Below are 72,089 nucleotides of genomic sequence, written 5' to 3' on the forward strand. Positions count from 1 at the left end.
TACTTGAATAGATGAGCACTGTGCATTTTAAATGTGTTTCACGCCTCTGTATAGGACTGAGGGTCCTAACATCACTGCCTCAGACTCTAGTCTTGCTGCTTGCCAATATCTGACTACATTATGCGTATATAAAAGAGAAAGGCTTGGCTCTACGTTGTTTCTTGCAGTTTGTGGTAAGGATGTAATTGACTGTTCCCTGGAGAGGGAAATCACCCTAGTTGTATATGACTGGCACTCACAGCAAGCCAGCGTCATCCAGGCACAGCAGGCACCTGGCAGCTATGGTTTTTAAATTAAGTGATGAAAACTAAATATAGTCATCTGGATTAGTGACAACCTACACACACTCTGAACCATTATACTCCCTCTGGTGAGTGGATGAAGTCTAGAGTTCTACCAGCAAGCAGAACTCCTAGTATTACTCAATGAAGCTGATTCTGTGACAGTGATGTCCTTCTATGTGTGTGTCTGCAGTTACTATAATAATGACATCTCAAAGACGGGGTAGTTTATACAATTATATTTGGTTATGGCGGATATGTATTTTACGTTAGACAAATTGTTGAGGGTGGTTAATGTCTTTTTTCTGAATCGTAATGAAAAAAAAAAGCCCAACATGAGCGTGACGCAAACGACACTGTGTTCCTGGCAGTGACGCCAAATCTCACGAGAAAAAAAAAAAGCGGCGCTGCCGGCCAAAAGAAGCCCAATCCATTTCAGAGGGAGGGGAGTGGGGTTTATACACATTCTTACTGTTTCCTTTTTATCTAGTACAGTAGTTCGTTTTTCTTAGATGAACTGGTGGGGATAGGATGATTCTAAAAATGCAGTCAATCACTTAATCCGTCACACTCAAAACAGTAAGGCGACTCTTTAAAAACAAGCCCAATTATTATAAGTGGACTTGTCAACTGTACACGAAAAACATTTCTTTGAGAAGGATAGGCGGAGCATGACTGGGAGTCGGGTTTCGTCAGGGGTGACGAGGGGATACGCGGCTCAAGGGATAGATAAGTGAAGAAACAACTTTCCAAGCTCCAATTACACCGTTAATCGAGGATAAATAAGAATGGCGAGTGAGAAAGTAAAGGTTGCTGGAGAAATCCTTACCCCTCTTCGTTGTAAACACACCTCAACAGCATGATTACTTACTGTATGTGTTGTTTTGTAAGCGGAAAGGGGAACGAATTCACTTTTTCTGAAGTTTTGCTGTGAAGCATGGAGCCAGAGTTCGGAGAGAGCGGAGGGGTGAAAAGTTCCAAACTTAAGAAACGGAAGAAAAAGCAAAACAAAAGAGAGAGTAAAAGCAGGACGGTGCACTCGAATCTGCTGTACAGCGGTGCCAAGGGAGACGAGAACCCCAACAGACACTATGCACTCAATCACATTAAAACCACCAAATACACCGTGCTGTCTTTTCTACCCAAGAACCTGTTCGAGCAGTTCCACAGATTCGCCAACGTCTATTTCGTTTTTATCGCTTTGCTCAACTTTGTGCCCATTGTCAATGCATTTCAGCCGGAGCTGGCGCTAGCTCCCGTGGTTTTTATTCTGTCTGTTACCGCTCTCAAGGATCTTTGGGAGGATTACAGAAGACACCGATCGGATAAAGAAATTAATCACATGGATTGTCTCGTTTACTGCAGGTATGTACTGTCTGTGGTTTTTGCTGCCTATGTGGTAGACGCGGCGTTGTTATTTTGCTAATATTTGTTACCTGTTGCAAACAGTTTTTTTTAGAGCGCTTAAGTTATTGTTCTTAAATATTGGGATAAAACAGTTCACTTTGAAGTCCTTGGAATCAGTAGTCTGAAAGAATGAATGACTTTCCAGTGCGTTTCAGAAATGAAATGTTCGTTTTCTAATTTACTCTAAAGAAGAGTCATGCGAGTCTTCAATGTTCGTTTTCTAATTTTCTCTAAAGAGTCACGTGATGCTTCTTTGCACTATGCAAGCATGGATAGTTAACATTGGTTTTGTTTTTTGAATATTGATCAACTGGCAATTACAGTGGTGGGCAATCGTTCCGAGCGCAGTTATTTCAATGAAGGGGTTCTTTCAAAGCAAAGTGTTCTAATCGGATGTGATGTATCTCTATGCATTCCCAAATGATGCAGTATAAACCAGTGCGTGCTCTACAGAGGGTAGAGAGCTTGGTAAAGGTATGCAATATCATGGCTGTCTAAAGTAACGTATTCTTCCTGTTCAGTTTCAGGCGTCACCTCCTGGGGACTTTTTAAAACCCAACTTGAAATCACACCTGTGGCCTCAGTATAGCTCTCCGAATCATGTCTGACCACGAAGTACATCTGGTACACCTGTGTCTAACCATTAATCTGCCCCCTGCAACACTGCCTCTAGCAGATGGGAGGAGTACCAAACATGTTCTGTTGGTATTTCTTACGGGGTATAGCAACCTTTCCATGTGAGTTCTGGGGACTGTCCACAATAGTATAACTGTTGAATGCTGAAACAAAACACCACCTTTGAGCAGAATCTTTGGGCTCGTCTGCGATTACCAGTTATTCACAGTAACCAATTCTTTACTTTAACCTTTCTACGCTCCAGAGGTAAACAAGTCGGTCATGCAGACCTTGCTCTGGACTGAATTGGTTCTCATATACTCAGTAACATTTATTAAAAGGTTTTCATTTCATTTCGTATTTGGTGTGTTTTTTAGCAGGGGTGAAATTCTCAGCAAACAAGTGAGGGTACTCGTATGCACTCCCTCTGCATGTATCACTCAGTCATGTACTCTAATATAACACTTCAGTTAAACCTTAAATAACAAGCATTAAGAAATATTACACAATGTGGTAACTGCTGTAGAGAGGGAGTTTTGTTTCAAGGTATCCTAAAAGAGGGATGATGTTATAAAGAATGGTATAAGAAAAACAACTTTGTTATGAAAAAAAGTGATACAAAAAGGTGCAAGTCAGACCGTGCACACTAGGGGCTGAAACACCCCTCAAATGTGTTCTGTAACAGGGTTTACTGCTACTAGTGATGTACTTGCCTCTTTAATCTTCATAGTGTTCTCAGCGATCATCCCCATACTTTCCAGACCCGGGGTACTCGCCTGCAACAGGACCTGGCCGTGCTACAACGATAGCCTTGGATTAGAACGTATCCCTGTTTCTTTCATTTGTGTTGTGTGCGTCTCTGTTGTGTCTGTAGATTAATTACCATGATCTAATCCAGAAAAAGATCTTTCAGGCAGAAACTGTATAAAAGTTGACTTTGTTTTACTTTATCCCTGGTATTGTGGTTTCTGTGCAAGAAACAAAGTGGGAAAAGACACATTTTCACAAAGTGATGTCATTACTGTGATTTACTTCTGCCTTTGTTTAGATGTGCACGCAAGTGAAGACTCACATTTAACGTAAATAAACTCTGCAAAATGTTTTAGAAAAGGGGCATTGTACAAAGAAAAAGAACCTCACTGTTTTGGTTTTCATTTTACAGTCCCCATAACAGAAAATACGAGGATCACAACAAAACAAAACGTTGCTCACGATGTTTAACGTGTACCTTGCAAGATGGGCCCGTGTTTGAAAGCGTGAAGCACACCTGCATCTGTATCCCGATTCTGACTCGAGCACCAGATCTGAAGCTCACTTTGATCCTGTTTTTTTTGTTATTGTTAATCCCTACTGTCCCACACATCACTTGCCATTTTAGAAACTCATGCAGATTCTGGCAGTGTGGTAAATTGGTGCAAGGCAAAACACGTTCTGATCATTATTTCTAATATTTATCAACTGTGGACCTTTGCCTTCAAATTCATATGCAGCAATTTGTTTTGAGTATTTCAGATAGTGTCTCCAGCACACTAAAGAAAAGAATTATTCCTTCATATTAGTGATGATTACTCCATACCGCTGTTTTCATGTTGCATTGCTAAAGTCTTCTCTGATTGATCAATGAATGAGCACTGACACAAAGCGAAATGGGAGGAGACTCGTGACAAAATGAAATCTGATCAGAATGAAAGATCAGCCAATCAGCATGCAGTGATTATACTGACGTTAATGGTGGCCAATAGCAGCTAACAGTAACAGAAGCAGTATGAGGAAACAGAATGCAAGCAGCTGAATGAAAGCGTAATTGAGGAACGGTGCTCTAGTGGACTGTGTGAGTGGGTGGAATGTATCTGAGTTGGATGAAAAGCAGATTAAATCCCAGTACCCAGTACCAGCATAAAAATAAGTCCCGGTACTGAGTACCGGCAGAATTTCACCGCTGGGTTTAAGTTCTGATACGCACACAGCTGATTAGTTCATGGGAGTTGTTCTTGTTGTAATTGAGGAAGCTGGATTCCACCCAAGTGCATTTGTAAATGTGAAGGAGGCATGCTGTAATGGCCCTGCTTCAAGTGCTAGTCCAGAGCTACATTTCCATCTCTGTCACGGTCCAGCTCAGGTTAGTTTGGTTTATTAGTAATGTAAATGCTTTGAAAAATGATCCATTACATGATTTGATAATGAAGTAAGGTGAGTCTTGTTTTCAGATTAAGTAGGGTACTGTATTTATCACTGTCACCACGGCTGTGTCTGACTGCAGTATTGTGCATGCTGGAATTACCTCTGACAGTGGGAGTATAGCTGATCTGATCTGCAGTATTGTGCATGCTGGAATTCCCTCTGACAGTGGGAGTATAGCTGATCTGATCTGCAGTATTGTGCATGCTGGAATTACCTCTGACAGTGGGAGTATAGCTGATCTGATCTGCAGTATTGTGCATGCTGGAATTCCCTCTGACAGTGGGAGTATAGCTGATCTGATCTGTAATTAACCTTGTTTGCATGATTAGTGTAATTTTTCAAAGTCATTAATACAGTATTCATTTTGCATTTCTGAATCTCATGTTCTGTTATTGTTGTGGACTTGTATTTATTTCTTTAGTTCCACGTTTTCTGTCCTGGGATCTGCATGCACTTGGCTGTTTAACTGAAAAAGCCATCTATATAGTGTCTAATTCTCTCTTTTCAATTTATTCTAAGTAACTAAGCCTTCCTTTGGGTAAGAGACGCTGTTTTTCCATCACTCAGCCAGAAAGTGGTTCTCCGTCCACATTAGCGTTAAAAATGAAACTGCAGACTAAAAACTGATCAACTTCTTTTTGTAAATGGACAGATAAAACTACCCATAAATGAATGTTAATTCAATGTGTGTGTATTTGCTTGTCAGGAATCGGGGAATGGCATAAGAATGAAATCTGTATTTGTCTGTTTTTTTGAGTGCGATGTATCATTTTGGGTAGCAGGGTGCACTCTTCTGGTAAAGTGAACTCGTATCTAAGTATTCTTTGCTAATGAAAATGCTTCTACATACAGGAGGTGTGAGTTTTAAGATTGTTAATTAGTGATAGACATGGTGCTTCCCATTGGATTTAAGGGGTGCAGGTGATGCACGTCTGCTTGCTGTCGAAGGCAGGCTGTTGTCTGTGTGGGAAGGGGAGCGCACACGTGAGGCTCATGCTGTGCTGTTCTTTCAGGGCCACACTTACCCTATAGAGGGGACGGTTAATCTTCTTTAACCCTATTATTTTAATAATGGTAAATTTAATAAGGAGAAGATTGAGTTTTATATTGAAATTAATGTGAAGTAAAGCATTCTTATTGAGTAGATAAATGATTATAATAATAATAATAATATTAATAATCTGGGTTAATGGGTAATTATTATGGGTATTTGCCCAGTAATGGTTTTGCTGGGGGAGGAACCTGTCTGAGATAAAGTCTCAAAGAGGTCAGTTTGAGGGGCTCTGGGTGGGCTGGAGGTTTTACCTGACCTCTGTGGTAGCGCAGATATAGAAGGATTGTGTTATTGGCCAGTGGTTTTCTTTGTTTTGATCCAGGATCAGTGTAAATTAGTTATTTTGTTGAAAGAACAAGCTTACTTTTGTTCAGAAGTATTTGTTTCTTTTAACTGAATTTTTGGTTGTGCGTCCTCCCTGTTTAACATCAGCCAGTCGGCACACCCTCACAAAGTCGCCTTGGATACAGGTGTCTGATTATTGTGTGCAAGCAACAAAACTTTTGATTAAAGCATCATGACGAATACCTTGGACTCCCACATTTGACTGTTTTTCATAATAAAATGACAGAACAAGTCATGCATGACATTTTAACACAGTTGTAATTTTTGGGGTTCTTTTCATGCCTTGTGTCCATCCTTATTTGCAGCGTTCCTGTGCATGGAGTGTGAACTTCAAGTGCCTGCAGCATTTTTGCAACATGAAAAGTGATCTTCCCTTTAAGAATTTTATGACATTGAGACTCTAGAGCATCACATCATGAACTTTATTTTTCAATCTCTGTGTTGCACATGCATGCCCCATTAGTGTGGAAATGCCCATATCTTGATGGGTAATGTTTAACGTCTGGGGAGGTGGTATGGCAGTGTGACAGGGAAAGGGGGCGAGGAGTCCTGCACATTAAAAGGGGGCAGGGCAAAGCCGTGCTGTAAAATGTATTGGTTTTGAATTAGTATTTTAGAATGTATTGTTTATTTATTTTAGCACGGGGCGCCCCTCCTGTGTATAGTGTGTGATATTTTATTATAATTTATGTGTTTTTAGTATGATGGCGTAGACTTGTTGTTTTGTTATTGTTTTACAGCGTGGATGGGAAGCCCCATCCACATTAAAAACCGTGTGCAGAAGGTGGCCATCTCCCGTTAATTAATTGTTTAACTTATTGCTAATCAGGAGATGGTCACCTGCATAAAAGCCTGCAGCTCTTTGCAGTCGGGGTATGTGTGCAGAGGAGTGAACGAGAGAGAGCGAGCGAGGAGAAAAAGGAAAGGAAAAGAAAAACAAAAACAAATAAACATAGGATCAGTGAAAGCGATCTGCCCAGCCTGACCTGTGTGTTCGAGATTTGTTTTGTTTTAAAGTATTTTTCTCGGTGAGCAAGTGTTTTTGTTTGAATATTTGTATTTATTTTTGTGATTTAAAAATAAACGGCACCTTTGCACCTGCAGTACTACATTTTGTTTTTGTTCCTGCATTCTGGCCTGACGTCACCATTACAGCCACCCCAGTCACAGGCAGTCATTCGCATGTACATTCATTCAGGTAGTGTGCTATCAAATCATATACGTGCTACAGAAGTGTTGTACCGACATTCAGAGGGTTCTTTTCACATGTGATGTATTCTGCATTGCACTTGTGGCAAGTGCATTTCTTACATTCCATCAGCACGAGAGCCGAGATACAAAGCTCTTTCTACTTCTTTTGCTACGTTGACACATTCCCCATAAAAATGGGAGGATTTCAAAATGGTTCTATTAACCTTTTACTTGTGGTGTTTGTGGTTGTGCATGTATTTACTGCAGTGTGTGTGTGTGTGCGTGTGTTCTTGCAAGTCTGTGCTCTCCATCGCATCAGAAAGAAAGTGTTTTTCTGTTGAACAAGTTAAAGCAGGGCTCCTTCCATTCAGCACAGTATGTTTGTAGTCAGAGTGTTGATCGGATTCTCTTTACAGAAAGCAGTTATTTCTTGCAGATTTCGCCAGGCGCACAGACAGCATCGTTGAGTGCACCTGGAAACTGTAACTGTTCAGCTCTGACTGCAGAAGCAGGGCTTGATGAAAGGCAGTGCTGTAGTGTTCATTGTGACGCTCTGGAAGTGCATCGTCGTGTTCTGGGACATGGCGTAGAAAGTGAAGAGACAAGCAAACCTGATCTAGTATCCTATGTGGGGAATAAAAATCTCTGAATCATATCTGTGGGGTATGTAGAATACAGTGCAAGCTGAGAGCATGCCATGTATATTAAATCATGGTCACCTAGGAGTAGAAATCCTGTTGGAATTCAGATGAATGTCATGACATTGTGTCAAAAAGAGCCTCGTATTTCTTCTGTCACTCACAGGAAATAGCAACTCTATGGATCATGTAGGGTCTGCAGGACACTTTTGCATTTCCTCTGGTGTCATCATTCTCACTAGAGATTCTATTAACCATTTCTATTGTTTTACTACTGCCCTGCTCGGACGGCTCTACTGCCCTGCTCGGACGGCTCTACTGCCGACTCTACTGCCCTGCTCGGACGGCTCTACTGCCCTGCTCGGACGGCTCTACTGCCCTGCTCGGACGGCTCTACTGCCCTGCTCGGACTGCTCTACTGCCCTGCTCGGACTGCCGGCTCTACTGCCCTGCTCGGACGGCTCTACTGCCCTGCTCGGACGGCTCTACTGCCCTGCTCGGACGGCTCTACTGCCGGCTCTACTGCCCTGCTCAGACGGCTCTACTGCCCTGCTCGGACGGCTCTACTGCCGGCTCTACTGCCGGCTCTACTCGGACGTCTCTACTGCCCTGCTCGGACGTCTCTACTGCCCTGCTCGGACGTCTCTACTGCCCTGCTCGGACGGCTCTACTGCCCTGTTCAGACAGCTGTCTTTCTCTCTTTCTTTTCGTCAAAGCTTTGCAGCTGAGTAACTTCAGCTCTTCATATGTATAAATGGCAAAAGCTTATGGCGCGTCAGACTTCATTATTTCTCTTGTAAGTCTGTCTATAATAAGATGGTGCTTTTGACGACCTGTACTGTAATGTGAACTGCAAGTTACCCTGCTGACAGCGCTACACAAAAGCACAGCCTGCAAAACAAACTGCTTCTGTTGTGCCTCTATTGAAACTGGAACATATACCTCTTGATATTGGCCCCTGATTTCTATTGGCTTCCTTGCAATGCGTTGAAACCGGGGAGCGGATATTTTAAAGTTGTAAAAAAGGTTAAACTGAAAGAAATATCCTAAACGGTGTAGAGTCCTTCAGAAAACCTGTCCTGTAATAACTTTGAGCACAGTTACTATATGCTAACTTGACTTATGTCATAAAGTCAAATAAAATAGAAGTACTTCAACTTTTAAACCATAGGATTGCATTTCAATGATTTGGGGCATCTTGGCCCATGATCCCTCAGTCAGCAGAATGGATGGGATGGTCACGTGACTGCTCTGTTTCCTCATGCGCTGAAAGGGTGGCTGTACAAGGCAGGCTTGATGATGGTCAGTATGGATTTACAGGCAATGTGCTGGAGCCCGTGTGCAGCTGCTTATTGCACCTCTGCTCTTTATTTTTTAGTACAGAAGTGTGCGAGGGACCCAGTCTGACAGTAATAACTACAAACAAACTCTAACTACTGCACTGCTCAGCTGTGTTTCAGTTCACATTCATACCATGTGTACCACTGGATTCTGGACTGGAGTTTTAAACGGAGAACACAATGCCTGCTGCCTTGGGGTAACATCTAACTGCATGCAAGGCTGCAATTTAGAATGTGAGATTCTGTTTAATTCAAGAAGCCGTCCGTCATGTTAATAGAATACTGCAGTATGTGCGTGTGCGTGTGCGTGTGTGTGCGTGCGCAGCATCGAAAAGAAGGGAAGAAATACTGACTCAAATCAATTGGCTTTGCGCTGCACACTCCCCTTCCTATCTGACTTGTGGATTTTTGGCAATGATTAAGTATAAAAATAATTTTAAAAAGTTTTTAACACTTGGACTAACGTCTAAAGGTTGAAAACAGTGGGGGGTGAATAAAGGATCTGTTTTTAATTGGTTTTGTTACGGTTTGATTTCCATTACAGGAGAGTAAGTGCTAAAACTCTGTGCTGATATTGGACTCTGCTCTCGCCAAGATAAGCACCAACTGAGACCTAGCTTTTACTGTAAACAATGCGATCCATCTGCGTTTCCTTCTCTGGGGTCTTCAAGTGGGCACCTTCCATCCTTGGTGTTTTGTCGACTAGCCCACCACACCTTAAGAGTCGTCCCAGCATCACCCCTTCCGTCCTCCACTCAGCTAAGCCCAGCTTACCCACTTCCTTTACATGACATTAACCTTTCTACTGACTGAGGTCTCCCATCCTCACTGTTCCACTTCAGCAGCTTCAGATAAGTTCTTCACTATGATTCGCAACTCTTGACCACTGAATCCGACGTCTCTGAGAAACTGGGTTGTGGAGTGTGCCACAAACCTCCGACAGCCCACCTCCACTGGGTAAACTCGGACTCTCCATCCTCACTGTTCCACTTCAGCAGCTAAATGAGCGTACTGAAGTTTCTTACTTTCGTATGCCTTATCCACAACGTCTTCCCATGGCACTGTTAACTCTACCAGGTGAACAAGGCGTGCTGATCCAGACCACAAGACAATATCAGGTTGAAGGTTAGTGGTAGCAATCTCAGGTGGGAAAATAAGCCATTGTCCAACATCTGCCAGCATTTGCCAGTCTCTAGCAGCTTCCAGTTGTCCTAGGTGAGTTTTGGTTTTAGTATCTTTTCTTGGAGGTTGCTCCCCTGGATTGGAGGAATGTTGCTGTTCGTGTGTTCCCTATTGGTGTTGGCAACATGTTGATCATACTGCACTTGTTCTGGACACAAGACGTCTAGTGTAATATTGATAATGTGAAGAAATGTAATGGGCAAGACTGGAAATCGAAAGTCTTTTTTTTATGTTGAATTATTTTCACTTTGGTTTCCATGGTTGTTCTTGGATTTCAAAATGTTTCTGAGAACTAGTAAAAAATGTAAATACTTTGTTTATTTTAACAAGAGTGTTCTATTGAGTGTCCGAGGGAGTTGGTGTTGTGGCACAGTAAATGTCTGCTGCATTAACAGTAACTGGAAAGCACTTTATTCGTTTGTTGTTTATCCCGAAGCGGATGCTTTCATCTGTTTACTATTAAATGGGATCATATTTGGAGGAGTGCAGATACAAACGGAACGCCCTTTCCTTTTCCCTGTTCCTTGAAAGAAGCGCGCTTCTGAAGCATCTCCTCTGTTATTAGTTTGATCTTTTCAATAGATTTTCTAAATCAAAACCTTACCTGGATACATGTCCTCTGTGCGACAGAGGCTTCTTTTCTTCACCACCAAGGGGACAAACAAATGAAATGTCCAAAGAGCCACCTGCGGCTATAGTTCCTATAAACTTGCCTTCCTCTTGCCACCACAAGTCATAGTTTCAATGGGACTGTTTTGTTCAAGTTGAAAAGCACCTAAATGCAGGCCCTTGGTAATAAAAAGGCAAACCTATGTTTTTAGATGAGCATAAAATGCTCCCTTTAAGTTGCTTGCTAAGCAGTTTGAAAATGAAAGGTTGCTTTCCTTTCTAACCTACTGTTCAAGTGCTGTGAGCATATGAAAAGTTTTAGACCAAACTTAATGAGAGTGCAGAGAGGCAGTGAATCTGGGTGGGGAGCATTGCTGTAGACGTTGCACAGGTAACTGTGAACTGCACCTTGGTGAATCGACAGCAGCTTTTATGTTGCAGACCAGCAGAGTGGTAACATTCCTGTGTAACTGGGGCTACTGCCCCACACTTCTCGGGCATATCACAGGGATCGGCTACATGTCCAAATGCTTTGTGCTCTTTTGAGTAAGCTGTTACTTGTGATGCACCTTTTCTGCAGTCGTTGATTAGAAAAGCTAACCTGAATTAAACTCCAATTTGTTGCCAACAAAATGAAAGCATGTGCTTGTTGACCAGTCCAATGCATTCATATCCATGATGAAGTGTGCATCCACTTTGTTTGTGCAGTGTGCCAGTCAGGTTGCGTCTGAGATGAAGATGTGTTGATTGGTTGCCTGTGTGTTGTATGGTAACCTATTGTTTATTGACTCCTGTATTGTTATATTTGTCTGCATTCTTGTTCATGTCTGGAGAGATGTACAAATTGCATCCTGTGTTGAAATGAAAATTTGAATTATCTGTATAAAGTTTAACAAAGCTTCCAAGGAATGAATGTATGCTGCCTGCCACAGCTGACAAACATAAGGCATAATCTCTGTTAACCTGTCAGGCAAAATCATTAAAAAAATACATGGAGCAAATGCATGAGCAGTACTGATCCACATACAGGATGTGCAATTCCCTTGCATTTTCAGTCTTCTAATGTGCCAGCTGAAATCTATCCTTGCTGTGCTTGTGTTCAGTGCTGGAGGGTTCTGTTTCCTTGGAGTTTGCTGCTGCTCTTGTGAACTTGCTCATTAACGTGTTGATAATGACAGTTCGTGCTCACGCAGGTCCTGCCCAGACAGGGTGCTGTCTAAGAGCTTGCTGTGGAATGTGGAGTTTCGGTCTTTCTTTGGGATTTATTTGACCAGTAACTGTCAGTTTAGTTGCACATCACCACTATGCGATCAGTGCTCCACATGAAGTATTCAGTGTATATGTTTAAACAGGTTAAGATGGTGACTTCAGATATCTGGGTTATGGACTTCTTAACAGGCAAATAGAAAGGTATTGTTCACTTTGACCTGTAACCTTAAAATGGCAGCTAAACTGAGCTCATGGGACTTCGTATTTCCTGATAATGATAATGACCAGGCTGCTGTAATGTTTGTTTCTTTTGTGGCAGTATCTTTCCAAAGCTGTCACCACCGCACTGTCAAAAGCTTCATGTAGACTGATCGAGGTGCTGCCTTCATATTTGCAGGGCATTTAAAAAACCTTTACAGACTAATTGTGCTGGAGACCTTGACATTGAACCCTGAACCAATATGTCTTCCATATTTAAGCTGGAAGAGGTTTACTGTACTTGTAAACGTACTGGAGGAGGCTGAGGCCAAGCTGGGAGCTGTCCTGTAAAAAAATGTTTTCACAGTCCCATAGAGCCCATACTTTATACAGTGGCAGTAATCTTCTCAGTCTCGCTCCACAGAGACCCTGTAGAGACTGCGTTTTAAATCCTAACTCTGCTGTCTCGTTCCTCAGAGACCCTGTAGAGACTGCGTTTTAAATCCTAACTGCTGTCTCGCTGTTGCACAGAGTAATATTTCTGTAGCGAGCAAACATTTTTATATTTGGATTGCATTACCAGTAATCAAATTTGCATTTTGATTTACTGTACAGTAAAAACAATAATTTCACTTGCTGTTGTGGTTCTTTCCTGATGAGAGATACAGATTGTGACTCTGTTCTTGGGATGGCACAGGTTAATGCATGTGAAGTCAATGAAGTTGGGTTCCTGATGAGAGATACAGATTGTGACTCTGTTCTTGGGATGGTACAGGTTAATGCATGTGACTGTTGGCTGAGGTTCGTAATTCTACCCAGTAGACACAATGGGACTCAGATTACAGATTAATTCTCCTGAAAGAATCTTCATATTGTGTGAGACTATTGCCCTGTCTCAGGAGAGAGTGCCAGCCTGCCTGCTTGTCTGCTTGAGTTGTGCTCTTTTATCTCGCTTGTCATCTGAAAGGTACAGCAGACAAACGTGTTTCTCAGTTGCGCCCATTGTACACATTGTGTTGTGAACTTCAGTGGCGTGTTCATACACAATTACAACATGTCATCCCCCTTTCAATGTGGAAAACTTTCATTGAGAGAGAGAGGGCTACTGCACATAGCAACAGCTCTGCAAACACTGAAGGGCATGTGAAGTACAAAGGGGCTGCATTGTTTTACACCGACTACAGAGTAAACTGCATGACTAAACTTTTATAATTTACCTGAGTGCTCGTTTGTGTCAAAAAGCAAATTAATATTCCATAGATTGCATTGAATATGAAAAAGCAGATCATGTCAATGAGAATAGTGTTGTCTTATGTGCTTGGTTTAATAGTTATGGTGATTCTATACAGCCTCTTGCAGTAGATTATACTGAAACTACTGTTTTCTGCACTAGCCCAGACCGCTATTCTATCCCTACAGGAAGGTTTGGACTCATTACAGTACACACGGGTTAGGTCACAGTCAAAGGCATCTCTCTGTGCTGGAGTTACACACAAACACACGGTTATGTTTCTCAAGGAAATCCCTCAAAGCTTTTTTTCAAGCTGAAGTTTGCATACAGACTCGCTTGATGCTTTTTTTCCTGGTTGTTGGTACAATTTTAATAAACAGATACTGTATTTTTGTAACTAATTAAAAACTCACAATCTCACTTATGTTGTGAAAAGTGCACTATACACAGGACAATACAGCATCGTTTCATATTGTCTCGATTGGTGGTTTTGCACACTTTACTGCACTGAAACCGTCACTCAGGTGCTAATCGAACACGTGAAATCGACCACACCAACTCCTTTTTGAAGCAGTACGTGACATGAATTCACAGAAATTAGGAATGTGCATTAACGGTGCATTTTAAATTTTACATTTGTTTTAGTAAGTGGTCGTTTATTTGCCAGAAAAGTAACATATTTGTATTATTTGTATATTTGTAACATATTTGTATTCTTTAAACAGTGTCCGTCCAGGACAGGGTGGAGACATTTTAACACTAGAAACCAGAGTCGGTGCCGTCTGCGCTTTGCACTAGTATCATTGTTGGAGCTGTAGCAAGCAGGTACAGTACAGGTGTGAAGATTTAACATTTTAAACTGCCTTGAGGAAACAGACGACTGTTCAGTAAAGTGTGGCTGGAGCGCAAGCAAAAAAAATCTGTTTGGAATGAAAATGTGGAGAATCCCGTGGCAGAATGTAAGTGCAGTGCTGTGCTCATGTGTGAATTACAAGTGCAAATCAAAATAAAAATCACTTCAGCAGTAAAAGCAATGATGCCAGAACATAGCACTTGAAAAGTCTTTTAATTTACTAATTTAATAGTCTCCACTTTTTTATGATTCCTTGATAATGTGGAGGACAACATGAAGAATTTCTTTATAAGCTGGAGGACTGCCTCATGAAAAACAGCCAGGCACTACACAGTCTCTCCAGTCAGACTGTGCATTGTGGAGGTGTACATTCAGAACTGAGTCCCACAGCCAAATATAAGGGAGGAAAAGGGTATCAGACTCTGTAACCAATCTGCTGTGCTCCCTGGCAGTGGAAGCAGAGAGCAGTACTGCTTCTCATAGACCCTCTCCTATGTGCTCACAGTGTATGCACAGTAATGGTTCTACAGAGAACAGTACTGCTTCTCATAGACCCTCTCCTATGTGCTCACAGTGTATGCACAGTAGTGGTTCTACTCCTTCCTGAAGGGGCGCGTGAATGCTTGCTGTTTTTTCCATGCATGTCACATTCCGTTCTGAAAGCAGTCATGGTACGATCCAGCACCCGCCCTGTCTGGCTTGTTGGACTGATCCGGTCTGCTGTAGCCACACTGCTGAATGATGTGCTGATGTGGCAGCCTGTGCCATATTAAGTTACAGCAAAGGGCTTATGTAATTTGTTAAGACTGTTTTTAGTTGGCTTCAAGGCAGATTTGAAGTTGATTGCCTTCTGGGATTTACTGTATGTTTTCATAAAACTATCTCTACAGTTTTTTTTTTTTTTTTTTTAATGCAAGCATTGGATTGTGCATTTACAGTATCTGACAGTCTAGTGAAGCTGTTTCGGTTTGTTACTGAAAAAATGCATCTTACCAGGAGTTCTGTATCTGCTCTGCATAACATTTTGATTTGATTCACACTTTAAAGTCAGTCTTCCTGTCAGTTTACTTTGAAAACCAGTAAACACCTTAGTAAATCTGTCCCAGTAGCCTTTATTTGAACAAATAACTAGGCATTGTGGATACCCATGTTAATTCTGTAACATCTCCACTGATGTTAAGTAATGAATGAGTTCACTTCTGATACAGTACTGCAGTTTGAACATCTTTATTTGAAAGAAAACAGAAATATATCTCTTTTATAAAGTAGTGTAATAGTGTTCTTTAAAATGCTATTCCTGAGTGTGCTGTGCATTACAGTATATAACACAGAGCCTGTACAAACAGCAAGTCACCCAGTTTAAAATGCTATTCCTGAGTGTGCTGTGCATTACAGTATATAACACAGAGCCTGTACAAACAGCAAGTCACCCAGTTTAAAATGCTATTCCTGAGTGTGCTGTGTGATACAGTATATAACACAGAGCCTGTACAAACAGCAAGTCACCCAGTTTAAAATGCTATTCCTGAGTGTGCTGTGCGCTACAGTATATAACACAGAGCCTGTACAAACAGCAAGTCACCCAGTTTAAAATGCTATTCCTGAGTGTGCTGTGTGATACAGTATATAACACAGAGCCTGTACAAACAGCAAGTCACCCAGTTTAAAATGCTATTCCTGAGTGTGCTGTGCGCTACAGTATATAACACAGAGCCTGTACAAACAGCAAGTCACCCAGTTTAAAATGCTATTCCTGAGTGTGCTGTGTGATACAGTATATAACACAGAGCCTGTACAAACAGCAAGTCACCCAGTTTAAAATGCTATTCCTGAGTGTGCTGTGCATTACAGTATATAACACAGAGCCTGTACAAACAGCAAGTCACCCAGTTTAAAATGCTATTCCTGAGTGTGCTGTGTGATACAGTATATAACACAGAGCCTGTACAAACAGCAAGTCACCCAGTTTAAAATGCTATTCCTGAGTGTGCTGTGTGCTACAGTATATAACACAGAGCCTGTACAAACAGCAAGTCACCCAGTTTAAAATGCTATTCCTGAGTGTGCTGTGCGCTACAGTATATAACACAGAGCCTGTACAAACAGCAAGTCACCCAGTTTAAAATGCTATTCCTGAGTGTGCTGTGCGCTACAGTATATAACACAGAGCCTGTACAAACAGCAAGTCACCCAGTTTAAAATGCTATTCCTGAGTGTGCTGTGCGCTACAGTATATAACACAGAGCCTGTACAAACAGCAAGTCACCCAGTTTAAAATGCTATTCCTGAGTGTGCTGTGTGATACAGTATATAACACAGAGCCTGTACAAACAGCAAGTCACCCAGTTTAAAATGCTATTCCTGAGTGTGCTGTGCGCTACAGTATATAACACAGAGCCTGTACAAACAGCAAGTCACCCAGTTTAAAATGCTATTCCTGAGTGTGCTGTGCGCTACAGTATATAACACAGAGCCTGTACAAACAGCAAGTCACCCAGTTTAAAATGCTATTCCTGAGTGTGCTGTGTGATACAGTATATAACACAGAGCCTGTACAAACAGCAAGTCACCCAGTTTAAAATGCTATTCCTGAGTGTGCTGTGTGCTACAGTATATAACACAGAGCCTGTACAAACAGTAAGTCACCCAGTTTAAAATGCTATTCCTGAGTGTGCTGTGTGATACAGTATATAACACAGAGCCTGTACAAACAGCAAGTCACCCAGTTTAAAATGCTATTCCTGAGTGTGCTGTGTGATACAGTATATAACACAGAGCCTGTACAAACAGCAAGTCACCCAGTTTAAAATGCTATTCCTGAGTGTGCTGTGCATTACAGTATATAACACAGAGCCTGTACAAACAGCAAGTCACCCAGTTTAAAATGCTATTCCTGAGTGTGCTGTGTGATACAGTATATAACACAGAGCCTGTACAAACAGCAAGTCACCCAGTTTTTGTATGTTGTGTTGTAGAGTATATTAATTACAGTACTGTGTGTGTATATGTAATTGCTTCCCCTGGTGTAACAAGGGTATTCATTCATACAGAATGTTAGTGTACTGGGCTCTCCAATTCATGGCTTTCATTGTTTGCCTGTTTCATTCTTTTTAATGTCATTCAAGGTAACGTGATTGCATGTCATTGTGGTGTTGCTCATCCAGTATTTCATTTGGTTCACTGCAGGAATGAAAGGAAGTACGTGGAGAAGTACTGGAAGGAAATCCAGGTTGGGGATTTCATTCGTCTTCGATGCAATGAGATCATTCCTGCAGACGTGCTTCTCCTGTCCTCCAGCGACCCTGACGGTCTGTGTCACATTGAAACAGCAACACTGGACGGGGAGACCAGTCTCAAACAGAGGCAGGTGGTGAGGAGCTTCTCAGAGCTGGTAAGCAGCCTTCTTCACAGAGAGGTAGTCCAGAAGAATATGATTCTGAGCCTTAGCAAGATAAGTGCCTCCTGAGACTGTCTCCCTTTCAAACTCTACTGAAAAGCATAGGAGCTCATGAGATAATGACTGCACTCTGTCCTGTTGCGCACTCCCATTGTCTGTCGGTTTTATATGGGCAGTTTTGAAATACATGCATGTTCTAGCATACAGTACATGTATTTGCATTGCAGTTTTAGGTTAGATGTTAGTATTAGCATTAACATCGTGGTCACACATGTAGTGTGAGGGTTGTGATTTCATTGCATTTATAACACAGAGAAACCAGCTTCTTTAGCACACCCAGTGGTGACTGAGCCAACCTTAAAGGAAAAAGAAACCACAAAGAAACCACTATTGAGAGGAGCGGTATCAACAGCGACAACTGGAAGAGCCTTTCCATACAGCAAGGGCAGCTTACATGATAACTGGAAGAGCCTTTCCATACAGCAAGGGCAGCTTACATGATAACTGGAAGAGCCTTTCCATACAGCAAGGGCAGCTTACATGATAACTGGAAGAGCCTTTCCATACAGCAAGGGCAGCTTATATGATAACTGGAAGAGCCTTTCCATACAGCAAGGGCAGCTTACATGATAACTGGAAGAGCCTTTCCATACAGCAAGGGCAGCTTACATGATAACTGGAAGAGCCTTTCCATACAGCAAGGGCAGCTTACATGATAACTGGAAGAGCCTTTCCATACAGCAAGGGCAGCTTACATGATAACTGGAAGAGCCTTTCCATACAGCAAGGGCAGCTTACATGATAACTGGAAGAGCCTTTCCATACAGCAAGGGCAGCTTACATGATAACTGGAAGAGCCTTTCCATACAGCAAGGGCAGCTTATATGGCAATGACAATTAACTTGTTTAGTCAGTATGGAAATATGCTAGGGAACACACTTATTGTGACATCTATTTATATTAAATTATTTATTTCTGTTTCAGATGGAACATTTTATTTTTATTTTTTTTTTTTTAAGTATAGAAAGAGGTCAGGCATGCGTGAGATTTGAAACTGTAGCCTTCAGTTTGCCAACGTGTTGTGTTGCTGGCATCAGTGCTACACGATTAGTTGAGAAAACAAGCAGATGAAGTCAGCCAGCTGAGAATTCTTGATGACTTATTTTTTTACATTTTGGAGATTTTATTGGAGATTTTTTTTTAATCGTCTCATCATTCTGAGATTTTGATCTTGATCTCTGAGAAATGTTGGTTTCCTGTCAGTGTAACACTCGCTGTGGTCCCTATTGGCACAAGGAAGTACGGTTTCCTCTCGATACGTTGATGAGAGTAATGCTATTTGTGGTCCCCACTGAACAAAAAGGAACGTTAATTTCTGAGAATTAGCTATGCTGAAGGATAGCCTATATATTTGATAAAAGTAAAACATGAATAAATAAATATACTAAAAATATTGAAATAAGTGAATACATCACTAATTACACAGACCTTTCTTTATCTATCTTAATATTTTATTCACTATCAGATATAAACACTTTAATACTGTATGAAACAAAAGTAAATATTTAGCAGATCTTGTTCAATTGTAGTGAAGATTTTTGTACATAAGGGTTATCATGCTTTCATATATTTTTACATTGAAGTTAACACCCACTCTCCACTGCTTAAACAAACACTGCCCTGAACACTATTCACACACAACACCCACTCTCTTCACTGCTTAAACACACACTGCCCTGAACACTATTCACACACAACACACACTCTCCACTGCTTAAACACACACTGCCCTGAACACTATTCACACACAACACCCACTCTTCACTGCTTAAACACACACTGCCCTGAACACTATTCACACACAACACCCACTCTCCACTGCTTAAACACACACTGCCCTGAACACTATTCACACACAACACCCACTCTTCACTGCTTAAACACACACTGCCCTGAACACTATTCACACACAACACCCACTCTCCACTGCTTAAACACACACTGCCCTGAACACTATTCACACACAACACACACTGCCCTGAACACTATTCACACACAACACCCACTCTCCACTGCTTAAACACACACTGCCCTGAACACTATTCACACACAACACCCACTCTCCACTGCTTAAACACACACTGCCCTGAACACTATTCACACACAACACCCACTCTCCACTGCTTAAACACACACTGCCCTGAACACTATTCACACACAACACCCACTCTTCACTGCTTATACACACACTGCCCTGAACACTGTTCACACACAACACCCACTCTTCACTGCTTAAACACACACTGCCCTGAACACTATTCACACACAACACTCACTCTTCACTGCTTATACATACACTGCCCTGAACACTGTTCACACACAACACCCACTCTTCACTGCGTAAACACACACTGCCCTGAACACTATTCACACACAACACCCACTCTCCACTGCTTAAACACACACTGCCCTGAACACTATTCACACACAACACCCACTCTCTTCACTGCTTAAACACACACTGCCCTGAACACTGTTCACACACAACACACACTGCCCTGAACACTATTCACACACAACACCCACTCTTCACTGCTTAAACACACACTGCCCTGAACACTGTTCACACACAACACACACTGCCCTGAACACTATTCACACACAACACCCACTCTCCACTGCTTAAACACACACTGCCCTGAACACTATTCACACACAACACACACTCTTCACTGCTTAAACACACACTGCCCTGAACACTGTTCACACACAACACACACTGCCCTGAACACTATTCACACACAACACCCACTCTTCACTGCTTAAACACACACTGCCCTGAACACTATTCACACACAACACACACTGCCCTGAACACTATTCACACACAACACCCACTCTTCACTGCTTAAACACACACTGCCCTGAACACTATTCACACACAACACCCACTCTTCACTGCTTAAACACACACTGCCCTGAACACTATTCGCACACAACACTCACTCTTCACTGCTTATACACACACTGCCCTGAACACTATTCACACACAACACCCACTCTCCACTGCTTAAACACACACTGCCCTGAACACTATTCACACACAACACCCACTGCGCTGAACACTATTCACACACAACACCCACTCTCCACTGCTTAAACACACACTGCCCTGAACACTATTCACACACAACACACACTGCCCTGAACACTATTCACACACAACACCCACTCTCCACTGCTTACAACACACACTGCCCTGAACACTATTCACACACAACACCCACTCTCCACTGCTTAAACACACACTGCCCTGAACACTATTCACACACAACACACACTGCCCTGAACACTATTCACACACAACACCCACTCTCCACTGCTTAAAAACACACTGCCCTGAACACTGTTCACACACAACACCCACTCTTCACTGCTTAAACACACACTACCCTGAACACTATTCACACACAACACATACTCTTCACTGCTTAAACATACACTGCCCTGAACACTGTTCACACACAACACCCACTCTTCACTGCGTAAACACACACTGCCCTGAACACTATTCACACACAACACCCACTCTCCACTGCTTAAACACACACTGCCCTGAACACTATTCACACACAACACACACTGCCCTGAACACTATTCACACACAACACCCACTCTTCACTGCTTAAACACACACTGCCCTGAACACTATTCACACACAACACATACTCTTCACTGCTTAAACACACACTGCCCTGAACACTATTCACACACAACACACACTGCCCTGAACACTATTCACACACAACACCCACTCTCCACTGCTTAAAAACACACTGCCCTGAACACTGTTCACACACAACACCCACTCTTCACTGCTTAAACACACACTGCCCTGAACACTATTCACACACAACACCCACTCTTCACTGCTTAAACACACACTGCCCTGAACACTATTCACACACAACACACACTGCCCTGAACACTATTCACACACAACACCCACTCTCCACTGCTTAAACACACACTGCCCTGAACACTATTCACACACAACACACACTGCCCTGAACACTATTCACACACAACACCCACTCTCTTCACTGCTTAAACACACACTGCCCTGAACACTGTTCACACACAACACACACTGCCCTGAACACTATTCACACACAACACCCACTCTTCACTGCTTAAACACACTTCAGCCCTGAACACTGTCCATGCTGTTTTTCTGGTGTGTCTGAGTGGTTGCTCTTTACCTTGGCCTGGAGAATTGGATGCTTGTTTCTGAAACAGACTAGATTCCTGTGGTTTTCTTTTCTTTTCAAAAACCATTTCCCCAAGTATCCTGTTTTCAACAACTTTAGCTGGTTGCTTGCTCCATGATCATTCTGCCTATTTATGAGGATTTCAGAAATATTTCATGGGATATATAAACCTTTTTGACTTTCTGTAAATAAATAAATAAATAAATAAGTTGTTGTTCAGTTAGGATGTACTGTACTCCTTAGGCTTTCGTACTATTATAACTAGGGCGTCTAGTTTTCAGTTTTTATTTTCCTTCTCCCTCCCTCATTTTAACCTTAATTAATAGTTGTTAAACTGAATACCAGATAGTTTCTAGTAGCGCGTCGCTAATTTAAACAAACACAGGGGAAATGAATAAGATTAATTTATTGATTAGAGACAGAATGAAATGCAGGTTCAGATAGAATCAGGTGAGATCAATGCACGTTGCTTGTGAACTCAATCAAGATATGAGGGTAAAAAGAAACAACTTCCTTTGGTAATTAGTGTTTGATTAAGAAAACAAATCAGCTCAAAATGTGTTTAAAGGGATATCACGTGATCAAAAATAAAACCTGAAAACTAGATGCCCTAATTCTAATATGTTAAAGAGGAAACTGTAATGCAAATTAATGTATAACAATTTCAATAGAAAACTTGTTAACTGAAGCTTCAGCCGCTCCTTGAGCAGTATATCGTATAAAAAACATTTAAACACGTTAACCCTGAATGTATTGGAGCTCTCTTCCATCGTGCTCTGTGTGGAGTCCTGTCGTTGACTCGCTCTATAGTCACACATAGGATTCTATTGAGCGGATGTCTTGTTCCTTTATTATGTGGCCACTGTTTTTTTTTATGGCCGCCCTTTGTTGGTTTAAGGCTTAGGCACAAAATACTTTTTGTTTCTGTTTTTCCTTGTGTTATTTTTGCCCCTGAATGCTTTGCATTCTGATATAATTCCCCCTGCCAGCGTTGCCTGGCGTGGGTGGCTGTCAACGGTGTGACCTCACAGCGGCGCCAGAAAGGCAGCGGCCTGCATTTCCAGCTGACCCAGAAAGCTGACAAAAAAATTGAAATACTGGCCAAACGCTGGACTTTTTAACAAAGCTGGTGCAGCAAGACACATTTGTTGTGTAAACAAGGAACCTTGTTATTTTGAATACAGTTCCCCTTTAACACTGTGGACAAAGTTTATTATACTATATTAACACTGTGGACAGAGTTTATTATACTATATTAACACAGGACAGAGTGTAGTGTAATATATTAACACTGTAGTCAGAGTTTATTATACTATATTAACACAGGACAGAGTGTTGTGTAATACAGTGGCTTGTGAAAGTATTGACCCCCCTTGGCATTTTTCCTATTTTGTTGCCTTACAACCTGGAATTTAAATGGATTTTTATTTGGATTGCATGTAATGGACATACACAAAATAGTCCAAATTGGTGAAGTGAAATGAAAAAAATAACTTATTTAAAAAAATTCTAAAAAATAAATAACGGAAAAGTGGTGCGTGCATATGTATTCACCCCCTTTGCTATTAAGCCTCTAAATAAGATCTGGTGCAAGCAACTACCTTCAGAAGTCACAATTAGTTAAATAAAGTCCACCTGTGTGCAATCTAAGTGTCACATGATCTGTCACATGATCTCAGTATATATAGATCTGTTCTGAAAGGCCCCAGAGTCTGCAACACCACTAAGCAAGGGGCACCACCAAGCAAGCGGCACCATGAAGACCAAGGAGCTCTCCAAACAGGTCAGGGACAAAGTTGTGGAGAAGTTCAGATCAGGGTTGGTTTATAAAAAAATATCCGAAACTTTGAACATCCCACGGAGCACCATTAAAGCCATTATTAAAAAATGGAAAGAATATGGCACCACAACAAACCTGGCAAGAGTGGGCCGCCCACCAAAACTCATGGACCAGGCAAGGAGGGCATTAATCAGAGAGGCAACAAAGAGACCAAAGATAACCCTGAAGGAGCTGCAAAGCTCCACAGCGGAGATTGGAGTATCTGTCCATAGGACTACTTTAAGCCGTACACTCCACAGAGCTGGGCTTTATGGAAGAGTGGCCAGAAAAAAAAAACATTGCTTAAAGAAAAAAATAAGCAAACATGTTTGGTGCTCACCAAAAGGCATGTGGGAGACTCCCCAAACATATGGAAGAAGGTACTCTGGTCAGGTGAGACTCAAATTGAGCTTTTTGGCCATCAAGGAAAACACTATGTCTGGCGCAAACCCAACACCTCTCATCACCCCGAGAACACCATCCCCACAGTGAAGCATGGTGGCGGCAGTATCATGATGTGGGGATGTTTTTCATCGGCAGGGACTGGGAAACTGGTCAGAATTGAAGGAATGATGGACGGCGCTAAATACAGGGAAATTCTTGAGGGAAACCTGTTCCAGTCTTCCAGAGATTTGAGACTGGGACGGAGGTTCACCTTCCAGCAGGACAATGACCCTAAGCATACTGCTAAAGCAACACTCGAGTGGTTTAAGGGGAAACATTTAAATGTCTTGGAATGGCCTAGTCAAAGCCCAGACCTCAATCCAATTGAGAATCTGTGGTATGACTTAAAGATTGCTGTACACCAGCGGAACCCATCCAACTTGAAGGAGCTGGAGCAGTTTTGCCTTGAAGAATGGGCAAAAATCCCAGTGGCTAGATGTGCCAAGCTTATAGATACATACCCCAAGAGACTTGCAGCTGTAATTGCTGCAAAAGGTGGCTCTACAAAGTATTGACTTTAGTGGGGTGAATACTTATGCACGCTCAAGTTTTCTGTTTTTTTTGTCGTATTTCTTGTTTGTTTCACAATAAAAAATATTTTGCATCTTCAAAGTGGTAGGCATGTTATGTAAATCAAATGATACAAACCCCCAAAACATCCATTTTAATTCCAGGTTGTAAGGCAACAAAATAGGAAAAATGCCAAGGGGGGGTCAATACTTTAGCAAGCCACTATATATTAACACTGTAGACAGAGTTTATTATACTATATTAACACAGGACAGAGTTTAGTGTAATATATTAACACTGGACAGTGTTTATTATACTATATTAACACAGGACAGAGTTTAGTATAATATATTAACACTGTGGACAGAGTTTAGTGTAATATATTAACACTGTGGACAGAGTTTATTACACTAAACTCTGTCCTGTGTTAATATATTACACTAAACTCTGTCCACAGTGTTAATATAGTATAATAAACACTGTCCAGTGTTAATATATTACACTAAACTCTGTCCTGTGTTAATATAGTATAATAAAATCTGTCCACAGTGTTAATATATTATACTAAACTCTGTCCACAGTGTTAATATATTACACTAAACTCTGTCCACAGTGTTAATATATTATACTAAACTCTGTCCAAAGTGTTAATATATTATACTAAACTCTGTCCACAGTGTTAATATATTATACTAAACTCTGTCCACAGTGTTAATATAGTATAATGAACACTGTCCACAGTGTTAATATATTACACTAAACTCTGTCCACAGTGTTAATATATTATACTAAACTATGTCCAGTGTTAATACAGTATAATAAACTCTGTCCACAGTGTTAATATATTACACTAAACTCTGTCCACAGTGTTAATATATTATACTAAACTCTGTCCACAGTGTTAATATATTATACTAAACTCTGTCCACAGTGTTAATATATTATACTAAACTCTGTCCACAGTGTTAATATATTACACTAAACTCTGTCCACAGTGTTAATATAGTATAATAAACACTGTCCAGTGTTAATATATTATACTGTATTAACACAGGACAGAGTTTAGTATAATATATTAACACTGGACCGTGTTTATTATACTATATTAACACTGTGGACAGAGTTTAGTATAATATATTAACACTGTGGACAGAGTTTAGTATAATATATTAACACTGTGGACAGAGTTTAGTATAATATATTAACACTGTGGACAGAGTTTAGTGTAATATATTAACACTTTGGACAGAGTTTAGTGTAATATATTAACACTGTGGACAGAGTTTAGTATAATATATTAACACTGTGGACAGAGTTTAGTGTAATATATTAACACTGGACAGTGTTTATTATACTATATTAACACATGACAGAGTTTAGTATAATATATTAACACTGGAAAGTGTTTATTATACTATATTAACACAGGACAGAGTTTAGTATAATATATTAACACTGTGGACAGAGTTTAGTGTAATATATTAACACTGGACAGAGTTTATTATACTATATTAACACAGGACAGAGTTTAGCATACTATATTAACACTGTGGACAGAGTTTTATACTATATTAACACTGTGGACAGAGTTTAGTATATATATATTAACACTGTGGACAGAGTTTAGTATAATATATTAACACTGTGGACAGAGTTTAGTATAATATATTAACACTGTGGACAGAGTTTAGTATAATATATTAACACTGTGGACAGAGTTTAGTATAATATATTAACACTGTGGACAGAGTTTAGTATAGTATAATATATTAACACTGGACAGTGTTTATTATACTATATTAACACAGGACAGAGTTTAGTATAATATATTAACACTGTGGACAGAGTTTATTATACTATATTAACACTGTGGACAGAGTTTAGTATAATATATTAACACTTTGGACAGAGTTTAGTATAATATATTAACACTGTGGACAGAGTTTAGTGTAATATATTAACACTGGACAGAGTTTATTATACTATATTAACACTGTGGACAGAGTTTAGTATAATATATTAACACTGTGGACAGAGTTTATTATACTATATTAACACTGTGGACAGAGTTTAGTATAATATATTAACACTGTGGACAGAGTTTAGTGTAATATATTAACACTGTGGACAGAGTTTATTATACTATATTAACACAGGACAGAGTTTAGTATAATATATTAACACTGTGGACAGAGTTTATTATACTATATTAACACTGTGGACAGAGTTTAGTATAATATATTAACACTGTGGACAGAGTTTAGTATAATATATTAACACTGTGGACAGAGTTTAGTATAATATATTAACACTGTGGACAGAGTTTAGTATAATATATTAACACTGTGGACAGAGTTTATTATACTATATTAACACTGTGGACAGAGTTTAGTATAATATATTAACACTGTGGACAGAGTTTATTATACTATATTAACACTGTGGACAGAGTTTAGTATAATATATTAACACTGGATAGTGTTTATTATACTATATTAACACAGGACAGAGTTTAGTATAATATATTAACACTGTGGACAGAGTTTATTATATTAACACTGTGGACAGTGTTTATTATACTATATTAACACAGGACGGAGTTTAGTGTAATATATTAACATAGTTTTGTGTTGCCATGGACAGGGAGGATTGGTCTGATCCCAAGTAAAAGACAGCAAGGCTTCATTTGTTGTGGAAAGATATGTGACTATTCCTGAGTAATCGCTGCTTCTTAATTCCTTCAGAGGGTAGAAATCTACAGAAAGGTCTGTCCTCCAGAATGGCCCTACCCCATGATTAAGATCAGTATATGTATTGGCCTTGACACGCATTATCGGGTTGTTATAAACACATTCTAATCACAGTTGACTTTTTCTTTGTGTGTTCAGCTGGTCCAGCTGTGGATACTTAGAGCAAATATCCCAAATTCAACACTGCACTGGCCAAGTCAAATCCAAACCAGATTTCAACTCTTGAAACGTGAATCTTACTGTTGTTAGAACTTGAATGCAACATTTAACCAGCCTGAAGCCAGGTGTACCTTTCACCGACAGTTCTGTCTGTTAGTGAAGTTACCATTTCAGGATAAACTCTATGAAGAATTGCATCCTTGCTTCAGGTCTCTGCTCGTGTTCTTATGTGTCAGTAGAATTGCATCCTTGCTTCAGGTCTCTGCTCGTGTTCTTATGTGTCAGTAGAATTGCATCCTTGCTTCAGGTCTCTGCTCGTGTTCTTATGTGTCAGTAGAATTGCATCCTTGCTTCAGGTCTCTGCTCGTGTTCTTATGTGTCAGTAGAATTGCATCCTTGCTTCAGGTCTCTGCTCGTGTTCTTATGTGTCAGTAGAATTGCATCCTTGCTTCAGGTCTCTGCTCGTGTTCTTATGTGTCAGTAGAATTGCATCCTTGCTTCAGGTCTCTGCTCGTGTTCTTATGTGTCAGTAGAATTGCATCCTTGCTTCAGGTCTCTGCTCGTGTTCTTATGTGTCAGTAGAATTGCATCCTTGCTTCAGGTCTCTGCTCGTGTTCTTATGTGTCAGTAGAATTGCATCCTTGCTTCAGGTCTCTGCTCGTGTTCTTATGTGTCAGTAGAATTGCATCCTTGCTTCAGGTCTCTGCTCGTGTTCTTATGTGTCAGTAGAATTGCATCCTTGCTTCAGGTCTCTGCTCGTGTTCTTATGTGTCAGTAGAATTGCATCCTTGCTTCAGGTCTCTGCTCGTGCATCCTTGCTTCAGGTCTCTCTGCTCGTGAATTTTATGTGTCAGTAGAATTGCATCCTTGCTTCAGGTCTCTGCTCGTGTTCTTATGTGTCAGTAGAATTGCATCCTTGCTTCAGGTCTCTGCTCGTGTTCTTATGTGTCAGTAGAATTGCATCCTTGCTTCAGGTCTCTGCTCGTGTTCTTATGTGTCAGTAGAATTGCATCCTTGCTTCAGGTCTCTGCTCGTGTTCTTATGTGTCAGTAGAATTGCATCCTTGCTTCAGGTCTCTGCTCGTGTTCTTATGTGTCAGTAGAATTGCATCCTTGCTTCAGGTCTCTGCTCGTGTTCTTATGTGTCAGTTTTTTGTTTTTCAGGACTGTGAGTTTGACCCCACACAGTATAAGACAGTAATCGAATGTGAGAAGCCCAACAATGATCTGAACAGGTTCCGGGGTTACATGTAAGTATTGCTTGAAGTGCGATCAGCCCTTGCTTTGCTTGTGTTGCATCCAGTGGTCACTTAATGACTACATTATCAGTCTCGGCCCCAAATCATGTGTTCTGCTAATGGAACTAAAGTACCCTACCAATGCCAGCTCCACAGAACTGCTTAACTGTGAATCCAGCTCTGGCAATGAGGAATTATGTAATGAGTCTGATCTGGAAATCCTATTAGAGTCAAATCCCTTGTTTAAATGATTGCCATTTATATTGGGGTTTGATGGAAGCCAGGTGTCTGGTGCCTCCTCTTAGCCTTTGGTTGCCAGGATACTGCGGAGTGCGGCCCTGGCTTGTGCAGAGCAGTTTGTCACTGATGTGTTTTATTACATTAGGAACACAGGCACCAGGGCTAATCAGGTCACTTTGTGTCTTAAAGTGCCTCAGTCGATGGCTGTGCAGCTCACTTAATACCCAAGTGCTTCAGCCTACCAACCAGCCCAGATGTTTAACCATGCTGACCAGGTTAAAAAAACAAAAAAGACTTTGTAAAAGGATGAACTGTGAAGAGACATGCACTGCTACTGTGTTGTATAATACGCTGAGATCAGCCTGCCTTTGCACTGTTGGAATAGTGAATATTATTGTATAATACGTTGAGAGCAGCCTGCCTTTGCACTGTTGGAATAGTGAATATTATTGTATAATACGCTGAGAGCAGCCTGCCTTTGCACTGTTTGAATAGTGAATATTATTGTATAATACGCTGAGATCAGCCTGCCTTTGCACTGTTGGAATAGTGAATATTATTGTATAATACGCTGAGATCAGCCTGCCTTTGCACTGTTGGAATAGTGAATATTATTGTATAATACGCTGACGTCAGCCTGCCTTTGCACTGTTGGAATAGTGAATATTATTGTATAATACGCTGACGTCAGCCTGCCTTTGCACTGTTGGAATAGTGAATATTATTGTATAATACGCTGAGGTCAGCCTGCCTTTGCACTGTTGGAATAGTGAATATTATTGTATAATACGCTGAGGTCAGCCTGCCTTTGCACTGTTGGAATAGTGAATATTATTGTATAATACGCTGAGATCAGCCTGCCTTTGCACTGTTGGAACAGTGAATATTATTGTATAATACGCTGAGATCAGCCTGCCTTTGCACTGTTGGAATAGTGAATATTATTGAAAGCGTATTGTGCAAAGGGGTTCTGCTGTACCTGATTTGTAGTGTTGTTTGTTTGTAGGATACACCGAAGTGGAAGGAGAGACGGGCTTTGCAAGGAGAACCTGTTACTGCGAGGATGCACGATAAGAAACACGGAGGAAGCCGTAGGGATCGTCATTTATGCAGGTGTGGAACCACTGCAGGCCAGCGATACCCTTTGCCACTCGTCTGAACCCTGTAATGCCCAAGCATTTTAAAAGAAGAAAACTACTTCATGGAATTAGATTCCGTTTCTTGTACAAAACACTGTTTTCATATGATGTGCTGCATATGAACAATTCTGTCTTGAGGCAGAATTTAAAGAATAATAATAATAGTGATTATAATAATAATAATAATAATAATAATAATAATATAGATGAGAGCATCACACGAGATACAGGAATGGGCATTACAGGGTTAAAGAGTTAAAGTGTTTCTGATTTTCATGATAATGATTTGTATTGATTGAAGTGCAGCGGATGATAGTGATTTATATTGATTGAAATGTAGCTGTACAGAAGTAACCCTCACATGGAAGGTCCTGCTTGTTTCCAATTCATGTACTCCTGTTGCTTCTACTTTTGTTACACTGGATTTCTTTCTTGACATCTTTCATGTTTAAAATTGGTCTTTTTTAATGTTTCATTTCTTTCTGTTGCCATCCAGGAACTGTTTAATTTGTACTTTTTAAACAGAATTGTAAGGTTTTTTTGGCCTGGTATATTAATTGTTTGAAAGTTATTCACTGGGGCGGATTGTTTATTTGTGTTCTCCAGGTCATGAAACCAAAGCCATGTTGAATAACAACGGACCTCGTTACAAACGCAGCAAGCTGGAAAGACAGATGAATGTACATGTGTTTTGGTGTGTCATCATACTTTTGGTCATGTGCCTCTTTGCTGCCGTTGGTAAGTTACAAGCAATTTGAGTCAATGTTCATGTGCAGAGGTGTCTGATTATTCTAAGAACTGTCATCTGTTCTCCCTGCTCAAACTGTGCACAATTATAAGAGGGACCCCACATATGACATATTAAGTTATTAGAAGAGGGACCCTACACATGACAAATTCGGTGATTTAGAAGAGGAGGGACCCTACACATGACACATTCAGTGATTAGAAGAGGAGAGGCCCTACACATGACACATTCAAAGTAGTGTTATTTGTTACCTTTGGCACTGTGCTGTGAGTTCTGTGCACTGGATGACCTCTGCCCAGGATAAGATCACTGGCATTGTGACACATCCTTAATGGTGAGCAGGCAGATACACACTGTACTGCACTTTACATACAAACTTATCCATTGTTATTTATAACAGATCTTTCTGATATAGAAATGAATTGATGATTTTGTTTTGGTCTGTTTTTTTAAATGTTCAGGGCACGGACTGTGGGTGTGGCAGTATGGAGAGCACCGACCTGTTTTTGATGTTCCGAGCCCAGAAGGACCTGCCCTATCACCAGCGTTATCTGCAGTATACCTCTTCTTAACTATGATCATCATCTTTCAGGTGAAATAGCTTTATTATTATTATTATTATTATTATTTATTATTATTATTATTATTATTATTATTATTATTCCAAATCATTCTTCTTATTTGCAGGTATTGATTCCCATCTCTCTCTACGTCTCCATTGAAATTGTAAAAATCTGCCAAGTGTACTTTATTCATCAAGACTTGGATCTGTATGACGAGGAGACAGACTCCCACCTGCAGTGCCGGGCGCTGAACATCACCGAGGATCTGGGACAAATGCAGTACATCTTCTCTGACAAGACCGGCACCCTCACAGAGAACAAGATGGTCTTCCGAAGGTGCACCGTGATGGGAGAGGAGTACTCCCACGATGCAAATGGTGAGTCTGGATTTCACAATGGGGGAGGGTTGTACAATGGAGGCAGAGTCCCGCTTCCGACCCCAACCTGCAACCCGTTGCAGCACTGTCTTCTTACCTGCGGCCCGACCCGCTTTAATAAGACCCGTAACCCGACCCAAACCTACACGTGTTTGTCCTTTACCTACTGCGTGCGTTGACTGACCCTCTCACACTCAAACATTCACACACAGATATCTCTACCATTCTCCACAGATTGAGTTTATACAATAGACTATACAAAACGGTTCGTTTTAATCGTTCCCGGGAACGTTTGGAGCGTTCACGCTGAAGGGCAAATGCTCCGAACTCAAGTGTTGCCAAGTGTTCGTTTTTCAGATTTCCAAGCTACATTTGTTGCCAGATTGATCCCCTTCATATCAGCTGTGAACAGAATCTTTTTTTGAAACGTGTGCTTGTCAGACGTGATGACTTCAGAATCTGTTTAGACAGTTTTCAGCAGATGTTGCATCCTGAATTGTAAAGAGGATGCACAGATGGAGCTTCAGTCTGTGGAAGAGAGCGACTAGATTACTATCAGGGGCGGGACAGCTAGCTTAATAAACCAGGAGGAAATGGAAACAGCTACAGGACAGGCAGATGTTACCATGAAAACATACATTGAGAATAAAACAACCACCAGCAAATGCAGTAACAATGCAGTGGAAATGAAAATTCGAAAGGATGTGTTTGTCAAGGGCACACACAGGTCTGTTGCGTTATATCGGTGTGCTGCTGCAGCTGCAGGCACATCTGTTCTACTGCCGTGGTGCTCTCCAGATTAATCTCTGAAAGAGCGCTGCCAAGACTAGACCAACACAGAGCTACCTCAAACCGGTTCAAAATCACCAGAAACAATCCTGTGAGCTTCCTGTCATTGTCTCCTCAGCGAGAAGGATAGCCACATACCAAGAGGCTGACTCTGAAGAGGAGGAGTGTACCTCCAAAGTGGGGACCCTGCCCAGACGGGACAGCGTGACGAGCCATCACAGTGTCAAAGGCATGCATCGCTCACAGAGCACCAAGTCCCACCGGAGGACAGGCAGCAGAGCTGAGGCAAAGAGGGCCAGCATCCTCTCCAAGCACACTGCGTTCAGCAGCCCAATGGTGAGTGCTGGCACTGGGGGAGTGGGAGAATGGGGTTCATGACTCTACACTGTTACTATACAAGCCTTACAAGTATTACACATGATGAGCTTGACCTCTGTAACACTGTATAGTACAGTACAGTAGGGCTCACTTGCTGACCTAGTCTTGCACATGATGAGCTTGTCAGATTGCTGCCCATTTAAAAGCCTTATGCATATTTTGTGTCCTGGTTTCACTAGGAGAAAGACATCACCCCTGACCCAAAATTGTTTGACAAGGTTAATGAATGTTCCAGCCAGTTATACTTGATGAGAAGCCAGGGGCAGCCTATGAACCACCTCGCCTCTGAACTGTCTGACATTATCGATTTCTTCATCGCCTTAACAATTTGCAATACAGTCGTGGTCTCTTCACCGAATCAGCCAAGACACAAGGTCAGTTCAACCCATGGTTGCTTTATTCTGATGCGGTTTCCATGTTCCAAAACAACGCTGAACTGAGCTGAAAAAAAACCTTTCCAGAAGAATGTTCTATTGGAGCAACGCCATTAATATAGAACACAGCTAACCTTCATCAAGCCAAAGCTAGAAAGCAGTTAAGCATGGGAGCTGGGGCTTCCAGCTTTTTTTTTATAAAAAAGTAACATTTCTAAAAAAACAATGAATTTACAGTAACATCGCATACAATTTATACTGCAATTTAAGTTACAGTACTGAAAAAAAAACATTCACTGTACAGTTGTGTACTGTACTGTATTTAAATGGCGTTTCAAGCATCCAAACAAACCTACAGTAATAAGTTATAAACACAGAGAAGTTGGAGTGTGCGTGTGACTGCTGCATGCGGTATTCTGTATTAGAATCAGTGTGTTCCAGCGCTGACCGACCACTCACTGAGAGTGATGGATAAACGGGTGCAGACTGGACTGACGGCACCAACATATATCTGCTTGGAGGTGAATTCCACACTGGGCTCTCCTGCTTCTAGTCTCTGAAGCCATTATTAATGCATGCTGCTTCTGTTTTGCATAATATTATTGATTTGTTTCTTTATTTTTCCCAAGGTCCGTGTCAGGTTGGAGCTGAAGTCTCCGGTGAAGACCATCGAAGACTTTATCCGCCGCTTCACTCCCAGCCGCTTGACTGGGTCGAACAGCAGCAGTTCCTCCAGTCTGGTAACCAACAGATCGACGCACAAGACGTGCTCCAGCCTCCTCTCTTCTCCCTCCGCAGAGAGCACTCTGATGGGACTGGAGGAGGAGCTGGGCCCGGCGCCCCGAAGTCAGGCCGGTCCGGCCAGCCCTCCGGGGGGAGACGGGGAGCTGCGCTACGAGGCAGAGTCCCCGGACGAAGCAGCTCTCGTCTATGCAGCCAGAGCCTACAACTGCGCGCTGGTGGGGAGGCTGCCTGAGCAGGTGACTGTGGAGCTGCCACACCTGGGCGAGCTGACCTTTGAACTCCTGCACACCCTGGGCTTCGACGCGACCAGGAAGAGGATGTCGGTGGTGGTGAGGCACCCGCTGACCGGCGAGATCGTCGTTTACACCAAAGGAGCCGATTCCGCTCTCATGGATCTCACCAGGCCCAGCTCCACAGGTAGGCTGGGATACTCTGCTGTGCACAGCGACGGACAAAGGGTGAGCATCAGCGCCAATCTTAGGATTGAGACCTCACTAAAATATATAGAAAACTACAGAGCAGTATGTAATTCAATATGTTAATGTTGTGAAGTGGACTTGGGTGCAATCAGATCATATTGTCTTTTTTTAAGAAGGTCTGTGGTGGCCATGTAGATATCTGTTAACTGAGGGAATTATCCTGGGGGCGGGAACTGCCAACTTTAATACAGTATTAAACATGATCTTATCTGGAAGTGATTCCTTCTATTAAACAAGGAGAACCTTAGTGTGTGCGTCTGAACATCCACACACCGCCCTTGCACACGTTTGCGTCATTGTTTTCGTTAAAATGATTGTCTATTAGGGCTGTATGAAGCTCCACAGACACTTAAACACCTACTTCAAATACTCAAGCTGTGCACTTTCATCATACTTTTCTGTTGTAAGATTCAGTGGATCTGAATTAGACAGAGTTCTGTGATGGGTGTTGACAGCATTAGTTTACGGGTCGGCTGCTCGATAGGGAGTTGTCCATACCAGATCTCTATACAGCTCTGCAGTGTCGCTGTCAGTCCCAGACCTCTATACAGCTCTGCAGTGTCGCTGTCAGTCCCAGACCTCTATACAGCTCTGCAGTGTCGCTGTCAGCCCCAGACCTCTATACAGCTCTGCAGTGTCGCTGTCAGCCCCAGACCTCTATACAGCTCTGCAGTGTCGCTGTCAGCCCCAGACCTCTATACAGCTCTGCAGTGTCGCTGTCAGCCCCAGACCTCTGTACAGCTCTGCAGTGTCGCTGTCAGCCCCAGACCTCTATACAGCTCTGCAGTGTCGCTGTCAGTCCCAGACCTCTATACAGCTCTGCAGTGTCGCTGTCAGTCCCAGACCTCTATACAGCTCTGCAGTGTCGCTGTCAGTCCCAGACCTCTATACAGCTCTGCAGTGTCGCTGTCAGTCCCAGACCTCTATACAGCTCTGCAGTGTCGCTGTCAGTCCCAGACCTCTATATAGCTCTGCAGTGTGCGCTGTCAGTCCCAGACCTCTATACAGCTCTGCAGTGTTGAGGTGAAGTTCTGTCCTGGGTGTAACCTTGGTAGTGTAGGAAAAAATAACCATCTGAGCAGGGAGCTGGGATTTCCTGTTTTTTTTTAAATGACGTCATTCATGTGGCAGTGGTATAAATGTTCCAGTCATTTCTCTAAACTAAGTGTGAAAAGATTCCTCTGTATTTTATTGTGTGTGTGTGTGTGTGTGTGTGTGTGTGTGTGTGTCCTATATATATATATATATATAGATAGATAGATAGATAGATAGATAGATATATATATATATATATATATATATATATATATATATATATATATATATATATAGATATATATATAGGGTTATATAAATAATCTATATATCTATATATCTATATATATAAGTCTGTCGCTGTACGCTGGCTGTATCAACCACTGTAGCCATTGGGGGATTTTTGATAACATGCCTTGTTTTCTGTAGGTATTTTTCCCCACATGTACATAGATGGATGGATATTAATCCCACACATATTTCAAATAACTACGTTTAAACAATTACAAACAGTCATGCCCTGGATAATATACCAACTATAGGCACTGGGGGGATTCTGGATAAAAGGCCTAATCTTTGCTTCATTTTTTTCCCCCACAAACAGCCCACATATATCTTTAAATCTCAAATATATTTTTAAATAGCACTACCCCGTCATTTAAGTGGTATAAGGTGTTTCTGGAGGGAATGAGTACGTCTTTGTATTCACTCTTATGTAAACACACTTGAGCCTGCAAGCAGGAAGCTGAAGAGACGGGACACCTTGGCAAGGAGAGGCTAGTTCATTTACATCAGCATGCAGAGCAAGTAATACACACACACATTAACTAACAAGAAAGAGACAGAACTGAATGCAGAGCAAGTAATACACACACACATTAACTAACAAGAAAGAGACAGAACTGAATGCAGAGCAAGCAATACACACACACATTAACTAACAGGAAAGAGACAGAACTGAATGCAGAGCAAGTAATACACACACATTAACAAGAAAGAGACAGAACTGAATACAGAGCAAGCAATACACACACACATTAACTAACAAGAAAGAGACAGAACTGAATGCAGAGCAAGCAATACACACACACGTTAACTAACAAGAAAGAGACAGAACTGAATGCAGAGCAAGCAATACACACACACATTAACTAACAGGAAAGAGACAGAACTGAATGCAGAGCAAGTAATACACACACATTAACAAGAAAGACAGAACTGAATACAGAGCAAGCAATACACACACACGTTAACTAACAAGAAAGAGACAGAACTGAATGCAGAGCAAGTAATACACACACACATTAACTAACAAGAAAGAGACAGAACTGAATGCAGAGCAAGCAATACACACACACATTAACTAACAGGAAAGAGACAGAACTGAATGCAGAGCAAGTAATACACACACACATTAACTAACAAGAAAGAGACAGAACTGAATGCAGAGCAAGCAATACACACACACATTAACTAACAAGAAAGAGACAGAACTGAATGCAGAGCAAGCAATACACACACACATTAACTAACAAGAAAGAGACAGAACTGAATGCAGAGCAAGCAATACACACACACATTAACTAACAAGAAAGAGACAGAACTGAATGCAGAGCAAGCAATACACACACACATTAACTAACAAGAAAGAGACAGAACTGAATGCAGAGCAAGCAATACACACACACATTAACTAACAAGAAAGAGACAGAACTGAATGCAGAGCAAGCAATACACACACACATTAACTAACAAGAAAGAGACAGAACTGAATGCAGAGCAAGTAATACACACACACATTAACTAACAAGAAAGAGACAGAACTGAATACAGAGCAAGCAATACACACACACATTAACTAACAAGAAAGAGACAGAACTGAATGCAGAGCAAGCAATACACACACACATTAACTAACAAGAAAGAGACAGAACTGAATGCAGAGCAAGCAATACACACACACATTAACTAACAAGAAAGAGACAGAACTGAATGCAGAGCAAGTAATACACACACATTAACTAACAGGATTTATTTACTGTATTGAATGCTTGTAGGAGCATTTTTATCCATTATAATCAAATTTCACATGACGATATAAGTTTGTTTACATCAGCATGCAGAGCAAGTAATACACACACATTAACTAACAAAAAAGAGACAGAACTGAATGCAGGGCAAGTGATACACACACACACATTAACTAACAAGAAAGAGACAGAACTGAATGCAGAGCAAGCAATACACACACACATTAACTAACAAGAAAGAGACAGAACTGAATGCAGAGCAAGCAATACACACACACATTAACTAACAAGAAAGAGACAGAACTGAATGCAGAGCAAGCAATACACACACACACACTAACAGGAAAGAGACAGAACTGAATGCAGAGCAAGCAATACACACACACGTTAACTAACAGGAAAGAGACAGAACTGAATGCAGAGCAAGTAATACACACACACATTAACTAACAAGAAAGAGACAGAACTGAATGCAGAGCAAGTAATACACACACACATTAACTAACAGGAAAGAGACAGAACTGAATGCAGAGCAAGCAATACACACACACATTAACTAACAAGAAAGAGACAGAACTGAATGCAGAGCAAGTAATACACACACACATTAACTAACAAGAAAGAGACAGAACTGAATGCAGAGCAAGCAATACACACACACGCTAACTAACAAGAAAGAGACAGAACTGAATGCAGAGCAATAATACACACAAATTTCACTGTATTGGGGTACGCTATGCTTGTAGGAGCATTTTTATCCATTATAATCAAATTTCACATGACGATATAAGTTTGTTTACATCAGCATGCAGAGCAAGTAATACACACACATTAACTAACAAAAAAGAGACAGAACTGAATGCAGGGCAAGTGATACACACACACACATTAACTAACAAGAGAGAGACAGAACTGAATGCAGAGCAAGTAATACACACACACATTAACTAACAAGAAAGAGACAGAACTGAATGCAGAGCAAGCAATACACACACACATTAACTAACAAGAAAGAGACAGAACTGAATGCAGAGCAAGCAATACACACACACATTAACTAACAAGAAAGAGACAGAACTGAATGCAGAGCAAGTAATACACACACACATTAACTAACAAGAAAGAGACAGAACTGAATGCAGAGCAAGCAATACACACACACATTAACTAACAAGAAAGAGACAGAACTGAATGCAGAGCAAGTAATACACACACACATTAACTAACAAGAAAGAGACAGAACTGAATGCAGAGCAAGTAATACACACACACATTAACTAACAAGAGAGAGACAGAACTGAATGCAGAGCAAGCAATACACACACACATTAACTAACAAGAAAGAGACAGAACTGAATGCAGAGCAAGTAATACACACACACATTAACTAACAAGAAAGAGACAGAACTGAATGCAGAGCAAGCAATACACACACACATTAACTAACAAGAAAGAGACAGAACTGAATGCAGAGCAAGTAATACACACACACATTAACTAACAAGAGAGAGACAGAACTGAATGCAGAGCAAGTAATACACACACACATTAACTAACAAGAAAGAGACAGAACTGAATGCAGAGCAAGCAATACACACACACATTAACTAACAAGAAAGAGACAGAACTGAATGCAGAGCAAGCAATACACACACACATTAACTAACAAGAAAGAGACAGAACTGAATACAGAGCAAGCAATACACACACATTAACTAACAGGATTTATTTACTGTATTGGGGTACGCTATGCTTGTAGGAGCATTTTTATCCATTATAATCAAATTTCACATGACGATATAAGTTCATTTTAAACAGCTGAATCACTATATGTAAACAGGGTTTTTATCAGATTAGCTGAGCCATACAGTCACACTTCCTATTAAACAATTCAACCACAACATCAGTATTCTAAGAACAAAACTCAAAAGAGAACTGCTTTTAACAGCGCTAACTTCTGAAGGTCTGATGCATACAGCTGGCAGTCCTGTTTAGTTTTACAGTGCAATGAACTACATACAAATTGTGGTATTATCTTTTAAAGACGTGGCTTTAAATGAGTCCGCATTCTCTGGAGTGCCACTTATGATTTGTGTGAGACTAATATGATTGGTTCTTTTCTTCTAGATGAGAACAGTGGCAAACACCAAAGAAAGATTCTGAATAAAACCCAGAATTACCTAAACCTCTATGCTGCTGACGGCCTTCGGACTCTCTGTATTGCCAAAAGGGTAAGCCTCCAACGTTCAGCTCTTAAACAGCTTGAGAGACCGTCTTTATATTCAGAGCTCTGAAACTCCTAGAACAACTCCCATCACTGTGATCCTGTTACCAAGTGATTGTCATTTCTAGCGCTTGTGATTCAGAAGGAGATGGCGTTGTATTGTCTTTGGCATGCAGTGCTTCTCAGTCACATTTGTTTTGACCTTTTACACATATGATAAAGACCACATTTGGTTTATTTCACAACTGCTTTGATGTTACTTGGTTACTATGGTGTCCTGGAATATGTGAAGGTCCACTTGAAGGAGTTATTTTAGAAACAGAAGAAATACATTTTCATCAAAACCTTTTGATAAAGCCTCATTTTATCAGGGCACTATATTGCCTTTTCACAAATGTCCCACTCTCCTGTGAATGTTAGGACTATAGTGGAGACATCTGGATGTTTGACTGATTTTTGAGGCTTAGTTCGTTTTTGAATTTCAATAGAAAATAAAGCAACTTAAAGCACCAAAAAAGAATAACCCTGTGTCGTATCCTTCAGGTATTAAATAAAGAAGAATATGCATGTTGGTTAAAAAGTCATCTGGAAGCAGAAATACATTTTCATCAAAACCTTTTGATAGAGCCTCATTTTATCAGGGCACTATATTGCCTTTTCACAAATGTCCCACTCTCCTGTGAATGTTAGGACTATAGGAGACATCTGGATGTTTGACTGATTTTTGAGGCTTAGCGTTTTTGAATTTCAATAGAAAATAAAGCAACTTAAAGCACCAAAAAAGAATAACCCTGTGTCGTATCCTTCAGGTATTAAATAAAGAAGAATATGCATGTTGGCTGAAAGTCAAAAGAATCTGCATCTTTTAGGTGAGAGCACACTCTGAGTCGGCTCTGCGATTGGAGAAGAATCTGCATCTTTTAGGTGAGCACACTCTGAACACAGCGCTGATATAAAAGAATCTGCATCTTTTAGGTGAGCACACTGAACACAGTGCTGATGTAAAAGAATCTGCATCTTTTAGGTGAGCACGCTCTGAGCACAGCGCTGATATAAAAGAATCTGCATCTTTTATGTGAGCACACTCTGAACACAGCGCTGATATAAAAGAATCTGCATCTTTTATGTGAGCACGCTCTGAGCACAGCACTGATATAAAAGAATCTGCATTTTTTAGGTGAGCACACTCTGAGCACAGCACTGATATAAAAGAATCTGCATTTTTTAGGTGAGCACACTCTGAACACAGCGCTGATATAAAAGAATCTGCATCTTTTAGGTGAGCACACTCTGAACACAGCGCTGATATAAAAGAATCTGCATCTTTTAGGTGAGCACACTCTGAACACAGCGCTGATATAAAAGAATCTGCATCTTTTAGGTGAGCACACTCTGAACACAGCGCTGATATAAAAGAATCTGCATCTTTTAGGTGAGCACACTCTGAACACAGCGCTGATATAAAAGAATCTGCATCTTTTAGGTGAGCACGCTCTGAACACAGCGCTGATATAAAAGAATCTGCATTTTTTAGGTGAGCACGCTCTGAACACAGCGCTGATATAAAAGAATCTGCATCTTTTAGGTGAGCACACTCCGAACACAGCGCTGATATAAAAGAATCTGCATCTTTTAGGTGAGCACACTCTGAACACAGCGCTGATATAAAAGAATCTGCATCTTTTAGGTGAGCACACTCTGAACACAGCGCTGGTGTAATGCTAGGTTACTAAGATGGGATGGTTTGGAGAGGTTTTCTTATATCTAAACTTTTAATTCAAGTAATACAAACTGTCAACCAAACTAACTGATAGCCACAAGTATGTTAGGCACATTGCCCACCGTTTAGTTTCATAGATTACTTCAAACTGAGCAAAGTTTAGGCATAAATGAAGCAATTTGGAGACATGACATTGAGCAGGTTTTCAGTACAGCTTTGTGAATCAGGCAGTGATTTCGACTGTGTTCTCATTTGCAATGTAAAGAACTACTCAAGCTGTTATTTGGGTACGTAAAGCCTTAAAAGTAAGAATACAAATTTTAAAATCAACACGAAACCTGACAGGCAACCACTGCAGGGACTAGAACCGGAGTGATATGACATTTTCCACCCTGCTGTGAATGTGCCTGTTTCAGATGTAGCATTGCTGTGACTGTGTTTCAGGTGTAGCATTGCTGTGACTGTGTGTTTCAGATGTGTTATTGCTGTGACTGTGTGTGTTTCAGATGTAGCATTGCTGTGACTGTCTGTTTCAGGTGTATTGCTGTGACTGTGTCTGTTTCAGTTGTAGTATTGCTGTGACTGTGTCTGTGTTTCAGGTGTAATATTGCTGTGACTGTGTGTGTTTCAGATGTACCATTGCTGTGACTGAGACTGTGTTTCAGATGTAGCATTGTTGTGACTGTTTCATTGCTGTGACTGTGTGTGTTTCAGATGTAGCGTTGCTGTGACTGAGACTGTGTTTCAGATGTAGCATTGTTGTGACTGTGTTTCAGGTGTAATATTGCTGTGACTGTGTGTGTTTCAGATATAACATTGCTGTGACTGTGTTTCAGATGTAGCATTGCTGTGACTGACTGTGTTTCAGATGTAGTGTTGCTGTGACTGTGTTTCAGATGTAGTGTTGCTGTGACTGTTTCAAATGCAGCATTGCTGTGACTGTGTCTGTGTTTCAGATGTAGTATTGCTGTGACTGTGTCTGTGTTTCAGATGTAGTATTGCTGTGACTGTGTTTCAGTTGTAGTTTTGCTGTGACTGTGTGTGTGTTTCAGATGTAGTATTGCTGTGAATGTGTTTCAGATGTAGCTTTACTGTGACTGTGTCTGTGTTTCAGATGTAGCATTGCTGTGACTGTGTTTCAAATGCAGCATTGCTGTGACTGTGTCTGTGTTTCAGATGTAGCATTGCTGTGACTGTTTCAGATGTATTATTGCTCTTGTTAATGTATCGTCACGGCAGGTGCCACTGGTATTGAAGACCGCCTGCAGGACGGTGTTCCTGAAGCCATTGCTGCTCTCCGCAAGGCTGGGTTACAGGTCTGGGTTCTCACGGGGGACAAACAAGAAACCGCAATCAACATTGCCTACTCCTGCAAACTGCTGGACCACGAGGAAGAGATCATCACTCTGAACGCTGAAACACCAGTGAGTGAGAAGCACAGTACTATTCACTGTACACCTCCCAGCATTGTGGAAGAATGTAGGATAGCAGCTAGGCATGTTCAGCCCCTTATGAGTTTCTCATGGTAACAGCACAGCGGTGTAATAACTTGTAGTAAAAGCATGGTAAAGAGCAGTGAGGTATGGTAAACTGTGGTAAATGCATAGTATAACCATGAGGGGAAAACATGATAAAGCTGCAACAATACTGTGCAAAAATACAGCTGTAAACTTGTATAAGGAGTGCCACAGTGAACCGAGTGTAACGCATTTGCACCACAAAGATCATCATTCAGCCGCTGCTCTGGTCTGTCTATTGAAATGCTGTCCATGATGGAGGTTTGGACCTGTAGGAGTCGTGTGGGATATCGGAGATGTAGGGCTGGACTGAGGAGTCGTGTGGGATAGGAGATGTAGGGCTGGGGGCACTGTAGGAGTCGTGTGGGATATCGGAGATGTAGGGCTGGGTGGACTGTAGGAGTCGTGTGGGATATTGGAGATGTAGGGCTGGGTGCACTGTAGGAGTCGTGTGGGATATCGGAGATGTAGGGCTGGGTGCACTGTAGGAGTCGTGTGGGATATCGGAGATGTAGGGCTGGGTGCACTGTAGGAGTCGTGTGGGATATTGGAGATGTAGGGCTGGGGGCACTGTAGGAGTCGTGTGGGATATTGGAGATGTAGGGCTGGGTGCACTGTAGGAGTCGTGTGGGATATTGGAGATGTAGGGCTGGGTGCACCGAATGCACAGTTATTTGTCACACTCTAATATTTAGTATACATTTTGTTTGTTTTTTTTATAAGAGTTTGGATTCCGTTTTTAGATTTTAACCCTGGAAGACACAAGTTTGGGATAAGGGCTGTCAGGGTTCAAGTCAGAAATATGAGTTTAAGACCAAGAATTTGAATGACTCTCCTACCATGTGGGATATCATGGGTTGTGATCCAGACCGATCTCGGAATGGAAACATGTGAGAATGGAGTTCGTTTATAAAGCTCTCATAAGACAGACAGCTCTCCTGGTTAAGAGATGCTGATGTGTTTTTGTTGTTTTGTTCCAGGAAGCCTGTGCTGTTCTTCTGGATGAGAGTATACACTACATTCAATCCAAGTTTGTCAATAACACTCTCAACCCTGCTGCTGGAGACTTTGAGGTTGACTTCACCCCGTTCCAAATCCCTTCCTCCTCCTCCTCGGTTCTCCGCCTGGGTCTGGTTATTGATGGCAGAACCTTGGCATACGCTCTGGATAAACGGCTGGAAGACAAATTCCTTGCTGTGGCCAGAAGCTGCAGATCAGTGCTGTGCTGTCGATCCACTCCTTTACAGAAAAGCATGGTGGTGAAACTGGTTCGGAACAAGCTCAAAGTAATGACCTTGGCAATAGGCAAGTACTGAATATAGAGGTAAGAGTAATAATACTGCTGATCAATAGGCAAGTACTGTATATAGAAGTAAGAGTAATAATACTGCTGATCAATAGGCAAGTACTGTATATAGAGGTAAGAGTAATAATACTGCTGATCAATAGGCAAGTACTGAATATAGAGGTAAGAGTAATAATACTGCTGATCAATAGGCAAGTACTGAATATAGAGGTAAGAGTAATAATACTGCTGATCAATAGGCAAGTACTGTATATAGAGGTAAGAGTAATAATACTGCTGATCAATAGGCAAGTACTGTATATAGAAGTAAGAGTAATAATACTGCTGATCAATAGGCAAGTACTGAATATAGAGGTAAGAGTAATAATACTGCTGATCAATAGGCAAGTGCTGTATGTAGAGGTATAGAGTAATAATACTGCTGATCAATAGGCAAGTACTGAATATAGAGGTAAGAGTAATAATACTGCTGATCAATAGGCAAGTGCTGTATGTAGAGGTATAGAGTAATAATACTGCTGATCAATAGGCAAGTGCTGTATGTAGAGGTATAGAGTAATAATACTGCTGATCAATAGGCAAGTACTGAATATAGAGGTAAGAGTAATAATACTGCTGATCAATAGGCAAGTGCTGTATGTAGAGGTATAGAGTAATAATACTGCTGATCAATAGGCAAGTACTGTATATAGAGGTAAGAGTAATAAAACTGATGATCAATAGGCAAGTACTGTATATGTAAGAGTAATAATACTGCTGATCAATAGGCAAGTACTATAATAATGCCAGTCGTTGTAGATTTAATAATGTGCTGATCAATAGGCAAGTGCAATTAGACTGTAGAGTAATACTGCTATCAGTGCAAGACTGTATATAGAAGTGAGACACACATAGAAGTCGTATATATAAAGGAAAAGGTGGCTCTGAATATTCCTTACTCGTCCAGATCACTCTCCTTGTAAGTCAGTCTATAGTGCTTGTGTGTGTACTGATTGCAGGGGTGCTTGACATGACTCCCTGTGTGTCCCTGTGCGTTGCCTCTTAACTGCAGATAGGGCTCCCTCTTTACATTTGAGATATTTCCACGTTAGGATGTGTTTAATGAGATCCGTTGCTATCAGCCCAGCCTGGTTTAGTAGAATGTTGCTGAAGGATGCTGTCTATGGGAAGCTCTCTGTTCTCTAGAGGTGTATCAGCACACTACACTGAGGTCACAATGCAATACTGATCTTGATAAAGGAAAAGGTGGATCAGCATACTTACACGTGAGGTCACTTGTAAGTGCAATAGTGATCTTGTGTACTGATTGCAGGGGGCTTGACAGCACACTACACTGAGGTCACAATGCAATATTTGATCTTGATATGAGATCAGGCTATCAGCACACTACACTGAGGTCAGGATGCAATACTGATCTTGATGTTCTCTAGAGGGTATCAGCACACTACACTGAGGTCACAATGCAATACTGATCTTGATACGGTGCAGGGATCAGCACACTACACTGAGGTCACGATGCAATATTGATCTTGATACGGAGCACACTACACTGAGGTCACGATGCAATATTGATCTTGATACGGAGCACACTACACTGAGGTCACGATGCAATATTGATCTTGATACGGAGCACACTACACTGAGGTCACGATGCAATACTGATCTTGATACGGAGCACACTACACTGAGGTCACAATGCAATACTGATCTTGATACGGAGCACACTACACTGAGGTCACAATGCAATACTGATCTTGATACGGAGCACACTACACTGAGGTCACGATGCAATATTGATCTTGATACGGAGCACACTACACTGAGGTCACAATGCAATATTGATCTTGATACGGAGCACACTACACTGAGGTCACGATGCAATATTGATCTTGATACGGAGCACACTACACTGAGGTCACGATGCAATATTGATCTTGATACGGAGCACACTACACTGAGGTCACAATGCAATACTGATCTTGATACGGAGCACACTACACTGAGGTCACGATGCAATACTGATCTTGATACGGAGCACACTACACTGAGGTCACAATGCAATACTGATCTTGATACGGAGCACACTACACTGAGGTCACGATGCAATATTGATCTTGATACGGAGCACACTACACTGAGGTCACAATGCAATACTGATCTTGATACGGAGCACACTACACTGAGGTCACAATGCAATACTGATCTTGATACGGAGCACACTACACTGAGGTCACGATGCAATATTGATCTTGATACGGAGCACACTACACTGAGGTCACAATGCAATACTGATCTTGATACGGAGCACACTACACTGAGGTCACGATGCAATATTGATCTTGATATGGTGCATGAGATGTTCCTGATGGGCTACTTTGTAAGATGTGTAATAAGATGAGATTATAATTGAAGGATTACTTTGTTAAAAGGTTAGACATTAACCTGCAATTCATATTTCTTCATGGAGGGCCATTTGCATGCTTCTGGTCCTGTATCATGATAAACAGCATGTCCTTCAGCACACTAGTTGCATTAGCATGGAACGTATTTAAACAATGCAGTGAAGAAGTGGCCTGTGAAAGTGAGGAGGACAGAAGGTGACTTGAACAGGCAGCATAGCACAGTAGGTTTTTGTTTAGTTTTTTGTAAAGTGCTGCTCTGATTTTGCTAGCTTGGCAGTGTTTCATCATGGCTGTGTTTCCATTAATCATGCCTGTGTCTCTGGAGGGGCTGGTAAACACTGTTCCTTGTCTACCTCATTAATCCTAGGTGATGGAGCTAATGATGTCAGCATGATCCAGGTCGCTGATGTGGGAGTGGGAATCTCTGGACAGGAAGGCATGCAGGTAAAGCTTTAGCACTTTCTCTATGGCTGCTGCTTATATGCCCAGTTTTATGCTGCTTTGCAGGGAAGGGATGTTCAAAATGATGAGGCTGTAAGTTGCTCTCAGGGGTACCAGTTGGTCTTAGTAAAAATTATCCTTGCTTGAAATGCAGCATATGTTTCGCCCCAAAGAAGTCTCCTGGAAGGTTAATTATGCTTCTGCCTTAAGCCTGTGATAAGGTAAATGAAGCTGTCTTTACACCACCATGGGGAAGAGAAAAAAGGAAAAGAAAAAAGAATCATTCTGTCGAGTAGCATGTTAGGCATGCTTCAGTATTCATGAAGGTAATCGTGGAAAGAATTGTGATGAACCCAGAGCAAAGGGAGTGTTGCATTCAAACCGTGACACATCCTTTAATGTCTGCAAATGGGATAAAGTCCTGTGTGGCGTGTTTGATTTAATGCTACAGTGTAGTCAGCAGGAAGCCCTGTTTGAGCACCTTTGCCCCGCCGCTGTACTGACGAGGGCACTCAGGGTTTAAACCCAGGCATGGATTGTAATGGGGATCATCCTGACATGCAGTGCATCGCATGTTTGTGAAGTATGACCAATGAATGCTGTGGAGCAGTGATATGGGATCATTCCAATTGCACTTCCAATTGCACTTCCAACACTGCTGTGTGCTGCACTCTGGAGAGGGTGTGGGTGATACTGATACACTGCTGTGTGCTGCACTCTGGAGAGGGTGTGGGTGATGCTGATACACTGCTGTGTGCTGCACTCTGGAGAGGGTGTGGGTGATGCTGATACACTGCTGTGTGCTGCACTCTGGAGAGGGTGTGGGTGATGCTGATACACTGCTGTGTGCTGCACTCTGGAGAGGGTGTGGGTGATGCTGATACACTGCTGTGTGCTGCACTCTGGAGAGGGTGTGGGTGATGCTGATACACTGCTGTGTGCTGCACTCTGGAGAGGGTGTGGGTGATGCTGATACACTGCTGTGTGCTGCACTCTGGAGAGGGTGTGGGTGATGCTGATACACTGCTGTGTGCTGCACTCTGGAGAGGGTGTGGGTGATGCTGATACACTGCTGTGTGCTGCACTCTGGAGAGGGTGTGGGTGATGCTGATACACTGCTGTGTGCTGCACTCTGGAGAGGGTGTGGGTGATGCTGATACACTGCTGTGTGCTGCACTCTGGAGAGGGTGTGGGTGATGCACAATTACTACTGTATGTCTTTCTGAATGATCTTTATGCAAAGTGTCACTGCTGGGCTGATCTCTCATATTAAACTCTTCCTTTGCCAGGCTGTCATGGCCAGTGACTTTGCAGTCCCACGGTTCCAGTATTTGGAGAAACTCCTCCTGGTTCATGGACACTGGTGCTACTCTCGACTTGCCAATATGATCCTCTATTTTTTCTACAAAAATGCAGTAAGTTTCTATCTTATTTTTTATTGTCATTCCTCATCCTGGAATTATTCCCAAGCACAGTGTAGAACGTTCTAATCCAATTAGCACAGGTGTGAAGTCCAGTCTGATTTACCTGCAGCTTCTTGGAATGTTCTTGATATCTGTTTGTCCATACTTGAGGTAGAAGAATACATCCTCACAAGTAAGAGCTACTGTACGTGGCCCTCGAACTAGAACTCTCTGCTGGGGGTCTTCTGCTAATCACTGGGTTCACCAGACGTGCTGCACCAGATCTCATGCCAGACCAATTATTCAGCTCTGGTACTTCCAAGCACCAGTGCGCTGCTTTTGGAATTCAGTATATAGGAAATGGTACAGGAGCACGTTGTGTCTGACAGATTTAACATGCAGATTCGTGTGGCACCGTTGTAAGAGTGATAGGAACTGTACATGTTGTACCTTCAACAGTTGTGCTGCAGACTAAAATATAAAAAAGCATTATATAGGGGATGCCCAGTATAGGTGGGCTGTAGTATTGTATGTAGCAGGGTAGTATACTAGAGGTGCATGTAATGTGACATTCCACAGCAGTCTAACTCTACCCTAAGCAATGCTTATTTCTTCTTGTTTTGTTCTCTATTCCAGATGTGCATACAGCTCTACCCTAAGCAATGCTTATTTCTTCTTGTTTTGTTCTCTATTCCAGATGTGCATGCAGCTCTACCCCAAGCAATGCTTATTTCTTCTTGTTTTGTTCTCTATTCCAGATGTTCACGCAGCTCTTCCCTAAGAAATGCTTATTTCTTCTCGTTTTGTTCTCTATTCCAGATGTTCGTAGCCATTCTCTTCTGGTTCCAGTTTTACTGTGGGTTCTCGGGATCGGCCATGATGGATCAGTGGTACCTTATTTTCTTTAACCTGATGTTCTCTTCCTTTCCTCAACTTGTTACCGGGATCCTGGACAAGGACGTCTCCTCGGAGACTCTGTTAGCTCTGCCTGAGCTCTACAGAAACGGGCACGACTCTGAGGTACGCTGCACACGTTCCCACAGCTCCCTTGGGAAAGTTTAGCACATGGCTATATTCTGCATTCACTATAGTTTACCCTGGTTTGCCATGTTGATGATTATGCTTTACCATAATCTGCTATTTTATAATGCTTGCCTGTGTTGCATGCTACATTTTTTAAATAATATCCGGCCATACAATGTGTCCTTGGCTTGCAAAACAATGCAGTTCTTCGTAGAAATGCCCTACCACCGCCCCCCCCCCCCCCCCCATACACAGCAGATACCCGACCTCAATCTGTTTTACTGTTCTTCAATCATTTCAATGCTCAAGACAGGAATTGTGCTGAAGAATCAGATTTATTAGGTTGAAGTTTTTCTGTAGGGTATAAAATGCCGATCTGAGAGAATTTGAAATCCAGTGCCTAAATTGTGAAGGTGGTTTGTGTAGGATCAGTTCCTTCAAGAGCAGCATGACGCGTGGGCTGTGGCTCTGTTTGCTATTAATATAGTGTATTCGATTGAGATTGTTGGAGGTTGTCAGTGCAGTAACATCATGGATCTTGTACAGCTTTCAGAGCCACCCAGGCTAACATGGCATGCTGTCCTCAAAGCTCCTCCGCTTGTTTCTAAACTCTTGTCACATGGTATTGTACCCCGGGGGGGGGGGGGAATCCCTTTAATTTCTTTATCATAAACATCCATTCATTTCTGCAGCCCTTGCATTCTATTCCACCATGTTCTTTATCATAAACTTCCATTCTGTTCTGAAGCCCTTGCATTCTATTCCACCATGTTCTTTATCATAAACTTCCATTCTGTTCTGAAGCCCTTGCATTCTATTGCATGGGAGGAGGGGGGGGGGGGGGCACCTCTTCATTAGTGAAGCTTTTGATTTTCCTTGTGTGAGGATACTGATCCCAGGCAACATGAGTATAATGGGTCCCATTGTTATATAGGGAACCACTTGTCCAGCTTTATACCACTCGTGATTCTTTAACCTATTCTCTAATAAGACTCGTTTCTAATTTGAGAAAGAGAAACATGTCAGAATGCTGCACTCACTCGCTCCAGGGCTTCTCCCTCGGAGACGGATGAGTTTGATTGAAACCAGAATCTGCAGCCATCATCATGACAGCTCCTAAAGCATGTGAAACTGTAAAGAACTAACCTGGGAATAACATTCCCTTTTCTTCTTTTAGGAATATAAGCCACACATGTTCTGGATGAATATGATAGATGCCTTCTACCAAAGCCTCGTCTGCTTTTTCATTCCTTATTTTGTAAGTCCCCTTTGTTTGTTTCAAACTACGTGTGCTGCAGTGTGGCTACCCAGCCTTGATATAGATACAAAGGTGTTAGCCACTCTGTACTGTCAGATCAAAGTCCAGAGACTGTCAAACATATTCTGAAATGTTTATAGTAGTTTTAGTGAAGTGCATGTTGTGCTTATTTTAAGTTACACGCGTTTAAGATTATGTATGTAGAGCTGTTACAATGTGCCCTTTTTTTTGTCCTAGATCTTGCTGTGTGCTATGGATGGTTAAACCCCAGTGTAGTGCAATGGGAATGCTCATTGATGTCTGAGTGCAATGGGAATGCTCATTGAGGTCTGAGTGCATGGGAATGCTGTTTGAGGTCTGAGTGCAGTGGGAATGCTGTTTGAGGTCTGAGTGCAGTGGGAATGCTGTTTGAGGTCTGAGTGCAGTGGGAATGCTCATTGAGGTCTGAGTGCATGGGAATGGTCATTGAGGTCTGAGTGCAGTGGGATTGGTCATTGAGGTCTGAGTGCAATGGGAATGCTCTTTGAGGTCTGAGTGCAATGGGAATGCTCTTTGAGGTCTGAGTGCAATGGGAATGCTCATTGAGGTCTGAGTGCAATGGGAATGCTCATTGAGGTCTGAGTGCAATGGGAATGCTCATTGAGGTGTGAGTGCAATGGGATTGCTCATTGAGGTGTGAGTGCAATGGGATTGCTCATTGAGGTGTGAGTGCAATGGGATTGCTCATTGAGGTCTGAGTGCAATGGGAATGCTCATTGAGGTCTGAGTGCAATGGGATTGCTCATTGAGGTGTGAGTGCAATGGGATTGCTCATTGAGGTGTGAGTGCAATGGGATTGCTCATTGAGGTCTGAGTGCAATGGGATTGCTCATTGAGGTCTGAGTGCAATGGGAATGCTCTTTGAGGTCCGAGTGCAATGGGAATGCTCATTGAGGTCTGGTCCCAGTTCATGGAGCTCCTTTGCATATTTCTCTATGGATTCTTGTTGTTTTGTGTTTTAGGCCTATGCTGACTCCGATGTGGATTTGTTTACTTGGGGAACTCCGGTCACCACCTTGGCTCTTTTCACTATCCTGATGCATTTAGGCATTGAAACAAAGACATGGGTAAGCAGAGGAAACTGACTATCTGTCTATCTATAGAGATAAGAGCACACTTCCCAACGTTTTGGGGTGTTTAGCACACCTCTGTGAAGGGAAAGGGGGGTTCAAACAAACAGTGGAGGTACTTGATGAACTTGTGCTTCTAGGGTTCAGTAACTTTGCAACACCTGCTGCTTCGCCTCATCAGGTGAAAATGACTTTGATCTCAGCCCTCCTGAGTACATGGTTTGCAGCGGCAAGATCGCATTGAGATTTGGATGTTCAGATTGGGAGAAAGTGGGGTGCAAATTCTGTCATAGGTTTAAATAAATAAGTACTTGACCATATATATTGGACAGCAGTTACAAAGTGATGTAAAAGCCATGCTACGCAGTAAGTGAATCGAAGTGTGTCAAGCGAAACAGTGTCAATGAGGGACTGGCAGTGTGCCTGAGAGCCATTCTGTTCTGGTGTTGCCCACTAGATGCTATGATTTCAGGGAGATCACTTGGACTGGAGAGCAGGTTGTATTCCCAACAGCATGTGCATGGTTTGCGTGCTGTTGAGGTCCTATTAACCTGCTGGCAAGGTGTTAACATCGAGGTTTGAATTGGCTCTTTTGAGATTGCTGGCTGGTGGGTCTATGCAAGTATTTCTGAACAACACTGTCATGGATTTTGTTGAGACAGCTGTTTTGTTAAAATATCGTATTGCTGTCAAATCTGTAATTGGGTGGAGATGTCTACCTGTCAGCCGCATTCTGCAGCTATTACAGAAATGCAACCCTCTCAGAGCGGACAGGCCAAAGATCCAACTCAAGTTTATAAGGGGGTGCAATCGACCTCAAACAGGCCCAATCAGAATATTAGAAGAACCTTCTCAATGTGCTGTGTACGTTCACATTATAATTAGGGCTGGAAACTTTATTTTCTTTTATTACTGGAATAAATCCCACTTTAGAAGAGCGTATTTGTTCTTCGTTGAAACATCATGACACCTGTTAATTGGGTGACAAGTGTAAGTTTCAGGGTTTTTTTTACTTTCATGTGCTCATTCTGAGTTCAAGTTTCAGTGTTTTTGCTTTCATGCGCTCATTCTGAGTTCAAGTTTCAGTGTTTTTACTTTCATGCGCTCATTCTGAGTTCAAGTTTCAGTGTTTTTTAAGTTTCAGTGTTTTTACTTTCATGCGCTCATTCTGAGTTCAAGTTTCAGTGTTTTTACTTTCATGCGCTCATTCTGAGTTCAAGTTTCAGTGTTTTTCATTCTGAGTTCAAGTTTCAGTGTTTTTACTTTCATGCGCTCATTCTGAGTTCAAGTTTCAGTGTTTTTGCTTTCATGCGCTCATTCTGAGTTCAAGTGCTGCTCTGTTATCGAGGCACGTGTTCCATTGAGAGTAGCTGCCACCTCGACTGTGATCTGAAAGCTCCTTGTCATATATTCATATGAAGGTTTTTTTCTTTCTATTTCAGACCTGGCTCAACTGGGCCTCCATTGTGTTCAGCCTCGCCCTGTTCTTCACTGTAGCGCTGTGCTACAACGCTTCCTGCCCTACATGTTACCCTCCATCCAATCCCTACTGGACCATGCAGAGGCTCATGGGAGACCCCATGTTCTACCTGCTTTGTGCTCTCACCCCCATCGTTGCTCTGCTTCCCAGGTAGGCTCGTTACCACCCAGATGTGCCTTTAGGACTGCCGCAAGTCATTTTTTCTTCAAGTTCTAGACAAAAAAAAATAATAATTTTTATCAATGCATTTTTAAATTCAGAAATTCAAATAGCTTTTTTTTGTTTCAATTGAAATGCTTAACCTTCAGTATTTTCAAAACTCAGTTCGCTAGAAGAGCTGAAGAAATAATTGATACGTATGAATGTACTTATCTTTTTGCTTATTAAGGCCAGAATAGAAGGTATTACCAATATACATTACATTTGTATACAAGTGCAACTAAAATGTATTTTAATTGAACTGTTTGTATTGCCTAACTGTATTCATACCACACTGTATATAATGAGTCCCATTTCAACTGCAGTATCTGCACGTATAATCTGCCATTGCATCTGTGCTTTGATTGTCTGGTTCTTTGGTACTGTAATCGCCCCCTGAGCAGAGATGGAAAGCATCAGTGCGAGCCGCCTCCATGCCCAGCTTCAGTTCCACTAACAGAGGGCACGTCTTTAACTTTCAGATACTTACAGCGAGTGTTTCAGGGAACGCTGCTCCCTACCCCGGTCCAACAAGGACGGCAGCTGGATGAACTTCCATCGGATAAACGAAGCAAAATTCTTCGTCAACGAAGTACAACAGTAGAATCGCCGTTTGGTCCCGGACCCTCTTTCCACTTGTTTCCAGGGCCTTTCCCAATGGATTACAGAGCAGCTGAATCCCACTCCCGCCAGCTCCGTGAAGCCTCCAGAGACTTCGACCAGCCAGGGAACGGCTCAGCCGCTCAAGCAGATAGACGGGACAGAGAGAGAGGGGCAAGCCCGAGCAGAAGTGACCCTTCTGGAGATGCACAGGATGAGGATCCGTTTTCAAAACCAAAGAGCCATCGGGCTTCAGATGCCAACACGCTGCCTTATTCAGAAGCTCCGCAGGCTGCTGTAGACTCTGAGTCCTCCTTCTGTGAAGACGGCTTCAGACTGGACCCCATCGGGGACTTCGATTTACTGAACTGGATAACATCCGCTGCATTGTTTAATCAGCCTGGGAGTGCAGTGCAGGCAGAGTCCTCGCAAAGCATGTTGCAAACTGCTGAGAAGAAGGGTGGCAGCCCTTTAGCCACCAGCACACGCCCACACTGGGATCTGCAGGTTATACAAAAGCAGCAGCTTGTGACCCCGGTCAGCAGTGAAGTGAAGGCAGCTGTTCCAGACCGTTTAAAAGAGGGAGCTCTCCAAACAACATTGTTATGAGATAGTGTTTTATTACAGACTATTTATATGATTCAATTTGCACAGCAGTTGTACAATACTATTCCATCATCAACATTTCCAGAGTATGTTTTATGTCCTGTAAGTTGCTACAATCTGTAGTTCTAGTATTTAATTTTTTTTTAGGTTTACAATCTAAAAAGCTTTCCAGTTTCTCTTGTTTTTGAGAGCATAAGATTGAGGTATGTGTTGTTTTAATGTCATCGGAAAGTTTACAAGAAGTTTTCATCTCATGACCAAACACAAACATATTAATCAGCACATCAGATATTACAAAAGTTACACCAAATATTGTTTCTGCGCTTCAAAATGATCAGAACTAAAAAAAATACCTCTTAAGTACTGTTTTTATGGATCACTGTAGAGAGAGGAAATGTGTTACTGGGTATTTTAATAAGAGCACTTGCTCAAAGTCATTGCAATTTGCGCTTGATATTAAGTACAAAAAGGGTTAAAGGATCTCAGAATTAAACTTCTTGAAGGACAGTTGGAAGTATATTCACAACTGAGACATGAGATACAGTTGGATGCACACAGAAGTGTAATAGTTATGAAGCAATGTGCAGGGCTCGGTCATTATATTTGCAGCGTTTGTGTTCGATGCAGCTGCCATTATAATCGTGGTTCTTGGTTGATACCTGTTATGTGTCTCTTCAGCCCTCCTCTTCCCCGCTGTACATAGATCAGTCAGTAGTTGTCTTCTGGGTATTTCCCATTTCTTAACGCAGCTTCTCTGGTTCAGCCTGAGATTGAAATGCACAAGCATGCCTCTTTCAAACTCTGAATCGTTGCTTCTGCCCATTGTATACGAATAATAAGTATCAGCTAAAATATGACATGTCACGTGATTCAGGCCTAAAATATGACATGTCACGTGATTCAGCTCCTATAATATGACATGTCACGTGATTCAGATCTTACAATGTCACGTGATTCAGCTCCTATCATATGACATGTCACGTGATTCAGATCCTACAATATGATGTCACGTGATTCAGATCCTATAATATGACATGTCACGTGATTCAGATCCTACAATATGACATGTCACGTGATTCAGCTCCTATCATATGACATGTCACGTGATTCAGATCCTACAATATGACGTCACGTGATTCAGCTCCTATCATATGACATGTCACGTGATTCAGCTCCTATCATATGACATGTCACGTGATTCAGATCCTACAATATGACGTCACGTGATTCAGCTCCTATCATATGACATGTCACGTGATTCAGATCCTATAATATGACATGTCACGTGATTCAGCTCCTTTGCATTGCCTCTCAATGCACACACTTCATTCCAGGGTTACATGTCGTATGATTCCTAGTTTTCAAGCGTATTAATCAGTGTACCTATAAAAGTCTAAAGCATCGGAATTGCCTTTTTCCTGGTAAATCAAGCTAGTCATGTATGACCAAACCTGATAGTTTATATAATAATTATATAATTATAAGAACCCCTCTTTGAAGTTACTCCAGTGTTTGCTGCATTCATTGCTCTGTTCAAACTGTACATGCATTTGCTGTAGTTCTACCAGCTTCTATTTTCTAGTAGTGCTGTTACTGCGTATAGTCCTGCAAATGGCAGGAAGTGCAAGCCAAGAACTACAGCCAGAAGATGAGTTTTAAATATAAATCCCTTAATGAGAATTATTATTGTATGCAACAGGGTTGTTTTTATGTTTGCCTGACACTCCAGGCATGCGGTATAGCCGATTCCCATGACCTGATTTCTACTTGAGAGTGTCATTCTGGTTATGAGATGGAACAGATATAGCAACTACACCGTGGGCTAGTCTTCAAAACAAATATATAAGTAAACAGTCTGTTGCTGAGTAAGCTATGTGTAGTCATGCAGATTGTATCAAAGGCATTTTAATGTCTGTGCCATACCCTTCGAGAGCGCTTCTGCTTCACACAGAGGAGGTCACATCTCCAAGCTGATTGTCTCTATTTTAATGTCTGTGCCATACCCTTCGAGAGCGCTTCTGCTTCACACAGAGGAGGTCACATCTCCAAGCTGATTGTCTCTATTTTAATGTCTGTGCCATACCCTTCGAGTGTGCTTCTGCTTCACACAGAGGTCACATCTCCAAGGTGATCATCTCTATTTTAATGTCTGTGCCATACCCTTCAAGAGCGCTTCTGCTTCACACAGAGGAGGTCACATCTCCAAGCTGATTGTCTCTATTTTAATGTCTGTGCCATACCCTTCGAGAGCGCTTCTGCTTCACACAGAGGAGGTCACATCTCCAAGCTGATTGTCTCTATTTTAATGTCTGTGCCATACCCTTCGAGTGTGCTTCTGCTTCACACAGAGGTCACATCTCCAAGCTGATTGTCTCTATTTTAATGTCTGTGCCATACCCTTCGAGTGTGCTTCTGCTTCACACAGAGGAGGTCACATCTCCAAGGTGATCGTCTCTATTTTAATGTCTGTGCCATACCCTTCTTGAGCGCTTCTGCTTCACACAAAGGAGGTCACATCTCCAAGCTGATTGTCTCTATTTTAATGTCTGTGCCATACCCTTCGAGTGTGCTTCTGCTTCACACACAGAGGTCACATCTCCAAGGTGATCGTCTCTATTTTAATGTCTGTGCCATACCCTTCGAGAGCGCTTCTGCTTCACACAGAGGAGGTCACATCTCTGAGTATTTTAATGTCTGTGCCATACCCTTCGAGTGTGCTTCTGCTTCACACAGAGGAGGTCACATCTCCAAGCTGATTGTCTGTATTTTAATGTCTGTGCCATACCCTTCGAGTGTGCTTCTGCTTCACACAGAGGAGGTCACATCTCCAAGCTGATTGTCTCTATTTTAATGTCTGTGCCATACCCTTCGAGTGTGCTTCTGCTTCACACAGAGGTCACATCTCCACAGTGACCTCTATAGAAATGCATCACTGAATGCAGTCGACATCCCTCCTGTGTTTGAGCCTCGGCATCCCCAGCACAGCTTTACATTTATACTGTGGCTCAAACACACACGAGCCTGGCACTGTGTGCTCTTTTTAAACTGTCTGCATTGTGCAGGATGGATAACAGCAGTGTTCAAGTAGGTTAATAAAGAAAATAATTCACGCAAAAAACGATATATTTACATACAACAGAGCAAATAGACTCACTAAATTAATTGAGTGGATATAGACCTTAGTTTGAATGTTTATGGAATCATAAACATAACTTCATACCCCAGTACACCGTGCGATACTCTGATCCGCATTCTACTTCATACCCTTGTACACTGTGCCATACTCTGATCAGCATTCTACTTCATACCCCAGTACACTGTGCCATACTCTGATCAGCATTCTACTTCATACCCCAGTACACTGTGCCATACTCTGATCAGCATTCTACTTCATACCCCACTACACTGTGCCATACTCTGATCAGCATTCTACTTCATACCCCAGTACACTGTGCCATACTGTGATCAGCATTCTACTTCATACCCCAGTACACTGTGCCATACTGTGATCAGCATTCTACTTCATACCCCAGTACACTGTGCCATACTCTGATCAGCATTCTACTTCATACCCCAGTACACTGTGCCATACTCTGATCAGCATTCTACTTCATACCCCAGTACACTGTGCCATACTCTGATCAGCATTCTACTTCATACCCCAGTACACTGTGCCATACTCTGATCAGCATTCTACTTCATACCCCAGTACACTGTGCCATACTCTGATCAGCATTCTACTTCATACCCCACTACACTGTGCCATACTCTGATCAGCATTCTACTTCATACCCCAGTACACTGTGCCATACTCTGATCAGCATTCTACTTCATACCCCAGTACACTGTGCCATACTCTGATCAGCATTCTACTTCATACCCCAGTACACTGTGCCATACTCTGATCAGCATTCTACTTCATACCCCAGTACACTGTGCCATACTCTGATCAGCATTCTACTTCATACCCCAGTACACTGATCAGCATTCTACTTCATGTACACTGTGCCATACGCTCGTCAGCATTCTACTTCATACCCCAGTACACCATGCCATACTCTGATCAGCATTCTACTTCATACCCCAGTACACTGTGCCATACGCTCGTCAGCATTCTACTTCATACCCCCAGTACACCATGCCATACTCTTACCAGCATTCTACTTCATACCCCCAGTACACCGTGCCATACTCTCATCTGCATTCTACTTCATAGCCCAGTACACCGTGCCATACTCTGATCTGCATTCCATCTGATTTGCAGAACTTAGAAAATACTACAGAGCACAGTGATGATGCAGTCTTCAGGTATACAGGTGTGGTTGTTCTACAGAGCACAGTGATGCAGTCCAGATATACAGCTGCGATTTGTTCTACAGAGCACAGTGATGCTGCAGTCTTCAGATATACAGGTATGATTGCTCTATGAATTTGATCACTCCTTCAGCAGATTCTGGATTTGTGGGGTTCAGGTCTGTTCAATGTGTCTAGTTCCCTTATTGAGACTATATTCTTTAGATTGTGAAGAAATACAGTGTGGATAAATTTAGACTAGATGTGAAGTATCCATGCTGAAAATGTAAAACTCAAAAGCTGCTGACAATTTATTTTTCCTGAGTCTGTCTGTCTGTCTCTCTTGTGTGTAAATCTCTCTGTTACAAAAGAATACATGAAATGAAAGGTACAAGGATAAATAGTAAACTATCCATTTCAAAATGTACTCAAACAATGTCTGTCACAGATTAGCTTTACAATATTGAATTTTGTGAAAATGCCTTATTTCGGTTTGGGGGGGTGGGGGATCCTACAATACTTGAGTCAGTTTTGTCATTGCTGTGCACCACAAATCCAGTTACACTCTACAGAAGTACATTTAAAAGAGTAGCAGCAATGCCACACATGCGCATTCTGCAGTTGCAGTGTTTAGCCTTCAATATTTAAAAAGGAAATCCATGTAGCTCTCCACAGCGCATTTCAAACTTCAAACTGGTTTAGCACAAAGCCTTTTTCATTGTATTTGTATTCTGTTCTAAAGTGCCTGAGTTTATTGTTATTGTTAAATGTTCGAAGCGTTTGATGCTGGATCTACTAGTTGTGTTTGGGTACAGAAGCAACCTGTGCTTGACCTGGGTGTGTCTGTACTTTAATACTTTCAAACTGTGGGACCAATAACTCTGTCTGTGTCCATTTCATTATTCTCAGAATTTCTAAATCAGGAATTCAAGGATCTGTTCAGAATGTAGTATATGCATTTCTAATGCAAAAAAGAATATCTATATATATATATATATATATATATATATATATATATATATATATATATATATATATATATATATATATATATATAAGACTGTATTTGGTATCTAGCATAGAATATAACGTTTGGTAACGCTTTATATTGCATGGCATAAATTTATATTAAATAGATGTGCAATTGCATATTAAATTCATGTTAAATTAATATTTTATAAATATACAACAGCTGGTTTCTTGCTAAATGTTATGCAAATGTCGACTGAGAATGTAATTGCATGTCACGTTCATTTATATTACGTTTTTTTACCGTTGAAAATATGTAATAATTTCCTATTTACATGTTTTTAAGTGAAAATACAGTTACTCTGACTTAAATATTAATGGAAGGTAACAAGGAATAATTAAACAGAAATTTAATATAAATTGCATATCTGTTAAATATTAATTTAAAATTAATTGAATATGCAATTGCATATTAAATATCTATTTAATATTCATTTTTGCCACACAATATAAAGCATCAGTGACTGTTCTGCTAAAGCCTTGTTCTGTTAAGAAGATGCATTATAAAATGTTTATTTTACACATATACTGTATTTCTCAATAAATCTGCATATGTATTTACAGAACTATATAATGTGCCTTAACACTGGATGCAGAATTTAAAAGATTCAAACACATCCAGTATTGTCTGATGTCCTCCATAATTGTGTGTTTGCACTCTTACTGTGAAAAGAGGAGGCTGAAAATGTAAAACAGAAAAACGGCATTTTTACTTGCATCCCATTCTTTTTGGCAGTTTGTGTAAGTTGCAGTCTGGGTTACATGTGTCATGTCTTTCTGGTACCAAATGCCAATACCACACTATTTCTGGGCTCAACATTACAAACCAGTCCCCGGTGCTCAGCCAGTGCAAGCCTCGGACAGGATGTGAGGATGGGGATGAGTTTGTGCAGAGCAATCGTCAAGCTGATCAAAAATAACCTTATGCATGAGCAAAATGTTGTGTCTTTAATGAAGACATTGGCCTTTTCTGTGTGTGAAATGTCATGTGTATTGAATTGCAAGTTCCCTTTAAGATCATTTAGCTATTTTTTTTAGTTGTTGTGTTTTGTTTTTTTTTATGAACCCAGGGCAACATGCAGTTGTATTCAAAAAATCCATATCAATAATTCCAATACAATCATACAATTCATACAATCAAGAGCAAGATATAAAATACAGTGACTTCAGTCCTAATAAGAGCAAATACAAAACACAGTACAGTTTAATATCGGAGCAGTTCAAGAGCAGATAAGTGTTGATAGTTACACCAGGGTTAGATACGAGTGCGTGTGAAATACAACATACTACAGATTGGGTTCAGCGTAGGATTAAATAGGAATAGGAATCCAGGAAGCGGACCCTGTGGATTATTAAAATGTCCCAGTGGTGTGAAACCTTGCAGGTGAACTAACTTTAATACGTACGAAGTCGCTGTTTCTTCACTTGGGAGCGACTTTTAATTCCTCCCATCTATCATTAAAGCCTTGTATTTAGACAATATCACATCTATTCTGCTTCATCAGAAGTATAATGCATTGCTGTAGTTCTGTCTAGCAGTGAATCCCTTTACCTGAGCATGCCTCTGCTTCAAGCTGCTTCTCAGCCCTGTTCCAATGCACTGCAGATACAAATCTAGCAGTGAATCCCTGTACCTGAGCATGCCTCTGAATCAAGCTGCTTCTCACTCCTGTTCCAGTACACTTCAGATACAAATCTAGCAGTGAATCCCTATACCTGAGCATGCCTCTGAATCAAGCTGCTTCTCAGCCCTGTTCCAATACACTGCAGATACAAATCTAACAGTGAATCCCTATACCTGAGCATGCCTCTGAATCAAGCTGCTTCTCAGCCCTGTTCCAATGCACTGCAGATACAAATCTAGCAGTGAATCCCTGTACCTGAGCATGCCTCTGCTTCAAGCTGCTTCTCAGCCCTGTTCCAATGCACTGCAGATACAAACCTAACAGTGAATCCTACACCTGAGCATGCCTCTGAATCAAGCTGCTTCTCACCCCTGTTCCAATGCACTGCAGATACAAATCTAGCAGTGAATCCCTGTACCTGAGCATGCCTCTGCTTCAAGCTGCTTCTCAGCCCTGTTCCAATGCACTGCAGGTACAAATCTAGCAGTGAATCCCTATACCTGAGCATGCCTCTGCTTCAAGCTGCTTCTCAGCCCTGTTCCAATGCACTGCAGATACAAATCTAGCAGTGAATCCCTATACCTGAGCATGCCTCTGAATGAAGCTGCTTCTCAGCCCTGTTCCAATACACTGCAGATACAAATCTAGCAGTGAATCCCTATACCTGAGCATGCCTCTGCTTCAAGCTGCTTCTCACTGCTGTTCCAATGCACTGCAGATACAAATCTAGCAGTGAATCCCTATACCTGAGCATGCCTCTGAATCAAGCTGCTTCTCACCCCTGTTCCAATGCATTGCAGATACAAATCTAGCAGTGAATCCCTATACCTGAACATGCCTCTGCTTCAAGCTGCTTCTCAGCCCTGTTCCAATGCACTGCAGATACAAATCTAGCAGTGAATCCCTGTACCTGAGCATGCCTCTGAATCAAGCTGCTTCTCAGCCCTGTTCCAATACACTGCAGATACAAAACTAACAGTGAATCCCTATACCTGAGCATGCCTCTGCATCAAGCTGCTTCTCAGCCCTGTTCCAATGCACTGCAGATACAAATCTAGCAGTGAATCCCTATACCTGAGCATGCCTCTGAATCAAGCTGCTTCTCAGCCCTGTTCCAATGCACTGCAGATACAAATCTAGCAGTGAATCCCTGTACCTGAGCATGCCTCTGAATCAAGCTGCTTCTCACCCCTGTTCCAATACACTGCAGATACAAATCTAGCAGTGAATCCCTGTACCTGAGCATGCCTCTGAATCAAGCTGCTTCTCACTCCTGTTCCAGTACACTGCAGATACAAATCTAGCAGTGAATCCCTATACCTGAGCATGCCTCTGCTTCAAGCTGCTTCTCAGCCCTGTTCCAATGCACTGCAGATACAAATCTAGCAGTGAATCCCTATACCTGAGCATGCCTCTGAATCAAGCTGCTTCTCACCCCTGTTCCAATGCATTGCAGATACAAATCTAGCAGTGAATCCCTATACCTGAGCATGCCTCTGCTTCAAGCTGCTTCTCAGCCCTGTTCCAATGCACTGCAGATACAAATCTAGCAGTGAATCCCTGTACCTGAGCATGCCTCTGAATCAAGCTGCTTCTCAGCCCTGTTCCAATGCACTGCAGATACAAATCTAGCAGTGAATCCCTATACCTGAGCATGCCTCTGAATCAAGCTGCTTCTCAGTCCTGTTCCAATGCACTGCAGATACAAATCTAGCAGTGAATCCCTGTACCTGAGCATGCCTCTGCTTCAAGTTGCTTCTCACCCCTGTTCCAATGCACTGCAGATACAAATCTAGCAGTGAATCCCTATACCTGAGCATGCCTCTGAATCAAGCTGCTTCTCAGCCCTGTTCCAATGCACTGCAGATACAAATCTAGCAGTGAATCCCTATACCTGAGCATGCCTCTGAATCAAGCTCCTTCTCACCCCTGTTCCAATGCACTGCAGATACAAATCTAGCAGTGAATCCCTATACCTGAGCATGCCTCTGAATCAAGCTGCTTCTCAGCCCTGTTCCAATGCACTGCAGATACAAATCTAGCAGTGAATCCCTATACCTGAGCATGCCTCTGAATCAAGCTGCTTCTCACCCCTGTTCCAATGCACTGCAGATACAAATCTAGCAGTGAATCCCTATACCTGAGCATGCCTCTGCTTCAAGCTGCTTCTCAGCCCTGTTCCAATGCACTGCAGATACAAATCTAGCAGTGAATCCCTATACCTGAGCATGCCTCTGAATCAAGCTGCTTCTCACCCCTGTTCCAATGCACTGCAGATACAAATCTAGCAGTGAATCCCTATACCTGAGCATGCCTCTGCTTCAAGCTGCTTCTCAGCCCTGTTCCAATGCACTGCAGATACAAATCTAGCAGTGAATCCCTATACCTGAGCATGCCTCTGAATCAAGCTGCTTCTCACCCCTGTTCCAATGCACTGCAGATACAAATCTAGCAGTGAATCCCTATACCTGAGCATGCCTCTGAATCAAGCTGCTTCTCAGTCCTGTTCCAATGCACTGCAGATACAAATCTAGCAGTGAATCCCTGTACCTGAGCATGCCTCTGCATCAAGCTGCTTCTCACCCCTGTTCCAATGCACTGCAGATACAAATCTAGCAGTGAATCCCTATACCTGAGCATGCCTCTGAATCAAGCTGCTTCTCACCCCTGTTCCAATGCACTGCAGATACAAATCTAGCAGTGAATCCCTATACCTGAGCATGCCTCTGAATCAAGCTCCTTCTCACCCCTGTTCCAATGCACTGCAGATACAAATCTAGCAGTGAATCCCTATACCTGAGCAAGCCTCTGCTTCAAGCTGCTTCTCAGCCCTGTTCCAATGCACTGCAGATACAAATCTAGCAGTGAATCCCTATACCTGAGCATGCCTCTGCTTCAAGCTGCTTCTCACCGCTGTTCCAATGCACTGCAGATACAAATCTAGCAGTGAATCCCTATACCTGAGCATGCCTTTGAATCAAGCTGCTTCTCAGTCCTGTTCCAATGCACTGCAGATACAAATCTAGCAGTGAATCCCTGTACCTGAGCATGCCTCTGCTTCAAGCTGTTTCTCAGCCCTGTTCCAATGCACTGCAGATACAAGTTCTGCTAATATATATATTACATTGGCTTCATGGGTAAGTCTTTCTGTTCATTTTACTAAATTAAAAAAGCTTGACAGTACAGTTTGTTTACAACGTCTGCCCCAGTGTGCCTCCTTGATGCTTGCATCATGCTGTGTGACTCCAGAATGTCCCCCAGCTCTGCTTATGATGGCTTTTTCTGTTGTTCACGCTGGATTTGAGCTTTCTTGGCCTTGTTGCTTTGCCATATATCGGATTCCTAATTCCAGATAAACTGATAGTGTGACCTTTCAGCTCTCTTGATCGCCCCCACCTGTTCCATTAAATAATAGAGAAGCGATAACAAAGGACCGTTTTTATTTTTTTAAAGACCAGCACAGATCAGGTCATAGCGCAGAGCAGGCAGTACAGATCAGGTCATAGCGCAGAGCAGGCAGTACAGATCAGGTCATAGCGTAGAGCAGGCAGTACAGATCAGGTCATAGCGTAGAGCAGGCAAGAACTAAGAGCAGGTCGTAGTGTAGAGCAGGCAGCACAGAGCAGGCAGTACAGAACAGGTCATAGTGCAGAGCAGGCAGAGCAGGCAGCACAGAGCAGGTCGTAGCGCAGAGCAGGCAGCACAGAGCAGGTCGCAGCGAAGAGCAGGCAGCACAGAGCAGGTCGCAGCGCAGAGCAGGCAGCACAGAGCAGGTCGTAGCACAGAGCAGGTAGCGCAGAGCAGGCAGCACAGAGCAGGTCGCAGCGCAGAGCAGGCAGCACAGAGCAGGTTGTAGTGCAGAGCAGGCAGCACAGAGCAGGTCGCAGCGCAGAGCAGGCAGCACAGAGCAGGTCGCAGCGCAGAGCAGGCAGCACAGAGCAGGTCGCAGCGCAGAGCAGGCAGCACAGAGCAGGTCGCAGCGCAGAGCAGGCAGCACAGAGCAGGCAGCACAGAGCAGGTCGCAGCGCAGAGCAGGCAGCACAGAGCAGGTCGCAGCGCAGAGCAGGCAGCACAGAGCAGGTAGTAGTGCAGAGCAGGCAGCACAGAGCAGGTTGTAGTGCAGAGCAGGCAGCACAGAGCAGGTCGCAGCGCAGAGCAGGCAGCACAGAGCAGGTCGTAGTGCAGAGCAGGCAGCACAGAGCAGGTCGTAGCGCAGAGCAGGCAGCACAGAGCAGGTCGCAGCGCAGAGCAGGCAGCACAGAGCAGGTAGTAGCGCAGAGCAGGCAGCACAGAGCAGGTTGTAGCGCAGAGCAGGCAGCACAGAGCAGGTCGCAGCGCAGAGCAGGCAGCACAGAGCAGGCAGCACAGAGCAGGCAGCACAGAGCAGGTCGCAGCGCAGAGCAGGCAGCACAGAGCAGGTCGCAGCGCAGAGCAGGCAGCACAGAGCAGGTCGCAGCGCAGAGCAGGCAGCACAGAGCAGGACGCAGCGCAGAGCAGGCAGCACAGAGCAGGTCGCAGTGCAGAGCAGGCAGCACAGAGCAGGTCGCAGCGCAGAGCAGGCAGCACAGAGCAGGACGCAGCGCAGAGCAGGCAGCACAGAGCAGGTTGCAGCGCAGAGCAGGCAGCACAGAGCAGGACGCAGCGCAGAGCAGGCAGCACAGAGCAGGTCGCAGCGCAGAGCAGGCAGCACAGAGCAGGTCGCAGCGCAGAGCAGGCAGCACAGAGCAGGTCGCAGCGCAGAGCAGGCAGCACAGAGCAGGCCGCAGCGCAGAGCAGGCAGCACAGAGCAGGTCGCAGCGCAGAGCAGGCAGCACAGAGCAGGTCGCAGCGCAGAGCAGGCAGCACAGAGCAGGTCGTAGCGCAGAGCAGGCAGCACAGAGCAGGTCGCAGCGCAGAGCAGGCAGCACAGAGCAGGTCGTAGTGCAGAGCAGGCAGCACAGAGCAGGTCGCAGCGCAGAGCAGGCAGCACAGAGCAGGTCGCAGCGCAGAGCAGGCAGCACAGAGCAGGTCGCAGCGCAGAGCAGGCAGCACAGAGCAGGTCGCAGCGCAGAGCAGGCAGCACAGAGCAGGTCGTAGCGCAGAGCAGGCAGCACAGAGCAGGTCGCAGCGCAGAGCAGGCAGCACAGAGCAGGTCGCAGCGCAGAGCAGGCAGCACAGAGCAGGACGCAGCGCAGAGCAGGCAGCACAGAGCAGGACGCAGCGCAGAGCAGGCAGCACAGAGCAGGTCGCAGCGCAGAGCAGGCAGCACAGAGCAGGTCGCAGCGCAGAGCAGGCAGCACAGAGCAGGCAGCACAGAGCAGGTCGTAGTGCAGAGCAGGCAGCACAGAGCAGTAGTGCAGAGCAGGCAGCACAGAGCAGGTTGTAGCGCAGAGCAGGCAGCACAGAGCAGGTCGCAGCGCAGAGCAGGCAGCACAGAGCAGGTCGCAGCGCAGAGCAGGCAGCACAGAGCAGGTCGCAGCGCAGAGCAGGCAGCACAGAGCAGGTCGCAGCGCAGAGCAGGCAGCACAGAGCAGGACGCAGCGCAGAGCAGGCAGCACAGAGCAGGACGCAGCGCAGAGCAGGCAGCACAGAGCAGGACGCAGCGCAGAGCAGGCAGCACAGAGCAGGACGCAGCGCAGAGCAGGCAGCACAGAGCAGGACGCAGCGCAGAGCAGGCAGCACAGAGCAGGACGCAGCGCAGAGCAGGCAGCACAGAGCAGGACGCAGCGCAGAGCAGGCAGCACAGAGCAGGTCGCAGCGCAGAGCAGGCAGCACAGAGCAGGTCGCAGCACAGAGCAGGTCGTAGTGCAGAGCAGGCAGCACAGAGCAGGTCGCAGCGCAGAGCAGGCAGCACAGAGCAGGTCGTAGCGCAGAGCAGGCAGCACAGAGCAGGTCGCAGCGCAGAGCAGGCAGCACAGAGCAGGTAGTAGTGCAGAGCAGGCAGCACAGAGCAGGTTGTAGTGCAGAGCAGGCAGCACAGAGCAGGTAGTAGTGCAGAGCAGGCAGCACAGAGCAGGTTGTAGTGCAGAGCAGGCAGCACAGAGCAGGTTGTAGTGCAGAGCAGGCAGCACAGAGCAGGTCGCAGCACAGAGCAGGCAGCACAGAGCAGGTTGTAGTGCAGAGCAGGCAGCACAGAGCAGGTCGCAGCGCAGAGCAGGCAGCACAGAGCAGGTCGCAGCACAGAGCAGGCAGCACAGAGCAGGTCGCAGCGCAGAGCAGGCAGCACAGAGCAGGTCGCAGCGCAGAGCAGGTTGTAGTGCAGAGCAGGCAGCACAGAGCAGGTCGCAGCGCAGAGCAGGCAGCACAGGGCAGGTCGCAGCGCAGAGCAGGCAACACAGAGCAGGTTGTAGCGCAGAGCAGGCAGCACAGAGCAGGTCGCAGCGCAGAGCAGGCAGCACAGAGCTCATCTCTGCAAACGGGGCTGGGTGTAGAGAAGTGCATTCTCCATCCCTGGTGTAAGTAAAAAAAAAAATAGTTCACTTCCATGTTAAGATGTCTCATATTTTGTGATTATTAGTGTTTTGGAGACGGTGTTGGTTTTAAATGGTACACAGTATGCTTAGCAATCGTATGTGTCTGTGGTGCAGTGAGTCAAATAAAACATAAATAATAAAACATGCTCTCACTAGCTCTTCATGACATAACATAAGAATAACATATGGAAATATAACATTAGTGGTATAAATTGTGTTTCTATTATTGATCACCATCAGATTTAATTTTATTTTTAATTAATCAGAAATGCTATATTCATTGCAGACTGCTGTGTATAGAGCTGCCAAGGGGATATAGCATGCTCCTGTGTGCAGAAATGCTGTGCCCTTCAGTTTATCCTGAGATACCTACATGAAAGAGTCACGGAGCCGCAAAAAAAAGGCAAGATGGATGACCTTTGTCCCAAAAACTTCCCTGCGGTGGGTCTCTGCACCCTGAACGCACCATCTGTGGCTGCAGTGTGCTGATTAATGAATTGTGCTTCCGTTGCTGTGGGTCTGTGAACTTGAAGTACTGACCAGTTGTGCTTTTTTAATTTGTGTTCGTCAGCATCGATGCATATTTCATAAACTAGAGAAATAGTGTCAGCAGTATAATTTACATTGAACTGATTTGAAAGCTGTTGTGGAAGCAAGTTCTTTTTGAGGAGCTGGTTATGCCCAATGTCATCCATGATCAATGCAGTGTCTTGGAGTCTCTCCTCATCAGTATTTCCTGCCTTTCCACACTGGCACTTGGAAGGATGAATAAGAGGATCTGATGGCCTTTCTAATTTAATGGATGAGTTTCATTTCAATCTTTTCTCTCTCAGAAGCGTTTTGTAATTACATTTTTAATTAGGTTTTCTGACTGGAAAGTACCCTATTCAGCAGTGGTGCAGCCATCCCTTCAGTGAATGTCTCACACACATGCACTGATACATTTCCGCAGGTCTGGTTAACTGGGGGATGGGGGACACTTTCTTCAATTTGAATATTTGAAGCAAGATATTTGCAGCATGCTCTGTGTCTATACTGTAGATCTTATTGATCTCACTGAGATCCTGTGAAATCCTGTAGATCTCATTGATCTCACTGAAGTATCTCGCACTGTGAAATCCTGTAGATCTCACTGAGGTCTCTCGCACTGTGAAATCCTGTAGATCTCATTGATCTCACTGAGGTCTATTAAACATATTAAACATTGGGCAGACCCTAAAGCTTATGATTTTCTATTACCAACAGATAGATATATTACCTGCCATTCTATCTGAACTAATGTCTCTATTGTATTTTACAGTATGGTATTGCATTGCATTGTATTGTATTGTATTGCATTGTATTATGTTGTAGTTTGTAATACACCCCCAATACCAATACACAGCCAAAATACAACATGCTCCAAATGTACAGTACAAAGCTGAACTCGGAGTCCAGGCTTTCTGGCAAAACAAGGTGTTCTATTGGGTTGTGTTTCCTATGGCACCTCTCAGGTGTATCAGCGGTCTGGGGATAAGCAGTCTTTTGCCATGCTCAGCTGATTTACATTTGCATTAGAATTTCTTTCCACAGCTGTGATGTAAATGTTGTCAACAAGACGCAAGGCATTCAGCTTGCTGATAAACAACACTGATTTGGTGGAGGGCTCCAGGCAGACTGTGCAGAAGGGGCTGGAGCAGCGCATGCTGTGCAAAGTGCAATATTACATGATAGGGTGTGCAATCATCCTGTCCTATACAGAAGCACTACTCTATCTTTACACAGTTGAATCCAATGTCAGCTCACACCCTCTCTGCTGCTCCAGTTGTATTTAAAGATGTGTTTGAGAGCTCTATAGGGGCCACAGGGTGCTTTGATGCTGCTTTCCTGGCTCACGGTTTATTCACAGAGTGTAATGATGAATCATGACAAGACAACAGAGCAGTTCTGATGGGCATTGTGGAGAGTAAGTGGCACTAAGGGGTCTCATAGGGGATGTCTCGTGTGAGGTGACAATACTGTGCCGAGGAGAGATCTGTCCAAAATATGTATAAAAATAGATATAATGTGCCCAGTGGAAGAACGATAGGAGGAAGAGGGAGGGAATAAAGGCACATGGGTTGAAATGTACAAGTACTTTGCATTTCACAATGTTGGCGGCTCACTGTTCTGGCACAGTCTTGCGCTGCGGGATTCTAGATTAAAAAAGTAAATCAAAGTTGTGTGTGTGTGTTTATTAAACTGCATCAGAGAATACATTTCCATTATTCCATGCTCTCCTTGGGATTTATATTAAATCACTTCTCTGTGCCTTTACTGAGGATAAACTTTTCTAAGGGTCCCCCCTGGGAGCTGTAATCTATTCAATTTTCAAATCAGCAAACTACAGCTGAGCCCAGAGGGGTAGAGCAGCACTGACCCTGTCTGTGTTTAGTGTAACCCCCGGTCAGGCTGTCAAGGGGTAGAGCAGCACTGCCCCCTGTCTGTCTCTAGTGTAACTCCCGGTCAGGCTGTCAAGGGGTAGAGCAACACTGACCCTGTCTGTCTCTAGTGTAACCCCCGGTCAGGCTGTCAAGGGGTAGAGCAACACTGACCCTGTCTGTCTCTAGTGTAACCCCCGGTCAGGCTGTCAAGGGGTAGAGCAGCACTGCCCCTGCCTGTCTCTAGTGTAACCCCCGGTCAGGCTGTCAAGGGGTAGAGCAACACTGACCCTGTCTGTCTCTAGTGTAACCCCCGGTCAGGCTGTCAAGGGGTAGAGCAGCACTGCCCCCTGTCTGTCTCTAGTGTAACCCCCGGTCAGGCTGTCAAGGGGTAGAGCAACACTGACCCTGTCTGTCTCTAGTGTAACCCCCGGTCAGGCTGTCAAGGGGTAGAGCAACACTGACCCTGTCTGTCTCTAGTGTAACCCCCGGTCAGGCTGTCAAGGGGTAGAGCAGCACTGCCCCTGCCTGTCTCTAGCGTAACCCCCGGTCAGGGTGTCAAGGGGTAGAGCAACACTGACCCTGTCTGTCTCTAGTGTAACCCCCGGTCAGGCTGTCAAGGGGTAGAGCAGCACTGCCCCCTGTTTGTCTCTAGTGTAACCCCCGGTCAGGCTGTCAAGGGGTAGAGCAGCACTGCCCCCTGTCTGTCTCTAGTGTAACCCCCGGTCAGGCTGTCAAGGGGTAGAGCAACACTGACCCTGTCTGTCTCTAGTGTAACCCCCGGTCAGGCTGTCAAGGGGTAGAGCAGCACTGCCCCCTGTCTGTCTCTAGTGTAACCCCCGGTCAGGCTGTCAAGGGGTAGAGCAACACTGACCCCTGTCTGTCTCTAGTGTAACCCCCGGTCAGGCTGTCAAGGGGTAGAGCAGCACTGCCCCCTGTCTGTCTCTAGTGTAACCCCCGGTCAGGCTGTCAAGGGGTAGAGCAGCACTGCCCCTGCCTGTCTCTAGTCAAGGGGTAACCCCCGGTCTCAGGTCAGGCTGTCAAGGGGTAGAGCAACACTGACCCCTGTCTGTCTCTAGTGTAACCCCCGGTCAGGCTGTCAAGGGGTAGAGCAGCACTGCCCCCTGTTTGTCTCTAGTGTAACCCCCGGTCAGGCTGTCAAGGGGTAGAGCAGCACTGCCCCCTGT

The 72,089-nt window shown here is 42.9% G+C and overlaps 1 protein-coding gene across 1 annotated transcript; it reads left to right on the forward strand.

Annotated features, from left to right (window-relative positions):
* The first annotated feature begins 963 nt into the window (after nt 1-963).
* LOC121321019 (phospholipid-transporting ATPase VA-like) lies at nt 964-59,076 on the forward strand. Its single transcript, XM_041259916.1, has 23 exons — nt 964-1,646; nt 17,521-17,725; nt 28,848-28,933; nt 30,168-30,274; nt 30,907-31,038; nt 31,510-31,640; nt 31,736-31,988; nt 32,896-33,113; nt 33,335-33,529; nt 34,159-34,690; nt 39,945-40,048; nt 40,585-40,662; nt 40,923-40,965; nt 43,001-43,185; nt 44,259-44,583; nt 47,354-47,430; nt 48,717-48,842; nt 49,650-49,850; nt 51,031-51,111; nt 52,113-52,217; nt 53,663-53,850; nt 54,381-57,773; nt 57,843-59,076. Exons 1-22 carry the CDS (start codon nt 1,219-1,221, stop codon nt 55,105-55,107), a joined length of 4,527 nt encoding a protein of 1,508 aa, XP_041115850.1. The 5' UTR covers nt 964-1,218; the 3' UTR covers nt 55,108-57,773; nt 57,843-59,076.
* The last annotated feature ends 13,013 nt before the right edge of the window (nt 59,077-72,089 follow it).

This window comes from Polyodon spathula, chromosome 9 (assembly GCF_017654505.1).
Source record: "Polyodon spathula isolate WHYD16114869_AA chromosome 9, ASM1765450v1, whole genome shotgun sequence".
In the NCBI taxonomy this organism is placed as follows: domain Eukaryota; kingdom Metazoa; phylum Chordata; class Actinopteri; order Acipenseriformes; family Polyodontidae; genus Polyodon; species Polyodon spathula.

What these genes read in the sequence shown, in the direction of transcription:
- LOC121321019 (XM_041259916.1), top strand. Translation starts at nt 1,219, where the DNA reads ATGGAGCCAGAGTTCGGAGAGAGCGGAGGGGTGAAAAGTTCCAAACTT. An exon ending in AACAGGTTCCGGGGTTACAT is followed by an intron (nt 28,934 to 30,167) that starts GTAAGTATTGCT and finishes GTTTGTTTGTAG; the next exon opens with GATACACCGAAGTGGAAGGA. An exon ending in CTCTGAACGCTGAAACACCA is followed by an intron (nt 43,186 to 44,258) that starts GTGAGTGAGAAG and finishes GTTTTGTTCCAG; the next exon opens with GAAGCCTGTGCTGTTCTTCT.